The following is a 51,963-nucleotide window of genomic DNA, read 5'->3' as shown; positions in this document are numbered from 1 at the left end:
AACAGATGCAGATCTAAGGTGAAAATTTTCCCCACGCCGCTTAAACATTCAGCGGTTAATTAATAAGGCTTGTTTAAAATCACTCCCTAGAAACCTATTTATTAGGGAGCTTTATTAACCAATTGAGTTCTTTTGATCAAACTATACTAAATCAAACTATACTTACATTTTAAAATGCAAAAGCACTTTATTGAGTGATGTAACTCACGCATGGTCAAAATCTAATCACAAATGATAAAAATTTCGCTAGAGAGAGAGAGAGAGAGAGAGAGAGAGAGAGAGAGACAGAGAGAAAAATGACGTCACGCGCGCAAATACGGTGAAAAGACAAATTCATTCGGAAAATTTTAATTTTTTTAGATTTACTGTGTGAAATAATGTGAAACGAAAAAAGCGTCCTGAAAAACAATTTGTCAAATATTCATCGACTTAAAAAAATAGACCTATGGACAATTATCGGGTTGGGAAAACCATTTTGAAGATCCGATAAAAAATTTGAAAAACAGTAAACATTGAAGTAAAAGTGCCGCATGTAAAAAATCTACTAGCGAGAAAGCAAATTTTCGTTCATAAACCGTTTTCTCACTCTACTTTAAACTAAGGGAGAAAAAAATTTGCACCTCAAAAGTTCGCTTTTCTTCTCCACTTCCGGTTTAGGCACGACCAAAATCACTTCTCCAATTTAGCTTCACAAAAAATGAAAATGTGCGAAGAGATGCTAAAAAGGACAGCGCCCCAATAAAATTCAATTTTTATTGTGCAAACATAGCTGGAAGAACTCGGGAAACATCAACATCTAAGCGTCGGAACTTCACAAAAAAAAGTACTAGCAGCCGAAAGCAATACCTTTTGACTTGATATTGACACCAAAGACACAACGAGAGTGATGTGAGAATTTATATTATTGGAACAAAATAAAACCGATCACGACATAATAAAGTAACAATACAAAACACCGCACAGATTTAAAGCAAAGACATAATTTGACTCAAAAACTCAATAAAATCTTGATATCGCAAAATTTCATGTTATCAAAAAAATCATAAAATTATAAATGGCTAAAATAAGGAGGACGGTCAAATACTGAGACTCAAAAAATTGACAGGGTCGAAAATTGTCACGAAAGGAATCATACTAGTCTTAAATAACTAGAACTTCACGATAATATCTTCGAGCCAAAAGACACATTGTGAAATCATAAGGCAGATAATATTCTTAGGAACTTGACTGATATTTTCAAAAAAAAGATACCACAATTTAGGACTCCAGTAAAAATTTTTTTGATTAGCGGTCACAGCAACTAAGATTGGAATTAGATATAATTCTATTGTTCGAAAAATCTTAGACAGAATGAGTTGAAACCATCGCAACAATTAAAATAATCATGGAAAAAACCCAGGAAACAGAATAATACAAAGGCAAAAATTCCTTCAGTAATAAAACCGAGACCCCAAGGTTTTTCGCAGAAAATTGTAATCAGACAAAGATATACTGACTCATGGTAAAACACACAAAAAAAGAAAACTGCCTGATTTGAAATTTAAAAACAAAAATTAAAAAACACACTTTATCAAACTTAGCATTCCATGCTTGAGAAAAATCCATACCCTCATCCTCTACAGATGTAAGAACAGAACACAGCGTTCAATGATTTGAAACATGATTTGCCAACATGGGATTATCATATATACAAAACCAAGATACCTCAAGTTAGGAGGCATGCAATGCATGAGATATCTAAAGAAAGTTGCCATATGCACTTAACTCCTCGTAAATATTAAGTTTATATATGTCCTCTTAAAGACCCAAAATGAAGAAATCAAAGAAAAAGTAAAGAAACCAAAAACTAACAAAAAAAAACAGAAATATGTGCCCATTGACTCAACTCATTGATAGGCTCCCAAAAACACTATCAATTTCAAAGGGTTACATATTAAAGCAGCATTGAAAAAACTTATTTCCTCAAAACACCAAATTACGAACAAATAATGGGCCAATCGTACGGAAAAAAAACGGCTAAAACGGTTAGCTATATGCTCCACTGTCAAAACATTTAAAGTAAAAAAATTCAATCATTGAACGCAGCGCAAAGATCAAAAGAGGTCTCTCGCTCAGCAGAAATCTGTTCAACACGACAGCAATTCTGATGTTCACTTTTAGGTCAAAAAGCCGAATTAACAAAAACGCAGCGACTTCCTGTAAAAAAAACAAACAGCCGGAAGAATTGCGGAAAAGACTCGAAACATCAGACACATCACACACAACACCGTACCTGTAGCCAAAACAGCAACAACAACATCTAAAATCCAGCGAAAATTCTTGCTGTTGAATCTTGAAAAATCAAACTTTATTATCATTAGAAACATCTGGTTACGTCGAAAGTTTACGATGGACAAATACTGATAGCTTCAGAAAACTAACCGCGCTAAAACTTGCAAAGAATTAATTCATAGTGGTTTATACATTTAAAATTCCACAGTTAACTCGGTGACCCGCCGGACACAGTGGGAAAGCATCAGGCAGATATAATTGTAACAAAATTAGGGAACTATTCAAAAAAAACATAAAACTTAGGACTCAAGAAAACACTTTTTATTTGGTGTCGCACCAAAAGAAACATATACTTCAATCTAAGAGGCGTTAAAACCAACAAATCTAAATCAAACAATTCGAAAACTTAACTTATCAGGAATAAAAGAGAGGGTCATTCGCCTAAATGGAATATTATCTAAACTTTTTTAAGGTAATTCCTACAAAAAAGTCTCCGTGCTACATTAAATTAAATGAAACCAATTATAAACCAACAAACAAGATTGAAATATCTAAATAAACACTAAAAAACTGAATAATTTCTATAACCAAAAATCAGAGCCAAAAAACGTCTAAGGAGAATTATACACAATAGAATACAGATAATACGAGCATATCATAAAAGAAAAAAATCAGACCAATTCGTAGTTTTAGGAAGTGAAAAACATAGCTGGCAGATTGCCAGAAAATAGCCGCAGTAGCTTTATAGATCTACAGTCTCAAAAAGATAGACCAAAAAATAATTTTCCTTTTATTTGAAGCTGAAATGTTAGATTTTGATTGAGCATTTGTAGAACTTATTGATGCTTCAATTAACTGCTGTCAAATAACCTTCATTTAGAGTGACACATATTCAAGTGACCTTCTCTTTGAATTTATGTTAAGAAAATTCAATTTCAGAACAAGGAAGTCATTTTTGAAAGTGAGGTAAGTCGCGCATGACCAAACACATTCACGCAAAGGAACAAAAAACTCGCTCCACTAAGGGTGAAAAATCACCTCACACATGCAATTCGGTTGAAATTGCATGATCAAACGAACGAAAAGATTTGAGATGAAAGTGACATCATATGGTCGCAACAAAAATCATATGGTCGCAACAAAATAATATCGCTTTGAGGTTATTAGAAAAAGGAAACAAAAATACAGAAAATTTCACTATGTAGCCAACCTCCTTTCTATACAAACAAGTAAAAACAGTTCAAAGACTCGAAACACTAAAAAAAATGAAACAAAATTGTCCGCAAATTTTCGATTTTCAAAAAATTTTAACTGATTTCAAATACTAATGTCATACAAACAAAATTGGATTCGTATACGTACAATTTTAAAAAACAAAAATAACTCAGTTACAAAGAAGTGTCCAATGCATGAACTGTCAAAGAGACATTGTCATGTACCATAATTTTACAGAAAAAAGTTCACAGGTAAACATCCAAAAACAAAATTTAAATAATAAATTTAAATAATTTTTACGTGACCTTATCTCTTTGAATTAAAGTATCGAAAAATCGATTTGTGAGGAAGCCATTTTTGAAAGTGAGGTAAGTCACGTGTGACCACAATTTAATCACGCAAACGAACATGCAATTCGGTTGATTTATCTCCAGAACAAAAATTTGTTAATGAATCATAAAATTTTTCAACAACTGATTTTAACAAAACTCCTCTCTAAAAGAATAAATCTTAACCGCTACAGAACTACTCCATTCAACAAATTGACATAAGGCATTGGAAAAAGAGTTTAGAACGGCAATGAACAATATAATCAAGCATCTCTATAATGAAGCAATATTCTCAAATCTAAAAGAATATATAACTTTAAAACACAGTTAGCAGATTGCCAGAAAACAGCCGCAATAACTTTTTAGATCTGCCGTCTCTAAAAGATGGTAAAAGAAAGACCAAAAAAATAAAAACAAATTAAACGCTGAGATGTTATTTTGATTAAAAAATTGTATGCCTTATTGCTGCTTCTATTAGGTGCTCTCAAATAACCTTCAATTAGAATGAAACAGATTCAATTGACCTTATCTCTTTGAACTAAAGTTAATAAATGTCAATTTCACATTGAGGAAGTAATTTTTAAAAGTGAGGTAAGTCACGTGTGACAAAATATATTCACGCGACACAAAAACTGACTGCACCAAAAGTGAAAAATGACGTCACGCATGCAATTCAGTGGAAATTGCATGAACGAATAAACAAAAGGGAGATTTGAAGTGATAGTGACGTCGTATGGTAGTAACAAAAATCTTGACGACGAAAAAATGAAGAGAAAAAGCGTTAAAACTGAAACAAAAAAGAACTTCATGATTTTTAACATTTTAAAACAAAGAAAACAAACACATTTTCATAATTAGCATTCGACGCTTGAGAAAAATCCATAGCCTCCTCATCTAGAGATGTCAGAACAGAAAACAGCGTTTAATGATTTGAAACATGATTCGACAAAAATTGGATTATCATGTATACAAAACAAAGATACATCAAGTTAGGAGGCGTGCAATGCATGAGATGTCAAAAGAAAGTCGCAATATGCAATGAAGTCCTCGTAAATATTCAGTGTATATAGGTCCTCTTAAAGACCCAAAATTTAAAAAAAAAAACAAAAATGACTAAAAAAAACTGAGAAGTATATGCCAATTTGACTCTCAACGCATTGAAAGGCCCCCAAATCAATCTCAGATTGTTACATGTTAAAGCAGTAATGAAAACCTTTATTAACTCAAAAAAGCAAATTTTAAACAAGTAATGGGCCAAACGGACGAAAAAACGGCTAAAAACGGTTATCTATATGCTTGTCAAAAAAACATTTCGAAGTCAAACATTCATTCACTTAACGCAGCGCATGATCAAAAACGTCTCTCGTTTAGCAGAAATCTGTTCAACACGAGAGCTATTCTGACATTCACTTTTAGGTCAAAATGCCAAATGAACAAAACTACTTCCTCTAAAAAAACAAAGACAGCCTGAAAAATTCTGGAAAAACAATCTTCAATCAAAACATCTCCATTCAACAGAAAAAATTTACTGTTCAGTCTTGAAAATCCAAAATTTATTATTAGAAACATCCTGTGACGTCGAAATTTTACGACGGACCAATACTGATAGCATCAGAAAACTCATCGCGCTAAAAAATGTCAATAATTAATTGATAGTTGTCTTTACATTTAGAATTCCACAGTTAACTCTGTGACCAGAAGGACACATTGCAAGAGCATCAGGCAGATAAAGTTGTCAGAAAATTAAAGAATTGTTCAAAAAAGACATCTAAAACTTATGACTCAAGAAGACGCGATTTCTTGTCGAAGCAATTGGGACCAGAAAAAAAAACTTCTCTCTTAGAGGCGATATGATCAACAAAACTAAACAAACAATTGCACAATTAAACTTATCACGAACAATACAAAAGATCGTTCGCCCAAATGAAATATCTAAACTTTTTTTAGGGTAATTCAAGCAAAGTCTCCGTGGAACAATAAATTAAATGAAACCAACTGCAAACCAACAAACTAAAATGAAATATCTAAAAAAGCATTAACAAACTGAAAAACTTCAATAACTAACAAATCAAAGCCAAAAAACTCTACGTCTTAGGAGAATTCCAGAATCAAACATGCTAGAATACAGACTACGAGCACATCATAAAAAAATATGACTAATTCGTAGTTTTTGGAAGTAAAAAACATAGCTGATAGATTGCCCGAAAACAGCCGCAGTAGCTTTATAGATCTAGTCTCAGAAAGATAGTCAAAGAAACAGACAAAAAATCCCTTTAACTTAAAGCTGAGATAATAGGTTTTGATTAAGCATCTGACTAACTTATTGATGTTTCAAATGGCTGCTCTCGAATAACCTTCATTTAGAGTGACACACAAGTGACCTTATCTCTTTGAATAAAAGTAACGTTAAATGAATTTCAGAGTGAGAAAGTCAAATTTGAAAGTGAGGTAAGACGCGTGTGACAAAAAACTTACGCCAACGAAAATACAATTCGGTTAATTTAACTCCGGCGCAAAGTTTTGTTAACGAATTGTAAAATTTTTCAACCCCTGATTTCAACAAATTTCGTTTCTACAAGAATAGATAATTGCAGAACACAGTTGGCAGATCACCAGAAAAAAGCCGAAATAGCTTTATAGATCTGGAGTCTCAAAAAGATGGTAAAAGAAACAAACCAAACAAAAAAAATTAAATGCTGGGAACTAATTTTGATTAAGAATGTATACACCTTATAGCTGCTTCTATTAGGTGCTCTCAAATAACCTTAAATTAGAGTGACACAAATTCACTTGACCTTATCTCTTTGAATTTAAGTCAAGAAAAGTCAATTTCAGAGCGAGGAAGTCATTTTTGAAAGTGAGGTAAGTCGCGCATCACCAAACACATTAACGCAAAGAACAAAAAACTCGCTCCACTAAGAGTGAACAATCACCTCACACATGCAATTCGGTTGAAATTGCATGAACGAACGAACGAAAAGATTTGAGATGACAGTGACATCATATGGTCAAAACAAAAATTATGACAAAGAAATATTTAAAAACGTAGAAGTTGAATAATAGCCTCAGCTATCAGCTATCGCTTTGAGGTTATTAGAAAAAGGAAACAAAAATACAGAAAATTTCACTACTTAGCATTCATGGCTTTGAAAAATATGTAGCCAACCTCCTGTCTATACAAACAAGTAAAAACAGTTCAAAGATTCGAAACAAAGAATCTTTGATTCGATTAAAAAAAATGAAACAAAATTGTCCGCAAAAATTGTCCGCAAGAAGTTTCGATTTTCAAAAAAATTTTAACTGATTTCAAACACTAATGTCATACAAACAAAATTGGATTCGTATACGTACAAATATTAAAAACAAAAAGAACTCAGTTACAAAGAAGTGTCCAATGCATGAACTGTCAAAAAGACATTGTCAAGTACCATAATTTTACAGAAAAAAGTCCACAGGTAAACATCCAAAAATAAATTAATGAAACAAGCCAAAAAATTAAATGGAAAATTGAGAAGTGTGCCCCTATTGCACTTAACGCATTAGGCCTCCAAAAGCTTTGTGTTATCAATTGCAGCAGGTTACATATTAAAGCATATTAATAGGTTAACTCTTTCGATTTCCAGTCCATTGCAAGAGTCTTACTGTTGACTATACATAGCTTGGTGGCAAAAATTGAAATGAAACACGCCCTCTGAAAAGTAAAAAATGAGCGGTATAAACTACGTAAAACTTTCAACTAAGTCTTCACGAAAGCATTATGGGACCTCCACGTTAAACGGCTGAAACCCTGCACAACAGAAAGATTTCGCACAAACTCAATATTTCCACTCAGTTTAAAATGTGTAAGAAATTGACAAAAACAGAATAAAACTTCAATTATATTCACACTTTCATATCTGAACGGCTTAGTCGTACTACGATCTCTTAAAGATCGTCACGTTTCCTGAAAATGCAAAGGCGAAGACGACAATCCTCACCCGTTTGCCTGTTCTATTCCCGTTATAATTGAATTACTGCCTTGTTGGAGTAGAAGAACAAAGTCCATTGAAGAGTATTGAATTCTGGATATATTCGAAAACTTTTCAGTTGCACTTTATCCCACTCCTCATGAATAATATGAAACAGTTTCGTACTCTGTTATGCATTTCGTTTTCTCTTCTCTGTTTTTACGGAACTTCTCTTTGAAAGAGGTGTCGCTACCTGCAGTTGAAGATTATTGTTCCCACATTTCTTTAAATAGGAAAAACTACGAGTTGGTCCTATTTTTAGTTTGTTCATACTTTTTTGAGGGCATCTCAGACTAACTTATGCGTCATCATTTTCCAGCTCTTTCACCCTAGAATTTGACTACGAGGAAAAATTTCAAGAATTCTATTTTGAAAAAGTTAATGACACCAAAATTCCCCCTTCAGTCCCATTTTCGGCAAATTTCAAAACATTTTGGGACATTTTGCCTTTTTGACATTGGATCAACTTGAAGACATTTCTCCATAGGAATTTCATCAAAAGCTGCCTTTGGGACATCTAAAAAGATTTTATTTCAAAGTTTACTTTAAAAGAAGATCCACTTAGTCCACATTTTCGACACAAATTGAAACAATATGCCAGCCACCACCTTTTCTTGCTCACGCAATTTTTGCCGTTTTTGAGGTCATCCCGGGACAACTATCCGGCAGCATTTTATGGCACTCTAGCCCCAGAATTCAACAACAAAAACCTCCTGTTTGAAAAAAAGACGAGCTATAAATTTCTTCGCGCTTAACCTATAATTTGTGGTATTTTAGCCCAATTTCAATAATTTTGCGTCTTCTCGGTTTTCGTTATTTCTACCATAGTAGAATTATTACAAAAATGCGGGCCTTCTTGACAGTTTGGTGCGGATAAGCGAATGGGTTGAGAAAAAGGGAAATCCCCAGAAAAAAAGCACATCTAAGCTTAGTATTAAAAACTTTGCGCGAAAAAATTTCAGACATTTCCTAGTCCGTAGAAAAAAAAACTGTTCATTCGCCAACGAAGCTATTTTTTGTGTCTCATTGGATTCCTCTGAATCAAGCAAATAACTAAATCATAAAATTCTTGTAAAAAAATTAAATACACAAGATTTGTTGAAAATTTTGTTTCTACAACAAAACTTTTTGTTCAGCTCATCATTTCTCTTTAGTTTGTCGCTACAGAATAAGTTTCTTTGTGCTAACACCCCAAGAAAAAAATGCTGTTGAAAACCCACGCTTCCTTTCTACGTTTTTTCTTTTATCTCAAGAGACTGAAACATCCATTTGACTCACATTGAATCTCCATTTGAGAGCCAGTAATGTGACGTCAGATTTCAGAGAGAATCAGTTGTCAATGCTTTTCATTCAGATTTCGTCTGATATCATTTTAAAGCAAATCATTTTTTGCCATATTTTGCTGACTCCCTTAACCCTATATTTCATTATCTCAGTATCCTCTCATGACTGAGCTTTTTGAGACGTCGAATCAATTGGCAATAGTCTGACTGATTTTAAGGGTTATCTTTTCTCTCAGAATGAACTATTTTGAAGCTTTTAACAGAACTCTTATTGAGACGCGTTGTCAACAGATTCTCAAAAATTCACTAAAAATACAAACATTTTGACAAAGTAGACTTTCTTCATTCAATTGCTCGCTTTACAAAAAAAATTAAACGCATTATTTTATTCGGTAAGAATTTGTAATCGCAATTTTAGGAGTCATCTCCACTTCTGAGGATTCCTGCTTACATTTTTTTGTTATTTTGGTTCGCCAACCTTCTGTATTTGAAAAACTACAACTTTTATAACTATACTTTTTTCTAATAATGAGGCGGGCAGCGAAATTTAAAAAGCAAAAAAGTCAACGCCATCATTTTTAAACTGCAAAATACGCCCTATATTACAGGAATAAAAAGACATGGAATTTGCAATGCTCTTCCAAAAATTTCAAACAGGACTTCCTCGAATTCTTTTTGAACAAATCAGCCAGTTTTCTACATGGCAAAAACGGTTTTTTAAATGGCGCTTAAAAATAAAGTTCTGAGGTAGAAAAGCCTGTTTAATTTAGTTTTGAGATGTTGCCATCACTGAGTCCGTCTGGAGTTTTTATTACGTAATTTTAGATTTTTTAAATCTCGCAAATTTTTGTAGCGTTTTGAATTGGCTTGGCTCTATTTTGGAACAAATGTTATGGCTTGCTCTAGCCAGCAAAATACTTTAAAAAATCAATGTCTTGAATTTAAAAAAACTGCATTCAGAATTCAAGTGATTTGTTGAAAAATTCAAACTAATCAGTTATTGTATTTTGAATTTCTTTTGACCATTTAGTCGTCTTACTATAACCGCTGGCCACAACCGAATTAACATAGGTTAAAGACCCGTGAAAAATTATCAAATAGTATGAGCTGAATTCGAGAGAAAATTGCATTCAAACTGCAGCTGCCGCACTCAAATCCTGTACACTAGAGTTTTCGTATCGTATTTGTTGATTTCTTCAAAATTAACAAAACCATACACGTGAACGTTAGCTTTTACAATTATGGGTAATTCACGTTAAAATTTCACAGAATGCTTATTGCTTCTCAAAACCGTTGCAAACTATTTTCCACGCAAGACTTTGCTTTTTGGTTTTTCACACCAATCAGAACATAGAAAGTCAAGCGAAGCTAGATATAGTGACAAAAAAATCAATATTTTGACTTGATCTAGACCTTTATTCATTTGATGGCTTTTAGCACCATTTTAATTAGGTATGCACGGTCGACGTTCAATTTTGAGAATCTGTCAGCTCAACTTCTGCGTATTCGTCATTTTCCCGAAAAAAAATTTACCACATTTTCAAAAAAAAACAAAAGCGATCATTTTGAACGGCATAAAATTCTGAACTACATAAAATTTTACTGTTTTTCTGAGCTGGGTTAAAAAGACGATTTCTATTACACACACGATAAGATATGGAATGGGAAATTCTCTGCAAGCACTTGTAACATGAATTTCTTGAATACTTTAGAAATTATTCGTACAAATTTTCAATTCGCAACAACTCTTTGAAAAATAGAGCCTCTAGAAGATGAGACTTCCTCGGCAGAAAAACCAATTTCGATTTATTGCAAAATTTTGCTAGTTTTGGGATTCCTCAATTTTTTTCAGCAAGGTGTTATTCTAGGCAACAAAGTAAATTTAAATCGAACAGCTTGAACGTTATGAAAAACGCTGACTTTTAAAAAGGGCTTTTGACTAATCGACTTTAATCGGCTTTAGCGAATTGGAATTTTGGGGCAATCTGCTCGTCTTTCCTTAACTTTGGGCCAAAATGGCGGACTATGACACCTTAAAAACACTAATAACATTTTCAAATAGCATGTGTTGATTTGAAAACACGTATATAATCTAAATGCAGTTCAGAACGACTCAATGATTCACGGACAAACTTAAAATCCTGTATGCCCGTTTTTGGATCGTTTTTTGTCGGTTTCTTTATTCGTGACACAAAATCAAACAGAAAGATTTCGCATAAACTCAATATTTTCACTCAGTTTAAAATGTGTAAGAAATTAACAAAAACAGAATAAAACTTCAAATATATTCACACTTTCATATCTGAACGGCTTAGTCGTACTACGATCTCTTAAAGATCGTCACGTTTCTTTTGCAGGTCCTGAAAATGCAAAGGCGAAGACGATAAGCCTCACCCGTTTGCCTGTTCTATTCCCGTTATAATTGAATTACTGCCTTGTTGGAGTAGAAGAACAAAGTCCATTGAAGAGTATTGAATTCTGGATATATTCGAAAACTTTTCAGTTGCACTTTATCCCACTCCTCATGAATAATATGAAACAATTTCGTACTCTGTTATGCATTGCGTTTTCTCTTCTTTGTTTTTACGGAACTTCTCTTTGAAAGAGGTGTCGCTACCTGCAGTTGAAGATTATTGTTCCCACATTTCTTTAAATAGGAAAAACTACGAGTTGGTCCTATTTTTAGTTTGTTCATACTTTTTTGAGGGCATCTCAGACTAACTTATGCGTCATCATTTTCCAGCTCTTTCACCCTAGAATTTGACTACGAGGAAAAATTTCAAGAATTCTATTTTGAAAAAGTTAATGACACCAAAATTCCCCCTTCAGTCCCATTTTCGGCAAATTTCAAAACATTTTGGGACATTTTGCCTTTTTGACATTGGATCAACTTGAAGACATTTCTCCATAGGAATTTCATCAAAAGCTGCCTTTGGGACATCTAAAAAGATTTTATTTCAAAGTTTACTTTAAAGATCCACTTAGTCCACATTTTCGACACAAATTGAAACAATATGCCAGCCACCACCTTTTCTTGCTCACGCAATCTTTGCCGTTTTTGAGGGCATCCCGGGACAACTATCCGGCAGCATTTTATGGCACTCTAGCCCCAGAATTCAACAACAAAAACCTCCTGTTTGAAAAAAAGACGAGCTATAAATTTCTTCGCGCTTAACCTATAATTTGTGGTATTTTAGCCCAATTTCAATAATTTTGCGTCTTCTCGGTTTTCGTTATTTCTACCATAGTAGAATTATTACAAAAATGCGGGCCTTCTTGACAGTTTGGTGCGGATAAGCGAATGGGTTGAGAAAAAGGGAAATCCCCAGAAAAAAAGCAAATCTAAGCTTAGTATTAAAAACTTTGCGCGAAAAAATTCTGATTTCAGACATTTCCTAGTCCGTAGAAAAAAAACTGTTCATTCGCCAACGAAGCTATTTCTTGTGTCTCATTGGATTCCTCTGAATCAAGCAATTAACTAAATCATAAAATTCTTGTAAAAAAATTAAATACACAAGATTTGTTGAAAATTTTGTTTCTACAACAAAACCTTTTGTTCAGCTCATCATTTCTCTCTAGTTTGTCGCTACAGAATAAGTTTCTTTGTGCTAACACCCCAAGAAAAAAATGCTGTTGAAAAACCGCGCTTCCTTTCTACGTTTTTTCTTTTATCTCAAGAGACTGAAACATCCATTTGACTCACATTGAATCTCCATTTGAGAGTCAGTAATGTGACGTCAGATTTCAGAGAGAATCAGTTGTCAATGCTTTTCATTCAGATTTCGTCTGATATCAATTTAAAGCAAATAATTTTTTCCATCTTGTTGCTGACTCACTTAACCCTATATTTCATTATCTCAGTATCCTCTCATGACTGAGCTTTTTGAGACGTCGAATCAATTGGCAATAGTCTGACTGATTATAAGGGTTATCTTTTCTCTCAGAATGAACTATTTTGAAGCTTTTAACAGAACTCTTATTGAGACGCGTTGTCAACAGATTCTCAAAAATTCACTAAAAATACAAACATTTTGACGAAGTAGAGACTTTCTTCATTCAATTGCTCGCTTTGCAAAAAAAATTAAACGCATTATTTTATTCGGTAAGAATTTGTAATCGCAATTTTAGGAGTCACCTCCACTTCTGCGTATTCCTGCTTATAATTTTTCGTTATTTTGGTTCGCCAACCTTCTGTATTTGAAAAACTACAACTTTTATAACTATACTTTTTTCTAATAATGAGGCGGGCAGCGAAATTTAAAAAGCTAAAAAGTCAACGCCATCATTTTTAAACTGCAAAATACGCCCTATATTACAGGAATAAAAAGACATGGAATTTGCAATGCTCTGCCAAGAATTTCAAACAGGACTTCCTCGAATTCTTTTTGAACAAATCAGCCAGTTTTCTACATGGCAAAAACGGTTTTTTAAATGGCACTTAAAAATAAAGTTCTGAGGTAGAAAAGCCTGTTTAATTTAGTTTTGAGATGTTGCCATCACTGAGTCCGTCTGGAGTTTTTATTACGTAATTTTAGATTTTTTAAATCTCGCAAATTTTTGTAGCGTTTTGAATTGGCTTAGCTCTATTTTGGAACAACTGTTATGGCTTGCTCTAGCCAGCAAAATACTTTAAAAACTCAATGTCTTGAATTAAAAAAAACTGCATTCAGAATTCAAGTGATTTGTTGAAAAATTCAAACTAATCAGTTATTGTATTTTGAATTTCTTTTGACCATTTAGTCGTCTTACTATAACCGCTGGCCACAACCACAACCGAATTAACATAGGTTAAAGACCCGTGAAAAATTATCAAATAGTATGAGCTGAATTCGAGAGAAAATTGCATTCAAATTGCAGCTGCCGCACTCAAATCCTGTACACTAGAGTTTTCGTATCGTATTAGTTGATTTCTTCAAAATTAACAAAACCATACACGTGAACGTTAGCTTTGACGAATATGGGTAATTCACGTTAAAATTTCACAGAATGCTTATTGCTTCTCAAAACCGTCGCAAATTTTTTTCCACGCAAGAGTTCGCTTTTTGGTTTTTCACACCAATCAGAACATTAATATTGACAAAAAATCAATATTTTGACTTGATCTAGACCTTTATTCATTTGATGGCTTTTAGCACCATTTTAATTAGGTATGCACTGTCGACGTTCAATTTTGAGAATCTGTCAGCTCAACTTCTGCGTATTCGTTATTTTCCCGAAAAAATTTTGCAACATTTTCAAAAAAACAAAAGCGATCATTTTGAACGGCATTAAATTCTGAACTACATAAAATTTTACTGTTTTTCTGAGCTGGGTTAAAAAGACGATTTCTATTACACACACGATAAGATATGGAATGGGAAATTCTCTGCAAGCACTTGTAACATGACTTTCTTGAATACTTTAGAATTATTCGTACAAATTTTCAATTCGCAACAACTCTTTGAAAAATAGAAGCCTCTAGAAGTTGAGACTTCCTCGGCAGAAAAACCAATTTCGATTTATTGCAAAATTTTGCTAGTTTTGGGATTCCTCAATTTTTTCAGCAAGGTGTTATTCTAGGCAACAAAGTAATTTTAAATCGAACAGCTTGAACGTTATGAAAAACGCTGACTTTTAAAAAGGGCTTTTGACTAATCGACTTTAATCGGCTTTAGCGAATTGGAATTTTGGGGCAATCTGCTCGTCTTTCCTTAACTTTGGGCCAAAATGGCGGACTATGACACCTTAAAAACACTAATAACATTATCCAATAGCATGTGTTGATTTGAAAACACGTATATAATCTAAATGCAGTTCAGAACGACTCAATGATTCACGGACAAACTTAAAATCCTGTATGCCCGTTTTTGGATCGTGTTTTGTCGGTTTCTTTATTCGTGACACTAAATCAAACAGGCAAACGTTACAAGCTTTCGCAAAAAAATTGTATGTTATTGTTTCACAGAATAATTACTGCTCTCGAAAGACCGTCAAAAAGTTTTTTCCAAAGATATGTTTATTCTTTATTGGTTACTGATACTATTGAAAGCAGAGAAAACGTCAACAAATTTTAAATATAATGAAAAAAAATCATCTTGACAAAATCGAAAATTTATTCAATTGATGACTTCTAAAAAAAATGATTATTACAATTTTTATTCAGTAAGCATTTTTTGAATTACAATTCTAGTAATGAACTCAACTTCCGCCCGCGTTTTCCTGTTTATATTACGTATTTATGTTTGGTTAACTGGTATTCTGTAAAACTACAAAATTTTTAACAAGAATTTTGCAAAATTGAATTGGGTAGTGTAAATTAAAAAAAAGCGAGACTTGATTTTTCTAAAAAATTATGATAACCTGATAACGACAAAAATTTTATGAAACCAATGAAAAAGAATCACTCTAAAAAGCTTAAATTCTGAAGTCTTAAATATTTTGTGAGCACAAAAACAGGCCCTATATTACAGACATAATGTGGAAAAAATAATAGTGGCAAAAATGTCCAACAATTGCTACAAGTCATCCAATTTTCCACTTCACAAAAATGTTTCGGCTCTCCTAATATTTGGCAATGATTGTTGTCTCGCTTCGTCCAAAACTTGGAAACTATATGTCTTGAACCTTTAAAAATTGATACAAGACTTCAAATATTTAGTATAGCATAGCCGTAAAACAGCCGGAAAATAGCCGCCGTCGACGCACATCGGGATTAAAACAACCAAAGAAATTGACATTTTTACCTAATTTTCAAAATGTGTTCTAATGCGGTGTGCACTTTCAATTAAATTCTAAAACTATACTTAATTCAGCTTCTAAACTGAAAGCTATTAGGCTTAATACTTATGTCAGCTAGAAATCGCTCTAATATACTTTGATGACCTAAAGCACTATGACTCAATGACCGAGCTCTATCCGTGTATCACGTTTCTTTTGACTTTGCTCTTTCAACATTGACAGCATTCGATACATTCCGTAATTCAATGCACGACAGAAAATAAAAACCAATCGATTGAAATAGTGAAAGAGGTAAGGCACAAGCCAAAGGTGAAAATGATGACTTATGTAAAACTAAAAACGTGATCAAAAGGTAAGGTTGCAGGCAAGTCCTGAATGAGACCACATTCCAAAGAATGGAATTTACTTATGACCTGACAACTACCATTTCTACGTTAACGTCGAAATAAGACAATAAACAACGCCCATTACCCTATATACGTAAAATCGGACAAACAATCTAAAAACCGACTATTCCGTTTGTGTCACCCAGCTTAGTGGCGCATTTTATTTGCATCCCCCAGACGCACGTGCCAAATTTTTATACAATGATTTACTATGTAATGGCACGTGCTGTAACTGGGGTGCGCATAACGTACCGGGGGGTCACAAACGGAAAAGATTCCTAAAAACATTTGGAGATTTGTTTCCAAGATCTAGTGTTCCAAAATAACTAATAATTAATATTATCAAATTATGAATAAAAAATCTCTACTTGTCCAAAAATTCCAACCTGTAAAAATTAAAGACAAACAAAGCAAAAGGAGGCGAAAACAATAGGAATGACTATACTCAATTTGGCACAGACAAAACATTAAAAGTCAGAGCCTTTAAAGTACGAAAAAACCACTACATTCCAAAATCCTTAAACACAGCATACCAAAAAAGACTTTCAATTCAAAAAACCTTTTAGCAATTCCAATGGTAGGAAAAGCGACAATATAACTACGAAAGAAGGCAAAATTCAGAATTTCACCCGATTATCCCAAAAACAAACGGTACCTCAGTCAATGGAGATGTTAGCTAAAAGTTGGAGCTACAAAGTTTACCCAAAAAATACTACAATCAAAAGCCAAGGAAATTGTTCTTTTTGAGACGAAGCGATAAAACAAAAACATAAAAGACTCAACTTTGATTTTTTAAAGAAGTGTCTGGGCAAAGTTTTCAAGTCACAAAAAATCAAAAACTAAGTACTAAAAAACTATTTCAACTAAATTAACGTAATTAGCAATCATAAGACCTGCCATTATTGAGACTAACAGATACGTCAACAAAAGTCGCCAATAAAAACTTAGAAAACACAAAAATTTCTTGAAAAAATTAATGTCAGAAAGTAAAAGCTTTCTTCAGAAACAGTTGAACCGATTAAAATTATCCCAATTACCACCAATGATACCTGTCCCTGATAAGACTGATTGATGAGACAAATGAAAAAAAAAACAAAAATAGTAGCTAAACTCAAAATTTTACTGAAAATTTATGAAAAATCAGTGTTTAAATCTTAAAAACAGTAGCTGTTAGCTGAAACAATTAAATACGTTCATTTATGCCCTAATATCAATCGATGATCATACCTCTGACCTGCGATACTAAGTGATAACAAAAATTTAAAAACAAATCAAACACTCACAAATAATTTCTCACTACAAAGTGTTTCAAATTGACAACAATCATTAACTGCCCGTTGACGAGTTCAAGCAATTGCCAAAAGGCGCATTTAGAACACACATGTCTCATTTTAAAAGCACTCAAGGGAAAAAACACTGGAAACGGAAGTCAAATTGACGTACATGAAAAAAAAAGAATCTGTTCTGCTTTGCCTACCCCAGTTACAAATTATATGTTGTAATACAGAACGTTAATATCAAAAAAGGCACAGGCACCTAGGGGATAAAAAGCCACTAACCGCTGGGACCAAAACAGAACAGATCAAAAATTGCCTATCAAAAAAATTTCAAATACTAATGTCTCACTCCACTAAAGCTGGTTTTAAAAAAAATTACGCCTCTCACCTACTCAATTTTTCGTTCCCTTTACGACCTCAGTGTGACTAAAATTGCCACTCTAATTTGACTTCTCACTGACACAAAAACGAAATTATGGTAGACATATGTTAAAACAGCACACCATCACAGTCCAAATACTGGTTGAAAATTATAAGCTTTCTACAAAACTTTTATATAAACACTTAATATTAACATTTCATAGAATACTTGCTGATTGCGAAAACGGTCACAAGTAGATTTTGCCTAATATAACTCAAATCTTTTATTGATTCGAGCCTTCATATTTCAGTACAAAAGGAAATCCGTTGGGTTGAAGTGTTTGACTAACTCAGATTTGGTCTTAGTTTTAGTTCGATTCTTTTATTCCCGGTTACGTTTCTCATTTCCTCTCGGGAGTTTCAAAAAAGCCATCTTCAATTATTTGAACATCAATCGACTAATGTCGGAAGAATTGCTCTCGATCGACAAGCTGTTAGAAAAACAGTTGACAACGCCGGGATTCGAACCATGGACCTCCCGATCCCTCACCAGAAGCATTACCCACTCGGCTATCAGTCCCTGTTTGTAGCTATGCTGCAATCGTGTTTTAGCAACAAGCTTTGCTTAGGAGTGCGAGCAATAGAGATCATTCAAAATGAACGAAAGCGCGAAAAAGTTACTTGAGAAGTCAAAGAAAAGCGCAAAAACGGTCTAGCGAGATATTTGCACAAAAAACACCAACACGTTTACAATATTTGCTATGAACTTCCTTCAAGGGCCTTTAAAAATCCTTTAGGAAAAAAAGAACGTCACTCTCTAATTATTTCGAAAATGATTGATACTAAATTTCATGATGAAAACGAAAAACCAGATATACTTCTGCTTAAAAATTAAGGCATTCATCAATTCAGAATAAAACTTTGCCTCCGACGGAAAAGATGTTGTATAGCCGATTCTTTGAAAAACTTAGGAGCAAGAGGCATATCAATGCTAATTTGGAGACATAAAAATTTTGGACCGTTAAGATTTCTAAATAAGTTAACGGTCAAAAGAAATTTGTCTTCTGACTACACTTTTTACTTGAATTCAAAAATTTAAGTTTTTCGTTTTTCCTAGTACCGGTTAGCCGCAATCTTTTTTTCTGATCAAATTTGTCGAATCAGTTTCCATGAAAACTCTTATTAACGCGTTTGAAATACCTCAAAAGATGACAAAATGGGAGATTTCAGGCTGTTTATGATAATGACTAAGCAAAGTCAAGAAGTCCTGAAGTCCATTTCGTCGAAAAAAATCCTTAATGAAGCTATCCTTGCTGAACCAATCTCGGACGGATTTCATGAGAGCATTCTCATCAATAGTTTGTTAATATTGGAGAAAGACACGACATTGAAAAAATTGATAAAGGTCCAAATGGAGAGATTAAATCACGCGCACCAAAAATTTTTTAAACGACACGAAAATTTACTATTCCTCAAAGTTTCAGAATTGAAGTGGTCAACGTAGAACCAAAGTAGCAAATCTGGTCCCAACGAATCAAGCAGTGAACAATATACTAAAGATTTTCGGCGAAAAACTAAACATGATTAGAATGAAGCAATTAGACATGTTTTTTTTTAAAAAAACAAAACTGAGAACATTTCTGGTGATAGTGTCCCGTGAATGCGAATCAAAGAATATTTTTAGATAAAAGTGGAGAAAAATGGAAATCTCTAGAGCAAGACAAGCTGTTTGTACTGCGGGCACTAAAAAGATGCTGTCAACGAAATTATTGCTTTGACATAAGCAAGGGAACTCCTGGAGAACTTTAGATTCGAACTTTTAATCTCTATAATGTACTGATAATCTAAGTACCGATTCCTGTACCTGAAAAGCTTACAGCTTATGTTTAGACTATGAACTAGGCTGTCAACATGCAATGAATTCTATCAATACTTAGAACATCAAGTCCAGCGCTATGTTTCGCAACGAAAAAGCATAAAAAGCTTGCCACCTTTGATAACAAGCCACACCTCTAATTTAAGAAACAAAAACGATAAAAGAAAGACTTCGAGAAAAACAAACTTCAACATAAAACAGCTTGGTAAAAATTCAGTTCTTGGCAACAGAAACATCTGAAGAGGACCGCAGGTAAAAGAAAAAACTGCTTTAAACACGACATACTGCAAAAAATAAAGCACCGGGAGAAACTGAGTAAGTCCTAATATCTTCCCGGATAGTAAGTCGAAGTCTTCGAAGAACTAACATAAGAGAGCAATTGAACGTGCTCAATGAAGATTTTCAACAGTGATTTTTAAGATGAAATATCGAAACTTGATCTATTGTTTTAACGCTTTCTGAAAAATATCAAAAGAAGTCGAAAAAGACTGTTGCAACATTGCAGACTGTTGCAGATCGAATCGGTATCACCAATTTCAAAACAATACATAACAATTATATTATACTATAAATATTGATTTTCGCAGATGATTTTAAAATTTTGACAGTTCGGAGAAACTTCTGGAATATCCAACCCAATCTGCACAAAATTGAAAGCTGCGTTAAATCAAAAAAGATGGATCTAGCTATGGAGAATAGAAAATTTTTCGAGAGGCAAATTGGGATTTTGGAGAAACACTAAGCCAAAAAGCGTTGTGAATATAGATCTGTACCGCTTAAAATTGAAAGCTTCAAAGAGTGAAAAAAATAAATTTTCTATCTAGTCAGAAGAAGCATCTCAGTAAAACAGTTTATAAAAAGAAGAAGAAGATTTATTTATCCATCTCATACGTATTAACAATACACTAGCAAAATCAACAATATTTACAGATGGAAGGGACAAACAACGAGTCACTGTGAACTTCTTTTCAGTTTGCCCAGGCGATAGATCAAGAATTCAAGAAGTAAATTTTACACAGCGTATATAGTACAGACGGATAATTATTAATTAACAACAAATATTACTAAATTAGCAGCAACCTGGTATAATGCTAGAATCATTGAATCAAGCAGCAATTTTAACACCTTTACATTCTTAGTATCAAAATGGTAAGTAACGAAAGGATAAACTTAATGATTAGAGTAGATTGACTTCCTTAATCTTTTAAAACCATTTGAGTCATAAATTAAAATGCGCAACATGACCCCCAGCATAACGACATCGTCAGCATTCCTAAAACGCCTAGCAAATGCATCGTCAGCATTCTTAAAACCTTTACATGCTTAGTATCCAAAGGTTAAAAGAGGAAGGGATAAACCAAAAGATTGGTGTAATTTACCTTACTTAATCTATTATAAAAAAAATTGAATTAAAATTTAAAACGGGCAGCACAATATCCAGATAAAAGCTCTTGAAACCACGTCAAAGCAGGGGAACTAGTCTTTCGCGCCAATAAAAACAAAACATTTGGCGCTCTGGGTGAATTTGGGACCAGAAGTAAAAAACCACTGTGCCGGGAAGACATCTCTATGAGCTGCTTTGGGCCCCAGGCAGTGATCAACTACTTCGTGTCCCAAAAAAAAGCGATCAATACTTAAGTAATTAACTGGTCCGATGCCTGTTGATCTCCGAGAAGAGCTCCTGCTAAGTCACACTACAAACTAAATACGAATTTAGATAGTTCATTGTTACAGACGAGGTACGAATTTTTGAGGTGATGACAGAAGTCTGTTACTTTCTGGACAGAAATTAGATCAAGATCGGATGGAATTATGCCTATTGTTTTTAACTTATTGTACAATTTAGAGGCCCGTAATTTTATTGAGAAACGCTCAAGTTTGTTTCGACACTTTGGTTGAGCTATTAGATTTGATTTTGACAATCTCGTTGTGACTTTTGAATAGTTATAGGAAAACATGTCATTACAAAAAGATTCACTGTGGAGTCCATTCAAAGCTCTTAAAACAAATTTTAGTAACTCATAAAGGTGCAATTCGTAAACTGAAAGAATTGAGTGATTGACGAAAATATCTTCACAGTTTATGAATCTTGCCTTAAAAGTCTCTAATTTTACCATTTCCTATATTTCGTTGCTTTATACATTTTTTAGCGCATACTTCACTATAGTTGACCTTGACCGCATTACACAAAAAAAGTAGTCAAATCGATTACCGTCAACAAAATAACAAATTACTCGAGGCAACAGCTTCTTGTTAACATAACTTCATTACAAAAGTGTATCCAGCTAAACGACATCCTGTTTCTTATTAAACTGAAATCAGAAGATGAGAGTAAAATCAGCATCCCAGAAGACAGATTGAATAATAGGAGCTAAGAGATTTAAATTACCTAAATTAGAACTGAAAAAGCTCCTGGTGAAATCGTCTTGCTAAAACATGTATTTTGGAACATTAATTGGATTGAAGAATCGATTACTTCGAGTTATGTCCAAATTAGTCGGCGAACGGTTTGAAGACAGCGATATCTGTACGCGGATGTTGCAGAAAACAAGGGACGTTGATCTAAAACTGTCCCATTGATCTAAATCCCATCAGTTGATTAACGGCTAAATTCCCCACAACCATAGCAACAACAACATGCTGACAACTTAAACTGGTTTCAGTTCAGTTAAGCTGCCTAGTATTAAGAATCAGAGAGAACAGATTCAAGTGAACACGAGTCCATTTATATGCATTGGGTCTTTTCTTGTACCCCCCCCCCCTTATCAACTTAACATAGCCGGCAGATTGCCGGAATAGCTGCGAAAGAATAGACCTGCGTGCCATATAATAGAGATAGAAACGGATACAGATCTAAATTGAAAAAATCGACGCCGCTCAATAAACTAGGCTAAAAAACATTCAGCGATACATTAATAAAGCTTGATAAAATTCATTCCACAGAAGCCTCTTATTAGGGACCTTTACTGCACATATGAGTTCCTTTGACCTTAAACAAATTCAATTTAAACTTAAGTTTTAAAGTGCAAAAGTCATTTTATTGAGTGAGGTAAGTCACGTATGATCAAAATCTAATCAGGCAAATAACCTAAAACCTCTCGCTAAAGCGAGTGAGAAATGACGTCACGCGCGCAAATGCCGTTAGTGAGAGGAAGAAGTCATTCAGAAAATTTGACTTTTTCAGCTTTGTTGTGTGAACAAATGTAAAACGAAAAAAGAGCGTCAGACGACGAAACAAAAAACATAGCAGGACAAATCCTGACGTACAATTCAAAGAATTTTCATTGAATAAGCAGAAACTTGACCTAGAACGGACTATGAAAGGATTGGAAAAACCATTTAGAAAAAAATCCAATCCAAAAACCGAAAAAACAAAAAAAAATCAAAGTGAAATTGCCGCATGTGAATAAAAAAACCACTACCGAGAAAGCGAATTTTTCTTCAAACACCGTTTTCTCACTCTACTTTAAATTTAGAGCGAAAAAAAAATCACGCCGCAAAACCACCCGCTTTTTCGCTCCACTAACTGTTTCGGCGTGACCAAAATCACTACTCCAATTTGACTATAAAAATCATGAAAATGTGTGAACAGATCTTAGCCGGAAGAATTCCGGAAACGACTCGAAGTGGAAATCCATTTAACGCCATCCAACTACCCATCAAACAAAACGTGCCTTCACTAATTTATGATTATCTTGAAACAAAACCATGAAACAAAAAAGTAAAAACAATAAAATCAAATCTGTTGAAATATGATGAAAAATCTGATCAAATGGAGATCCCGAAAAAACTATCTCCTCCAAAATAACTTCATCAAAACAACTAGTACTTACAAAAACCACTTATGTGAATTTAGGCTAAATACTTTAGGCTAAATTATGAAAAAAGCTCTTAAAAACAACTTTCAATGAAAAACTGGAAAAAGTTACTAAATTTTTTAATATTTCAAAAGCATATAAATCCAAAGAAAATTCCCTTCAGTCAATAGGGTTTCCAGATGCTCGCAGAATAATAGTCATAATATGCTAAGCAACTTTGCTAAAAACAGAAAAAAGCGAAAAACTGCAAAAAATTAATGAAAATAGTTCCAATTTTCGCAATTTTTTTGTCATATTTCTCAACAAAAAAATGATTCTTACCCACAAAACTGTAACCAATGGTTATCATAAATTTGTTCAAGTAGAAGGGGTTTCTTCAATGCCCATTTGAGCCAGTAAAACAAAATAATCGTAAAAAAAAAACGCAAAACTAGCCCGAAAATCAGCAAAATACATTAAAAACCTCCGAATTATCATAAAATTCATATGAATTTCCAACAACCTTCAAACCACTAACGAAACCAGCCTTAAATAAAAACAAAATCATAACCAAACCTCTTGACCAAAATAAATGAAAAAAAACTGCTTCAAAATGCCGCACGTGAACAAAAAAATTTCGCTCGCTTGGAGAAAATTTTTTCACACATCAATTTCTCGCTCTCTCAAAAACAGCGGTATGAACAAAAAACACTCTTTTCGCTCCGCTATTCACTTTTGTTCAGCATAAAAATCAATCCAAATTTTTTCACGCGTTTCATTTCCCGCTTCAAAAATCACTCCAATAAAATTGATTAAAAAACATAGCCGGAAGAATTCCGGAAACGACTCGAAGGAGAAAATTGCCCATACTTTTGACTACACAACTAGAACAACTATTGTGAACCCTGAACTTCCACAGACGCCATAAAAAATTTAAGGAAGAATAGAAACCGCATTCAAAAACAAATTGAAAAATAGAAAAACTTAATGAGTATTTTTGAATAGTACAAGGAAACAAATCCGAGTAAAATTCTTTTCCAATTAGGGCAATGGAAACCTCGCAAAACAATGGGCAAGTTATAGTAGGCTAAGAAACATTTCTAAGACTAAGAAAAAAGAAAAACTGCAAAAAAATAAGAAAAATGGTTTAAAATTTCTCAATTTTTCTGTCAATTTTCCGAAGAAAAGAATGATTTACACCAAAGAAAAAATTTAGTCAATTGGTAGCTGAATATTCCTTAATTAACAAGCTTTTATTCAAATCCCACTTAAAACATTACTACAAAAAAAAACAGGCAAAAAATCATTAAATTTCGTCTAAAAATCAGCAAAACCCTCCAAATTAGCATTAAACTCAGAATTAAATACTTGATACCTTCAATTCCTATCAAAACAAGCCTAAAACTAATACAATTTCATAAATCTCATAACCATCAAAAGTTGCAAAAAAAACTGCTTGTAAAAGCCGCACTTGAACAAAAAAATTTCGCTCGCTAAGAGAAAATTTTTTCACACATCAATTTTCTCGCTCTCTCAAAAACAACGGTATGAACAAAAACCACTCTCTTTTCACTCCGCTCTTTACTTTTGTTCAGCCCCAAAATCACTCCAATTTTTTCACGCGTTTCATTTCCCGCTTCAGAAATCACTCCAATAAAATTGATTAAAAAAAAGACTTCTCCAATACTCCTCTTCGCGTCGTAAAAAAAGGACTTCTCCAACTCCTCTTCGAGTCGTAAAAATAAAAGACAACGCCCCAATACAATTCAAATTCTTTGAATTGTAAAAAACCAAGAGCACCGAAATATAGCTACGCTCAGCTTACAGCTATAATCAAATGAATGTTCCCGCCCGCTCTCAGCTCGAATTAATTGCCAGGCTGCATGAAATCAACACCAATAATCAAATGTACGTCAAATCTCAACCTAATGTGTTAAAAACGAATGAATGTAAAAATAATAAATTCATATGAAATGGAGGGATCCATAAATTCACTACTCATCTAAATTTAACAGAAAGCATTCACAAACACTGCCAGTTAACTGTTCTAGCCACCACTTAAAAATCCTTTTTTCATATATCTTTTGGAACTATAAAAGCCGTTTGTGAACGAACACAAAAACCTCAGCACCTCGTATTAAAAAATAATTGAATTTAAATTAAACAATTTGATATAAAGTGCGACTAAGTTACGGAATGAGAAACATCGAACTGTTGCCGCCAATAAACACTTAATTTGTCTTTTGCAACATTTAATCAGTCATCTTTCTTGGGTTGCCCAGGAGCATCATAGGACGGCGGAGGCGCACTTGGTTCTGTGTTATATGAATAACCGGGTCCATTAGGAATGACAGCAGCGTTTGGGTTGTCAGCACTGTAATAAGCGGGAGGTGGCGCACTAGCTCCAGCTCCGCCCATCTCTGACGTATAAGCTGGCGGTGCAGAACCCCCCACGGCCCCATTGTGATAAGCAGGAGGTGCTGAACTTGATGATTGTTCATAACCAGGTGCCGGGTAACCGGGTCCAGGATAACCCATTGCTCCAACGGGTCCAAAAATGTCAAAGTATGACGGAGGTCCGGTCGGGATCCATCTTGGTCTCGCTTGGCACTCCTTAGCGGTTCTGAACAACTGCTTGCCAAAGTCGATTGCCCCTCCGTCGTTAAAAGTAATGTCAAATTTGGCAGACCCCTCGAACCCGCCGTCAACTTCAGCCAAGACAACAGCAGTAATGTAATTTGCTCCAAACACAGGCTGCTTGATATCAAGATCTAAAACAAAACTGTCAACTTGGGAGATGTCACATATGGTAGACACAGGGCGCCGGATCTGTTTCTTTTGCCCTCAGTGATCACAATTTTGTCTTCCAGAAGCTTGTGTGAACAAATAGATGGATGTCTTACCACTTATATTAGTTTTTACAGCTTACTAACTTATGTTAGTAATTGCTCACAATAAATTCTGCACCATTATAAAGAGGGCAGAGTATCGACAATGAAACAAAACCTACCAGTGATGAAAAAGGATAGAATTCGGCAGCAATTAATCTTGAGAGAAAGCATCAGTCGATACCAATTAGCAACTTATGTACTTCAAAAATTCAAAACGTTTCTCAGTGCAATTAGAGTATGAAAGTGCATATACACCCCTTTTTCATATAACAAAACTTAATGGGCAAAATGTGACCTCTGTTATCTTTTAGTTGCAACTAACCTCTAATAGAGTGAAATGGAAAACTGAAGGATTTCAGAGGTCCTTTCGATTTCTCACTCAAAAAGATCATTCTGAACTGTGTCAAAAAGATAGAGCCTCCAGCTTCCTTCTTCATAGGAGCTGGTAAATTATCCGCTTTGAACTTGATATGAACTCCTGTTTTCCTCAACACTATCCTCTCGTCTGCGTATATTGATATTCCATCGTCTTTGTGTGCTGTGTTGATAGACATTGCAACCTGAAATTATTCCAAACAACGTCTCACAATATTTGACCACGACAGTAAAATAAAACTTTAAATATATAAAATTTAAACTATAAAATTACTAAATAACTTGAGCTCTGCTTGTGCTAGCTCGGTTCATGATGAATTCTTTGACTTAACCTAACGTAAAGCAGGAACTGCAGCATTTATTTATTATTAGAGTTATTACAAGTGTTTATTACCAGTTTATTATAAGGAACTGCATCATTTATTATTAGGGTTATTACCAGTGTTTATGACTCGTCGTCATCGTTTTACTTTCGATATCTCAAAAGATTTAAGAGCAGTTTCCGCTCAGCCTTTAGCTGGAGGCAGAATTTCAATTAATGAATAAAATTTTAGAAAAAAAATCTCAACATTTTGAAAAATGCTATGATTAGAAACTTGGAAACCTAATCTGTTAAATTGGAAACCTAATCTAAATCAACAATTCTTTTGCAAAAAAAAACAACCGTCTAAACGTCGGAAGAATTGCTCTCGAACGACCAGTGGGAGCTCTAATCAACTGCAGCCTGCTTCGGTCGGCGGGGGGGGGGGGGTAGGGGAGCTTAAATGGGAATAAGTTCAATAGTGGGCTTCATATAACCACATTAGAGGTTAACATATACCACTATTAAGATTTAAAGTGAAAAATGGCACCAGTTTCGGCGCAATTTTTATTTGACTATTAGTATTAAATTGCCGCCAATTGAATTAAGCTGCTTGAAATTGTGATAGAGAGGGAATTTTAGAACTTTTTTTTCAAGGCAAAAAGTCAAGGGCGTAAAAGTCACTTGAAAAGTCAAAACCGTCAAGCAAAAATTTGGCATAAAAAGACAAACACGTTTACCATAATTGCTATGAACTTCGTTCAAGAGCAATTAATAAAAACAACAAAAGAAACAACAAAACTCGATAGACTTCAACCAAATCTTAAACAACTCACAACGGCTATTCTGTACCCTTCTACAGTTAAAACAAAGAACGCGGAATTAGGTTTCTAATTAAACTAAAATAAAAAAGAATTGAGTGGAAAATATTATCGTTTATTGTTTTTGCGTTTGGGTCTAGCACCTCCACTTGGTTTAGAAGTCGATTCGGGAGACGCCAAATGTATAGAAGCTGCTGATATTTCATCCTTTTCATCAGCAGTTAGCTCTGACATTTTCTGCTGCGCTGCCAGCGTGAACATCAAATCCCTATTAGTTTCTTCAACTTCCAGTTTCTCCTTCTCCAAACGCGCAATCTGCTGCTTCAGCTCATTTTGGTTCGCAAGCAAGCATTTATTCATTTCGTCGACATCATCAAATTTTGCTTTCCTCACTTTCTCAGATATATCAAGTTTTGTTTTCAGATCAGACACCTTCTTTTCCAGAACATTTTTGCCTCGGTTAAGCTGCGTCATTTCCTTTTCCATCTCAACTTTCTCGTCCATGACTCCCTTGAGACGACCCTCTAACTGCAGCTCTTTTTCCTTGGCCTCTATTTCCATGTGCTTTAATTTCTCCTCATAGTAAAGCCTTTGTTTATCAAGCTCTGAGCTTATCAAATACGAGTACTCAATCTGAATTGAATCTAGCTTCTCGTCGGCAGTAACTGTGACAAAATTTTCGGCAGCTCCATTCCGCTCCGAGGGTTCAAACTCTTGTGACGCAGGTTCGATTTGGAAAGGTGCTTCTACTGTGTATTCGACTACTTTGCCGTCGCCTTTGTTTTGAATCAGCCGATGCACATATTGATCACGTGCATAATCCCATACCCTTTCACTGCCCAGCTGCTTCGCAAAGGTATGATTGGTCATTTCAAAGTGCTCCACCGCGTGTTTGTTAAGATATCGACCGCAGCCGATGAAGCCGCAAATCAAACACAGCCAGAGATCTTCACTAGCTCTACATTCAAGACATTCGGAAGAAGTTTCGGCGTCAGGCACTAAAGAAAAACGACAAACAGGACAGTCAGTGCTTCTATACTGCTTTAGACAATTCAAATGAAACTCGTGATTGCACGGTGCAGTTAGAAGCCCATCGACAGATTCGTCCATGCGCTCTAAACAAATAATGCATTGAGGTAACTCTTGGAGGTTGTCTAAATCATTTGGGTCTGAGGGACTGTTGTAGCATCTATCTCGATTACAATGAGTGGATATCTCCCGAACAAATGCGCACTGGCAGGTAACATCGGGCTCCAGAGATGAAAACGCGCGTCCATTAAGTTGACGATAGAACTGGCGACATTTCTCGGTGTTGAAGAACAAAACAAATGCCATATAGAATGGGCTTTCAGTTTGGAACAGAATTTGCAGCTTCTGAATGTCTTCTGAAAAACATTGGATAAATGCCAAAAGCTGGTCAATGCCAACCGTGGCTCGTATTGCAAGAATTACTAGCATATTAGTGTTTACTTCATCAATTGAGAACCGATCAAGCGTCCGGTAGAAATGGATATAACCACGCGTTTTTTCGATATCAGGATGGCCGGAGTAGAACATCGCTCTGTCTTCGCTTTCTGAGCTGCTGGTGTCCGCAACAAAGGCATCTCCGTTGTCATCTTCGAAAGTATTTGACATTGTTGATTTCACGTCCCAAATGTCTGACCAGCTAAATAATGTGAATTTATGTTCCTTTCTTTGATCACCTGCTTTCAGAATTTCCTGCTCGCTTGGCTCTACGTGACTGTCATAGTTGCTCATAAAGTGTATAGCGTTCCATGCTGATTCGGCTTTAGACTCTGGTGGGTAATGCAAATCAATCGAGTGCTTTGATACGTCTTCGACGAAGAAACGGAAAGCTACATAACAGTATTTAGCGTTCACTGTTGCATTCATATAAACCTTGAAAAAACGGAGCAACCGGTTAGAATCTGTGGTTTGAAACTTTGAAAGGGTGCCTGGAGCGAACATTGAGGGATCCAGTCTAATAGCAAGGGAGACATTTGAACTTCTCTACGATGTTTGTACTCTAGTGACATCCGACCTCGTATTGAAAGATCAACAAAAGTACCTCCTCAAACTAGGTGTCACTAATGTTCATTTAAAAAGAAATGATAACTTACTGTCAAAAATACGGATTGGTAACGGGGGCGTCCCTCGTAGTTATTTTCGCTAACATTCGGATGACATCACATCTGTGATTTAACTATCACACATGTTCCCCGGTTTGGTCCTCGGTATATAGAAAGACAAAAATTCTAGTGGGGAGGGCCTATATTGACTGGAATTACAATACCGAGCTTCCTACTTACAGTGGAGGAAAATTCTTTTCATGGGTCGAGCAATTTTTTTTGTCACGGTCAGATTGGTTCAAGCATGTTCTTATCATAAGCACATTGTGCCGAGGGAAAAAGCATTTTAATAGTCTGGCAAAGCAAAAACCATCGGTCGAGTATAGTCTCTTCATGGGTTGAGCAAGTCTTTTTCATCGGTGCTTTGATGTAAATTCGAAAAATTTTTGTTTTGCTTCCGTACGCACTGAAGCACCAATGGCGCAAGACTAAACAACATTCCGCCGAGCAGTTCAACTTAGGAGAAAGAAAAATAAAGCAGTTATGGATAAATTCTAAAACTTATGAATTTTTAACAAAGCTAAATGACTGCAAACTTTCATAAATTGTTAGATATTTTATACCGTAGTTGTGATGAAAAATAATTTTTATCCCTGGACTAGATTATGTTTAGATCGAATTTTGTATTAAATAGAAACTTAAAACATTAAGTTTCTATTTAATCCTCCCCAACCTTAAATCATCTTTCGATAGAGACCTGAAATCCCACGTGGTATATGAGATTAAATGTAATGGATGCGTATCCATCTATGTTGGGCAAACAAGCCGGAATGTTACCACAAGGATAACAAAACATCAAAAGAAGGATTCACAGGTGGGTCAACATCTGGTTGAATGTCGTGGCGCCACGAATGACATTGAATGGAAAATTCTGGACGCCTGTCGGACAGTAGAAAAACTAATGATTATCGCAGCTTATATATCAGCAAGCTGAAGCCGGCAATAAAAACACGCGATGAATATAGGGGGAGGGAACTCACGCTAAAATATTAGTTCAAATCATAATTTTGACTAGATGAGAATACATAGGGCAAAAAACATTTTGTGCATGACAAAACGAAATTTGCAAAACCTCCACAAGAGGAATATTTAATGTTAGGGCCAATTCGGAATAACCCTAAAAATACAAGAACATGGCCAAAATCGAAAAATCCGGAATAGGAATGTTTTTAAAAAAATTGATAACAGATATAAATATGAGTTGTAAATAGGCTAATTATTGTATATAGGGAAAAATTTTCGATTGATTTTGTAGAACAGTTCCTAGAATTGCTTTAATTGTCGTCTCAGTTAAATTTAAATACATATTCATTTTATCTTTTAACAATTTGTAAAACAGTTTTAACCTGACGATGAACATAAAATTCGAAAACGTTTGTTTCAAATATTCTAAGTAATTTTAATTTGACAAATTCGTTTCGTTTGCTTAAAACATTGTTCAGGTCATTGTAGATGCGGCAGTTCAAATAATTACACTTCTACAATGACCTGAACAATGTTTTTCAGGTTTCTATGTGGTACAAAACTACATGAAACGTAATCTATCCCAGGGATAAAAAAATATTTTTCATTACCAATACGGTATAAAATGTCTAACCATTAATTGGAACTTACATCAATGATGTATTCTTTTTAGCAATACATACCGAAACAACTCCAAAGAATATTAATGACACTCCCCCCACAATTTATAAGGCATCATAGGGCACAGGCATCATTATAAGGCATCATATAAGGCATCAAAGTATTAATAATAAATAAACTACTTTGAACTTGTTTATTGTGAATCTCTCCTTGCTCGCTGATCTTCTGTTTTTAGTTTTGGGCTCCCTTTTTTTAAATTGTGCTTAAAAATTGAGGACTAATTTGAACAAAAATAACAATACATAAAAATCAGAGATTCTTCAGCTTTCATGATAGCTACCAGCCTCCTGATCGCTGCATCCTGATCTTCGGAAATTTTTTCCACTTATAGTTCTGAGGTAAAAAAAATTCTATAACCAAAAAACTCTATTGTATGGAAACCAATCTGCTTTTTTAAAATTGTGCTTAAAAATTGAGGACTAATTAGAAAAATCAACAATACATAAGAATCAGAGAATAATCAGAGGCAACATCTCTAATGAATTTGTAAAGAAGTTGAACAAAATTCATCCTGTACAGACGATTTTCACCACTCGGAAACTTAAGAGCTGTTTACCTAGCCTCAAGTCTAGCTTTGATAAGGATCTCAAATCCCACGTGGTTTATGAACTCACTTGTAATGGATGCAAATCCATCTATGTAGGGCAGACATGCCGACATATTACCACAAGGGTTGCAGAGCATGTCAAGGCGGACTCACCGATGAGAGTACATGCAATCGAGTGCAACGGTGATAAAACAGCTTTCCAGTGGAAGATATTAGACCAATGCAGCAACCAATCTAAGTTAATGACACTAGAGGCGCTCTATATAAGAACAATGAAACCAGCCATCAATACGCGCGACGACTACCGAACACGAGAATTGACACAGACTCTGAGTAAATGTATTTTTTACTCAGATGTAAATGTTTTGTAGATACGATTATAGATATGTAAAAATTCGTTTTAAATTTCCTTGAATGATTGATTTTAGTGATTTGCAATTTATTTTCTGGCTTTTCATTTTAGCATTTTGTAATGTTTATAACCTGACGATGAACTCAGAGTTCAAAATCTTTCGTAAGAAATTTTTAAATTGACAATCCTTTTTTAAATCTAGAGAATTTTTGGCTTTCATGAGGGCTACCAGCCTCCTGATCGCTGTATCTTGATGTTCGGAAATTTTTCCCGCTTTTCGTTCTGCAATCAAAAAATTTCTTTAAGCGAAATTCTATATTGTCTATATTGTATGGAAACCATTCTGCTTTTTTGAAAAAAAATCAGGCTAGACTTACGTTCGGGCGTCAAACAGATCACATAAGGAAGATTGGACAATAGATTGACGAAATTGTAAATTTTTCAACCTCAATTTAACAAATTTTTTTTCACAAGAATGAATATCAACCACGACTTCATTCAACTATTCGACATAAGGTATTTGGGAAAAAGGGATTTTTTCCGTTTGTGCTTCCCAGCTTAGTGGGTGCATATTATTTGCAACCCCCGATGCACGTGCAAAATTTTTACATAATAATTTACTATGTAATGACACGTGCTCTGTAACTGGGGGGAGCATAACGTACTGGGGGGGGGGGGGGCACAAACGGAAAAGATCCGAAAAAATTTAGTACCGCAATGAATATAAGCAAGCTTCATTTCAATATTCTCAAATCTAATTGCAGAACACAGCTGGCAGATTGCCAGAAAATAGCTTCCTATATCTACAGTCTCAAAAAAGATGGTAGAAGAAACAGACCTAAAAAATTTTAAATTGCTGAGATTTTATATTTGGATTAGAAATCTGTTTACCTTATTGCTGCTTCTATTAGGTGCTCTTACATTACCTTCAATTAGAGTAACATACAATCACTTGGGCTTATCACATTGAATATAATTTAAAAGAAGTCAATTCAAGAGACAGGTCATTTTTGAGTAAGTCACGAGTGAACAAAAATTTAATCACCCGAATCAACAAAAAAACTCGCTCCAGTAAGAGTGAAAAATGATTTCACGCAGGCAATTCAGTTGAAATTGCATCAACAAATAAACCAAAAGCAGATTTGAAGGGGTTGTGAAGTCTTAAAAATCTTCTTGACGAAATGAAAAAAAAACAAGAGAAGACCAACAATAGCCCCAGCTATCGCTGTCCGGCTATATAAACGCGCCGTCATCGGTAGTTCTATTTGCGAAGGTTTACTCTTCCAAAAACTGAAGACATGGCTCTACTTCGACATCATCGCAGACCTCATTAAGCAGGTTGGCGAAAGAGTCACGGAAGTCATTGTCTTATGTGCGTATAGCCACCATTTGGACAATGATGAGCATGCGCTACATTAAAGTTTCTCCACATGAGGATCTTGATGGCAATTTTACGGGATCCCATTCATATCTAAGAACAATTTTATCTCTAAACTCTCCCTTGGTTAAATCAAAATGATATCTCTTCAATGGAAGTGAGTTTAGCCTGAATGATACTCCTTTTACCATAGCCAAATTTAGAGAATATGCCTCTTTATCATTGAAGAGATCTTTGATTGCCAACTTTTTTGCTCCAACTTATTCCTGTTTTCTTTTCTGATTTTTCGAAGGATTTTATTGTTGATGAAACATTGCATCTATTGCGTTATGATTCTGTAACGGCTCACAAATCCGAATAGATCTTTAATAATCGTCGTTTGCCCTGTCTTCAGGAAGAAGAATGCTTAGGCCACCCTCCTTAAGAGGGAGAGAGAAAATCTTCCGGTATCTGCTTTTTTTCGGCTTCCCTCAGCAGGTTGTTCGCGTTTTGAGTAGTACTAGCAATAAAAGTCAATTTATGTTGCAATTTGTACGTAAATTGTTTGTACACATTCCGAGGAGACTCTTTACTATGTTTGGCGAGCTTCTCAAGCATGTTAGAGTAGTTCACTGACTTTTTTTTTCAGAAAATCGTTACAACTTTCATCAGAATCAATAACTGAACCCAGAATTCGATGACCTTCGATAACATCAACATCTAATCCCGAAAAATCTTTGTTCGCCTTCAGAACAAAATCAGGTTTTGTAATGAGATGGCAAATGGTCACATTATAACCGAATGCACCGCCATGTTCATAGAGCTTATCTAGCACGCTTCGCTGTGATTCAGGGCTACCTTCCACATTACCGTCATCTGCGTACTATTTATGAGTCAAATTTCGATCTTCGAGCATGTCAATGAGAGGAAGTGTAGCAACTCCGTACATTGCCATGGCTATTGAACTTTCTTGAGACTTGTTTACTCATTTATCAATGAAATGGTCTGATGGGGTCTTATACGAGTTTCTGATTGCTGTATAAATTGAGGGACAAAATTTTCTGACACTTTTTGGAGCCAGATCTCTATTCAAGCTATTAAACGCGTTCGTAGCATCAATCAGTTGGATCTCTTCTAAACGATCTTCAAGGAAGCACCGACGGAGTGCATGGATAGCATGTTCGATGCCACTTTTTTGCCCAAGGCACATCTGTACGTTTCCCCAAGCAATCGGAGATCTCGTTTAGCGCGCTTCATTATACTCCTACCTATAATTCGTCTGAAGAACTCGCCAATGCCAAATGGTCAAACCCCAGGGCATTTATCAAGTGCAATCAGACGACAAGCGTTATAAGAATTCAAGAAACTGAATTCTTCGGTGGCAATTCTGATTGCAAGTTTGGACACTACAAAGTCGTCCTCGTTCGCCTGCATCAAGACCAAATGGGCCATGGCTGCCATTTGTTTTCATTGCGGCGCGTTTTATTTCAGAGCCATTAATTTTTTCAAAAATAGAAGGATGGAACGGCAAAATTTTCAGGTCGGTTACTACGCGTTTAAGATCAACTTTCTGACTACATGAATGCTTTCCTTGCAGAAGATCGAGTACGGTGCAGTTTTTTTCTTTGATAGACAGTTTATCAGATTTTCATAGCACTCCCCCCTTTGCATCTTCTGAAAGACATCGTAAAGCATTCGACATCTTACCAGACACCATTTGATTGTCCAAGGAATTAAATTCATAGACTTCTTGTTCTTTATTTAATTTCTTTAAGCACTCCTGAAGTGCCTTGGCCTCAACAAAAAGGCAGCTGAATTTGCACCTGATCCGCAGATCATGCCTTCTAGATAAAGTTTTTGTCACTGAAGCATCATTTTCACTTTTGGATCTATCGAAAAGTAAATGCGGCATTATCATTGTGCAAATCATAGCGCAATCAGTCTGAAGCCCATCTTCAAGCGTCCTGGTGAGAATGATGTTCATGACCTCTGCGATTTTGAAACCTACTTTATTTTTTCTAATGGTGAAGAAGATTGGTTTCCAGTGAACTATTTCATTGTAAATTTTCCGTAGTGTTTCTGTTTGTTCGTCTTGAAAATTTTTCCAACTGTCGAATGGTTCCGGGGGTGTCTCAATTGTTGGGCCATGTTTAGCTGTTTCTTGAGGGTCAATTTTTGCAGGTTCTCTGCAGTGTTTGCAATTGAAATTTGGATGGTGATCGTTTTTAGTTGACAGGCCGCTGCATTTGATATGCCTATATCTACCGCAACCGTAGCACCAGACTACCTCATCGGAGGTGAATAGAACACTTAGTGCAATGGGTTTGAGTATGTGACATTGTCAGAGGGGGATGATATGCAGCTCATTATAGAACGACAGCGAAAGGACTTTCAGTTTCAGCAGACTGTCTTTTGTAACTCAGTTTCTCCCCGCTCAAAATCCACCTAGCGTCTTTTCTTTGCATATCTAGAAGTGTGGTGAGATAACTTTAATGGGAACCAGAGAGAGCCACCGGTTTTGCTATTTATGTAATGTTCGATATTACAAGTTTTTGTAACTGCGGTTGCTAATTCAAAAAGAATATAACGTATATTTGATTTAAAAACGAGGAAAATGGTTCGAAACGTAAATTTTGTCCGTATGGTTGTTTTCAAATAAGAAATCGTCGGTTATGTTGAACATTGAAACATATAATCAGTTTGAAATAATTTTTCAGTTTGAAAACTGGAATTCCTAAGGAAGTCCTAAAATAGTGGGTTTTTTTATAATTTAGTCATAGGTTTTTGTAGCATTGATTCCCAGGATTTAAAAAGTACTAATCGAAGAGAATATTTTGTGAACGATTGTGCAAATTTATTGAAATTTTGTTCTATACTCATCTACAAAACGAATTCAATATGAATTTTGTTTGTTTTTAAAGGCCAGAGAAATGACGATGAATGATCAATTATTCATCAATAGATTCTCATGAAAATATTATGCTTCATCCAACGCATTACGGTAATCACGTCAACTAAGACTGTTAAACCCTCCCTACGAATTCACAATGTTCATCCTGGCTTATTTGCTAGCTGCTGCAGCTATTTACTGCAGCTTGGGCATGTAAATTGATTGGTAAAACTGCAACCTATAGCTTTCGAAAAAAGTGAGAACAGGCTGTATCCTATGTAAAACGTGTATGACTTTGTGCTGTTTCCATTACGAAAAAAAGATCAAAAAAAATTTGGGTGGTCTATACTAACAGTAAACTCGGCAAAACACTAGATATCTCAGGCACAGCTGTGATACGTTATTTCTAAGAACTAGACGCAAATGGCAGTGGAGAAAATAGTTCAAGTTGCATTGTAATAAAAAAAAGCTGTCCCTCCTTTTTTCGTTTTCTTCGCATTGTGTGTACGTGCATAATCAAATCATTGATGCTGATGCACGATTCATGGCAACTTGCCGAAGGTGTATCATTACATTCGATACATTGCAAAAGGTGGATCATCCAAGGATTTGGAAAATTTAATTGCAATTAATTGGCTGGACAAAAAGAGGAGCAACCAATTAATTTAATTGGCAAACATTAAAATCAATTATTGCAATAATTGCAATTATTGATCAATTAAATTTGATGTTCCATCAATTACTTTTTTCGTAGATTTAAAAATAATTTTGTTTTGATTTACCCAAAAATGTACTCAAATGGTTGTTATCAGAATTATTCAATTTCTAATCAACGATGAAAACTTTCAAACACCCAACTCTGTCAAATTTCATACGATCTGTGCCAGAAGTTTGTGATCTGGGAGCTTTTTCTCTAGTGGCGGGATTGAGACCTGGCAAAATGCTGCTTCAATTTTTGCCAATTATCGGGCAATTAATTGGGTCGTTCCAATCAATTATTGCAATTTAAATATAGTAACCAATCAATTATTGCAATCAATTAATTGCCAATTATTGCGATTACAATTAATTTTTCCAAATCCCTGGGACCCGGGCCGAGGTCTCACCCCTATTCCAACCCTAATTAGCGGGGATTAGGATGTAATCAGTTTTCCACTGTTATTTATCGGGGAAAAGAGTGTAAGAGCGTAATTTTAAAAATTACACTTTAATTACACTCTTTTGTCCGCTCTTTTTACACTCTTTGTAAAGAGTGTAATTAAGGGTGGAATTATAAAAGATTACACTCTTTTTTCCACCCTTATATTAAGTATCAATTTTTTTTACACACTTAAACCTTTATTTTTAAGACAGTGTAAATTAAGGTGGACCAATAAATAATTACACTCTTTTTTCCACCCTTATAATAAATATGATTTATTTTTACACTCTTACACCCTTATTTTTAAGAAACTGTAAATTAAGGTGGACGGATATAAGACCGAGCAAAACCGACCCCCGAACCCAGGTTTTTGAACTCTTGCTATAATTTACTTTCAATCTACACTTGCGTTTTATCAAGAAAATCAGTTTGGTGCAAGTCAAATTGGAAAGTGTTCAAAGTAGACAAAATTTGCAAAAATATCGAAAACATATTTTTCTATATGATGGAGGTAAAAATCAACCACACCAACCTACGTTGTTGAGCATTTGCTATTATCTACGTTCAAAGTATACTCGCGATTAGTCCAAAATAATCAATTCCTTGCAAGTGAAACTGGAAAATGTTCAAAAGAGACAAAATTAGTGCAAATTTTGAAAATTTTTAATTTTAAATCACTTTTTTCTACATGATTGGGCAAAAAATTGACCCCCCAATCTAAATTTTTGAACCCTTGCTATAATTTACTTTCAATCTACACTTGCAATTCATCAAAAAAAAATTAGCACTTGTCAATTTGGAAAGTGTTCAAAGTAGACAAAATTTGTAAAATATCGAAAAGTTTTATTTTTAAATCAGATTTTTCTATATGATCGAGGTAAAAATCAACCACACCACCTAAGTTGTTGAGCTTTTGCTATAATCTACTTTCAAAGTATACTTGCGATTTTTTCAAAATAATCAATTTCTTGCAAGTGAAACTGGAACATGTTCAAAGGAGACAAAATTCGTGCAAATTTCGAAAATTTTTAATTTTAAATCACTTTTTTCGATATGATTGAGCAAAAAATTGACGCACCCAACCTAGGTGTTTGAACTCTTGCTATAATTTACTTTCAATCTACACTTGCAACTTATCAAAAAAATTAGCATTTATAAGTTTAATTGGCAAACATTAAAATCAATTATTGCAATAATTGCAATTATTGATCAATTAAATTTGATGTTCCATCAATTACTTTTTTCGTAGATTTAAAAATAATTTTGTTTTGATTTACCCAAAAATGTACTTAAATGGTTGTTATCAGAACTATTCAATTTCTAATCAGCGATGAAAACTTTTAAACACCCAACTCTGTCAAATTTCATACGATCTGTGCCAGAAGTTTGTGATCTGGGAGCTTTTTCTGTAGTGGCGGGATTGAGACCTGGCAAAATGCTGCTTCAATTTTTGCCAATTATCGGCAATTAATTGGGTTGTTCCAATCAATTATTGCAATTTAAATATAGTAACCAATCAATTATTGCAATCAATTATTTGCCAATTATTGCGATTACAATTAATTTTTCCAAATCCCTGGGACCATCCAATCCAAAAAATTCCGGCTGCTTTCCAGGCCCACTCTGGTTTGTACATTTCTCGTCGCGAACTTCCAGAGCATCTCCAGATTGCGATTCATTGCGCCAATGTCCATCCGACATATTACGAACCCGTTGCAAGTGGCTGATTGGATATACATCGCTTTTTTCGAATTTCGTCGTTTGCCTTAATCAGAGTTCATTTTTGTTCCAATTGCGCCGACTCAAGTCTTTTCCAGGCTATCCAGAATTCTAACCCGCTGTCAGACAGCTTCTCCAAATCGCCCAGTTCAATAACAGGGCGCAATGTGTGTTTTAAAGAAATTCTTAGGTCATCCTCATTACTGTTTTATGGCTTCGATTTGAGCGCAGAAAAATTTGAGCTCATGTAAGTCTCATCGGATGTTATTTGAGGCACGCTCTGGCCAGAGCTAATATTGGTCTGGGACGGTTTCATTAAAAGTTGGGATCTACTGTTTGCCCCCCCCCCGCTCAGTGGGCTTATATCTTTTACGCCCCCGGTAGCGTGTGCTATTCTTTTGCATAGTAACGTGCTATAGAACAACATATAATTTGTAACTGGGGATGTAAAAAAAACAATTCATTCTGAGACGGTCTAATCAAATGGTTATTTTTGTCTGAGATGTCTGAGATGGCCTGAGCAGAGAAAAAAATAGGTAAATTAAGAAATGCCCCTCTCCAACACTGGGTGAATATTGGCTGGTCCGTGGCCCTCCTAGCACTGCGTTTTCATAAAGCATTTCGTATTGTTTAAATCAATCAATAAAGTGATAAAAAATAAAAACATCTAATGAGGAAGTAAAACAAAAGACATAGCATTAAAAACCAATTAAATAATGACGAAAGAAGATGAGTCAAACTAACAGCCTCCCTTCTTCATCCACAGCTCCCATCGAGGCATCTACAATTTTGCGCCGTCTAAGCGCCTTTGACCCACGAAAGCAGAAGCTAGAACTCCTCAGGAGATCAAAGCTGATTTTTGTCCTTAGATATTATATAATATCTGGATAGCTGTCCTCTTTTTGCGCAGAGAGCTTTGATGACAGTTGTTTCAGACCTTTTGAAGCCGATGGGCCAGCTCCACCAGTGCATGCAAAGACAAGTGGACAAAATCTTGCCTTCTCAACCTCACTTATACTTTGTTAATATTTGTTCTTTGTAATAGAGTCACGGTACTTGTAGGCTTCGCTACTGCCTTCAGGGCAACTTTTTGCCAAGCGTTGAAAATTTTCACATCAAAATAGGTTTTGTTGAACCTCGACTCCCAAAGTCCGTTTGCCTGGATATCTAATCTTACATCATCAACAGTTGTCGTTGATTTAAGAGTAACGGTTTCCCCTTGCAACGGCTGAAGATGAGGTTCGATCTCGACATCATGGCTGACATCACTTAATAAGTTCGCAAAGGAATCGCGGAGTTCAATATGTCTCATGTGCGTGTATCATCCTTTCGGAGAGTGGAGGGCACGTGGCACAGTGAAGTTTTCATTGCATGCGCATAGTGATTGCATCTTCACTGGGTCCGAGCCATAGCGAAGGGCAATGCCATCACGAAACTCGCTTTTGGTTAGGTCAAAGTGATATCGCTTCAATGGCATAGCGTTCAACCATCTTGATGCACCCTTTGCACTGGCTAAGTCAAATGAGCGAATCTCGTTCTTATTCAATTCGCTCTTGATTCTCGTTTTCTTTGATTTGATTGCAAGCTCTTTCTCTATTGTTATTTCATGTATGATTTGTAGTTGCTTTAGTTTGGCTATTTTATTTAATTAGGTTATTTTATTTGGGGGGAATTTATTTTATTTTAATTGGCTGGAAGCAACTTTGTGCTGAGAATTTAATCTAGGTACTACTAATCAGCTCCAATTATTCTTACAAATTTAGCTCTATTGACTCTTGTAAAAAGAACAAGAGCAAATAGGACTTCAGAATCTCAGGATATATTATTAAACCGTTTCACTCCCTTTTTTAGTCAAAAAAAGCGGTATGGTCCACCCAATGGACGGAATAGTGAGCCACTATTACGAAAAATCACAGCAGCGTATTTATATTTACCGCAAAAATATTGTATTTTAAACTTAGATCAATATGCTAACCTCTAAGAGCCGCGTCCGAAGGTTGAAATAATACCACAGTATTAGGCATATGGCCTTCCCTCTGGCACAACAACACTGAAGGGATTATCAACCTCAGTTAAAAGTTTAGTACCACGGCAGCCTCTTTGTTCCCTGGAATCTTCTGAGAATCACAAAAATCTTATGTTATCAAAAGGCTCTCAAAGCAAAGTCAGATGATGCCTTGAAGCAACTGAATACTTTTTGACAAAAAATTTTACTCAAACTTAAATAATTACCTTAGAAACTGAAGTTTTGACAAACGTTTGCAAAAAAATAAAGGAACTGGCTCATGTTTATAACTTAGTGAAAGATAAAACACAATAGCATTGCCTTGAATAGAACACAAAACCGGAGAAAAATTTTCCTTTTGTTTTTTTCCTTTTCTGAAAACTTTCTGTCCGTTTCCAAAAACTTTCTAAAGATCAAAAACTAATCTTTATAATAATTGTAGATATACTTTCAGTTTGGTTGAAAACACTCAGAGTAAAGTGGATAACCTGACGCTGCTAGCTGTAGCGAAAACGTTCGTTTTTAAATTTGTTCTCATTGGCGTTAAATTCAGTTTATTTTCTACTATGAACTGTACATATTTAGGTTCATACCAAGGCATAATATTGAAGAATCTTATCTCAATGCCTTCAGACTCCGTCAGTTCCACTACGAGTTGTTTTTGTTTTGGATCTGCCTTTCTCCAAGGTTTTGCTAATGTTCCTGTTGTCTTACTTGATAAAGGGCGTGGTTTTTGTGTTATGAAAGAGACATCAAACTCGGACAAACGAAATGAAATCTCTAGTTCCGGTCAGTTTGAGGCTCGTAATGGAGAAAGTGACGATCTAACCATAAAAACTGAGATACTGATAAGTAGCAGTCTGCTTCACCTAATGAAACAGGTAAAAATACGTAAAAAAAACTTAACAAAGGCTCAGGACTAGTTGATTGCAACCAAAAAGGCTATATGGACTCGCTAAAACACTAATTTCCGAAAATTTTGAATGCTTTAAACGTTGAATTTAATGTACTATGGATAGCAGGATTTAACACTGGAGCCTTTTCCAAATTGACCAAAAGAATGTAGAAATGTACTTGTCGGTTTGACGATGGCATCAAAGCGCCTAATCTGTTTTCTACTGTCTGTGTTGACAGTTTTTTTGAAGCAAAAAATCACAGTTAGTTGGGTTAACTGTTACCTAATGTGGTCTTGACTTAAAAGTATCTCCATATTATTTATTTTGCAAAATTTAAAGTTCATTAGCCGAACATTCTTCAGAGATAATTAATCATTTAAGAAATTGCACTAACCGCTCTTTTCAAGAATTAGTCGCAAAATATCTCAACACTGCTGATTTCGGAAAATGATGCGTTTTTTCTGTTCTTTTCTACAAGAAAAGTGCAAAATTATAGTCTTCAGGAATGCTTGTAGGACTCGTGCAAGCAGACATTGGAGACAAACAAAATTTGTTCACCTAAAAGCCTAAATTTAAGGTTTTTGTTTGAGCTCTCAAATCCAACAAGACTGTTTCACTTAATTTTGCTGAGAAACGTTTCATGAGGTTGATTTATTTTTAATTTTCTTCAGATAAACACTGACCAAATAAAAGTCAGTAAAATTAGGGAAAAGTTAGCAAAAAAATTTAAAAAATTATGTAGAGCTAAACTTTTGATGAATAGCAAGTTCACAATTACAGTTTTAGCTGTGAACACATCCTGAGCCGAAGATAATGTTAATATGAAACTCAACTAGCACATGTCCTTCTGGCAAGCTATCCCAGCAGTTTACAGTCTAAACACATTTTTGAAACGTTAGGATTCAGAACAAAAATCTGCAATAACTGACAACTGAAACAACAGGTGACTCTGAATAAACATACGAAAACAACTATATAGAGTAAAACCTCAGTTTTTTTGATAATTTAGGTAAGTTGTAAAGTGTTTGTTTCCATTAAGGTACACACTATGGAATTTTTGAAGCAAGCCTGTTTCTATGAAACCAATATCATAAATAGACATAGTGCAACGCCATTGTGAACCAGTCAATGTTTACGCTATACAATCCTTTATATTAGAAATTTTAAAAATTTTGCGTTTCATATCTATCAATTAATTGCAAATGGAATCAGACGTCATACATTGAATAAACAAAAAAACAGCATTTGAACAAAAAGACTTAAGTTTTTGACTGATCCCTCATAAGTGAAAAAAGTATACAAAATTTGCACTTCAAAAAAGAACATAGCAATAAAACTTATTTGAAGTTCTAAAAATTAGACTGGATCGCTAAAGAGTAAAACCCTACATTGATTTAATTAACTAAATATCAACCTGATATATCATACCAGGGATTTTTTTATTTGTTAATTAACATATTAACATTGAGTTGAAAATAACTAAGTTAATGTATACGACAGAGCTTCAGCGTTTTTTATATCTTTGAAAAAACTTCAAACACCTAATTATTTGTTGAAAATATTGGCAGGTAATTTTTATCGGTCTGTGTCAGTCAGGACACATTACCGTGAGATAGATAAAAGCTTCTGTTGTTCATACTCAACGAGTCTCTATAGATAAGAATTGTTTTCATTTTATAGAAAAACAGAAACACATTGTTGCAGATAGTTAGTAAACTATAGGTAATCTTTGAAGGTATTAAAAGGAAGTAGCGGTAGTAGGTAGCAATAGTGTTGTGTTAAATTCCAATTTGTTCGTCAGACTGCTTAGCCCAATTATATGTTATAAAGGCTCTGCTCCTTTTAATCTTAGATTCCTTTGGATTTATCTCTTTCCGATGCTCTATGAAATATCGTTACGGTAATCTCAATTTAAAACGTGGACAGAACAATAAGTAATCCAAAATATTAATACACGGTTAGTGAACGCAGTAAATTTGATCCAAGAAGACACAATTATTAACGTTTTTGATTTCTGGTTGCTTGAAGTGCTCTGGTACCTTACTTGCAGTGTTTAATAGTTCAATTTTTTGGAGTCAATTAACGAAGATGCATTTCGCTATTGTTTAATATTTCAGTGCCAGCACGCAATCTCCATTATTGCTATTACCAATACGCAAACAAGACCTATGTTTTTTCTGAAGCTGCTTCTAGCAACCCCCTACGGATCCATAGTTTGTGTTTGTTCTTGCTTAATTGATAAAGTGGCTAATTAACTTTAGCGAAAATTTTAGCGCTTTTTACAGTTCCGGTGCAAACTACTCTTCTTGTACATCATTACACTTTTTGTCTGATCCAAGCTCTTGATCAATTCCTATCATTCTACTTTATTTAAATAGTGTATCTGCAGAGTGTATCTAACAGAGTACCTGCATATCATAGTTTTCCCACCAAATTTTTCTGTTTTTTACAGAGTTTATTCTTTTTGGTTAGCTCAATTTATTGTTTATCTCTCAACAATTCATCGATCATTAATCATATATATTTTTTCTGTAAGTAATATTGCTCATTCTTAGAAGCGTAGCTGAATAAGTGTAGAGAAATCTGTTTTTAAAAAAGCATACTCAGAACATCAAAAATTTGTTTTTGTCTTCTGTTTTGCAACATTTTTTCATTTTCTTTCGGAGGATTAAAAGACAAAGAGCATGAATATAAATTTTTTTCTGAAAAAAATCTTGATAGTTTTTAATATTGTAGTTAAATAGGAGTAGAAAATTCAATTTTCAAAAAAGCATGCTCAGAACATCAAAAAACTGTTGTCGTCTTCGGTTGTGACATTTTGCTTGCCAATGTTTAAAGGACAGAGTTTATCAACGCTGAAGGTCAAAATCTGTTTGCAAGGTATAATATTTTAGGATTGGGGAGACATATAACAACATTCTTCTAGGCAATTAAATTGCGCTCCAGGGACTTATCTCCCACTCTCGCTCGTCTGACTTGCAAGCATAAAAATACACAAAATACATAAAAACATTCCACTGTATACATATAGAAAAACATACACACCTAAAACCAAGAACGTCTTGACATATACACACATTTACAATTTCTACACGCAAACATACATTTCAGCTTATACTCATGCAAACAAATTACTAAACTTAAGCACAGTTATATTTATTTTTAAACAAATATACACTTTCATAGATACTTTCATTATTATATACATGAATACGCATAATTTTATACATAAATTTTCATTCTTTCCTTTCTTTCAATTGTTCATTCATACATAAAAAGTACAATTTTGAATACATGCAAGCAAATATACGGATTTGTTTTGATAGAAACATACATAGCTACACATGTATATAAAAAAATAAAGACAAGCTTTCCACATCACACTGCACTTTTGCAAAAGTATTGTCAACAAAAACTGCTTCTGACTGCTCTTTGGCTTATTTCCGACTATTTCAGAAACTGGGTTATTTGATCCTACTTGGTTGAACAAAATGAAGTCCACAAAAATTAATTTTGAGTGCTCTTTCATTGGGCAAAATCCATTTCAGACCATTTTAGGACGAAAAATTTTGGATTTTTTTCTCAAAATTTTTGAAATTTTTGTGTTTCGACCCTTAAACTGCATAGGTGAAAAAAGTGAAGTCAACAAAAAATTTTTTTTGAGCGCTCTTTTATAGCACAAAATCCATTTCACACAAATTTAGGATTTTGAAAATTTTTGAAAATTTTTCGAAAGTTTTTTAAAATTCTTCTCCACTGGCGCGGCAAAAATAATTTCTAAAATTCCCCACACACCCAAATGTTACAATTTACATGAATCTGAAAACTCAGGAAAATGGTTAAAGTATAGTAATCTGCTCCGTGACTAACAAAAAATACAAAGATTTCACTTTTTCAAAGCAAAAACTTCTTGTAGGGGGGTCCGAACCCTCCCCCCCCCCCCCCCCCTACAGTCACTAAGCAAATTACTATACTACTGGCAATCATAAAATTGAGTGTGGTTGGGATTGATGGGTGATACTGAGGAGGTCAAAGGCAGTGTTATCGCAATGGTTGGTGGCTTGGGTGGTATAGGCAACTGTCTAATTCTTTCCCTGTTGTTTTACATGTTGGCTTCATTGTATTTGAGCTTTCACAAGCACTTGTTGCATAAAAATTAGTTTTAAAGATGCTTAAGGCATGCTTCTCAGTTGCCAGGACATTAAAATGTTGCTCAATAAAACGCATCAGTTTTGACGACTACACTTTTTGCATGCGGTTGTTCCCTGAAGCTATACACTTAGCAAACGGGTTATGATTTTTTCTTCAAATTAGTTCAAAATAATCCATGGCAGACGCTGTTGGTTTTCTTCATACCACCTTTGTGTAAAATTCCAAAGATGAACAGACAGAAAATGAAATTCCCTGGAGACAACTGAATTGGGCTTCTGGTTGCAGTACTGGGAGAATGCGATGCCCAAAATAACCAGAGCAACAATTTGCCAGAATTCAAAGAACAGGTAACAAATATTAAAAACTAATGAAGATTTTATCGAGGGACATATCGATCTTATTGAGGAGGGCATAAAGGAGGGCAGAGGAAATTGAATTTTTAGCCAATTTTTAAAAAAGGATTGAATAAAGATGGAATTGACAAATTGACTTAATTATTTCTAAGAAATACCGAGAGAACAATGCACAAATGAGCATTCGGAGGTTGAGGAGCGAGCATTTTTTAATTGATAATTGTGGTCATCACATCTCTGAGATTTTTTTTCTATGAGTTGTTTGTGGATTTACTCAACATATATCTTACAGGTATACTGAAACTATTTTATAGAGGTAACAAAAATTTGTCATCATGTCGATGTTTAAGGAAACCATTTATTTTTTTTTTCGTCTCAATTTTTTCATTGCCTCCTATTTCTTAGTTTATCTAAAGCTGTAAAGCACGGTTTCTCGGCTAAAGTAATAGAATTTGAAGGGCATAAGCAAACACGATATTGCTAATAACATCCTTTGAAAATTAAGAGTTTGATCAGGACATACAAACATCCCATTTGAAGCAATCATAAGTTTGAGTGTGGTTGGAATGGATGAGGGACAGGAAGGGGGCAGACGTTGCGTTGACATGTATAATGGTTAGACACGTGGGAGGTAAATTAACCTGTATGTGTTTCTTTCCCAGTCATTTTGATTACTACGCTTTTTGCATGTTCATGGTGTCTGAAACTTCACACTTAGCAAACGGGTTATACATATAATGTTTTTTTCAAAACAACTGCTAGTCGGCGCTGTTGGTTCTCTTCACGCCGATTTCAAGTACATTTTCGACGATGTACAGTATAAACTCAACAGTATAAACTTACAGTTAGGCGTACAGTTTAAACTCAACATTGGACTTGAACCGCGGTCTCACGAGTTCGATCAAGACATACAAACATCCCGTGTGAAGCAATCATAATTTGAGGGTGGTTACGATAGGTGCGGGACAGGAAGGAGGGCAGAGGGTTTGTTGGATGGTAGAATGGTTGGCACTTGTGAGGTATATGGAACTGTTTGTGTTTCTTTCCCTGTTCTTGTTCTTGTTTGTAGCATTCGTTTTGACTATTCAGAAATATTTTTTTGTGATAGTTATTAAAAAAGCTTTTGGCATGCATCTCTTTTATCTGCTTATTCACAAGTTGAGAGTTTTCATTGAAAGGCCCCAGTTTTGCTGTCCCCTCTTTTTCAATTCACTCGTCGTCTAGAACTTCACATTTAGCGACCGGGTTACACGTGTGAATTGTTCTTCAATTTAAATCGAGGCAATCCTCGCTGCTGGTGGTTTTCTTAAAACCAAGTTTACGCAAAATTTCAAAGATGAAGAGAAAAAACAGAAGTATTCCATAATACAACTCAACTGACTTGGGCATCGCGATGTAGCAACGGCTCAACTAAAAAATTTGATGCCCACCAAAACCTGAGCAATCCCCGGTCTGAAAGCAAAAAGTAGATGACAATTTTTAAATGTTAATGCAAATTTATTGAGTTGAGCAACCATTTATTTAATCGGCAATTACACAATCAATTGACAATTCCTTCTTCTCTGCAGCTAATAATAAAAATCGGTATGTGCTTTTATTCCTTTGTTCCTTTTCAAACTTTGAAAATCTCGGTTGATGGTCCTTCTTCCGTTTCTTGAGATAAATGATATTCTCGTTTGTCCGTGTGATTTACAACGTAGAATAGGTTTTTGAGTTAAAGGAAGATCGGTAGGGGCAGGATGTCTAGCAATTGGAGCTGACTGACATAGAAAATCGTTTTGTTATGAAGAACTATCGATCTAATGGGCCCCTTTTAGAAGCGCATCAGCAATTTCGTATCCATTATTGCGACTACTGCTCATCGGAAGCCGATTAGAAAAACAGGTAAAAATGAATGACTTATAGAGATCCAGTTCTGATAGGTTTCACCTGGCGTGGGGCATTCATTCTTAGCATGTTATCTGCTTTATTTTCCTTCCTCAAATCCTAACCTTTTTCATTCTGCTCCTGCATCGCTCCCATAGATGTCAGTGTGTGTTCTGTTCCTCTAATAAATAATTTTTACCAGTTTTTCTAAGATCATTTGGATTTCGCTGATACCAACAAAGCTTTTGAATTAGGAGAATATTTTCAGCTCGCGTTGAAGACTTTTTTGTTTTGAGAAGATTTTCAGCTCCCGTTGAAGGATTAAAGGTTCAGCAACAAAAATGTGTCAAATATATCCTTGATGAAACTGCAAAACAAGAAAGGTCAAGATAAAATGAGTCCTGTTGAACCTCCCTAGTTACACTCAAGCCTTTGGAAGTGACATAGTCATTTGTTACGTAATCAGAGTGAACTTTTTTTACGTAATCAATCATCTGCTGACATATTCTCAACTTTTTTGCAACTTTTAGTTTTGGGCAAGGACGTTTATCAGAAGTATTTGAGAGATCTGCAAAAAAATTTAAAGAGTGGGGATTTGCCAAGCATTTCATGTGCATTTCAGACAAAAAATAACATATTTGTTGGGACAGCTTTTTTTCGCAAAAGCATCTGAAGTTTTTGAATTGATGCGGAATATGTCAATGAATACACTTTTTTTGAAGAATTATTTGCCAAAATTCTTCATCCTTTAAAAGAGACCTCTATTTGCAGGTTGATGGAGTTTGGAACACATGTTCAAGTTAGATTGAGAAAGCTCTAAATTTGTTTCAGGCGGCGTTTCATATAAATTTATTGCATTTCGAGCCAAGTGTTGGCCTCAAACATTGTTTGTAACCCAAATGCTAAGCTGCCAAGGGTAAGATCCCAATCTTCACATATTTGAAGCCCCGCCTATAGTGCAGCATATCGTTAGGTGTACGGTAAAAACTCAACATTGGAGCTGAACCGCGGTCTCACGAGTTCGATCAGGACATACAAACACTCCGTTTGAAGCAATCATAGGATTGAGTGTGGTTACGATGGGTGCGGGACAGGAAGGAGGGCAGAGGGTTTGTTTGATGGTAGAATGGTTGGCACTTGTGAGGTATATGGAACTGTTTTTGTTTATTTCCCTGTTCTTGTTCTTGTTTGTATCATTCATTTTGACTATTCAGAAATATTTTTTGTTATAGGCAATAAAAAACGCTTTTGACATGCATCTCTTTTATCTGCTTATTCACTAGTTGAAAGTTTTCATTGAAAGGCCCCAGTTTTGCAGTCCCCTCTTTTTCTATTCACTTGTCTTCTGGAACTTCAAACTTAGCAAACGGGTTATACGTTTGAGTTTTCTTCAATTGAAATCAATGTAGTCCTTGGCCGACGCCGCTGGTTTTCTTCATACCACCTTCATGTATAATTCCAAAGATGAAAAGACAGAAAAAGAAATAGCCTTGAAGCAACTGATTTGGGCAGCAGTACTGGGATCAGAAAGCAGTACTGCGGCCAACGGAGAATGCAATGCCCAAAAGAACAAGAGCAACGATTTATCAGAAGTCGAAAAACAGTCAACGAAAATTAACAGTTAATTAAGACTTTATTGAGGGAGGCATCGATCCCATTGATCAAATATAGCTTAATCACCTGCTTGTATTTCACGACCAATTGTTTCCACATCAAACAATTGGTAAAAAAAACTAACCACAAGGAAGGGTCAGAGTGAACAAGAAAGGGGGAAGCGGGAAATATTTCCAGTTAAATAAAAGAGAAAACTCACAGGTTTGTTACAGATGTTCAAACAAAGCAGAAAATTTGTGGATTAGCTCATGGCGAGTAGCTCATATGTTTCGCGTGAAATGCCATGCTGAGAAGAAAGGTTCGAAAACCCATGGAGGAAGCAAATTAAAAAAACGAGAAGTTTGACCATGTTTAGAAATATTCCGTGGATAAAGTGAGGCTTTTTTGCCTTTTTTTTGAAAAAAAAAGTTTGGATTGAGCTGAAGTTTATAAGTTTTCTAAGCGATACCGAGAGAACAATGGACAAATGAGCATTCTGAGGTTGAGGAAGGAGCTGTTTTAATTAATAATTGTGATCATCGTCACATCTCTGAGATTTTTCTATGAGTGATTTGTGGATTTACTTTATATATATATATATATATATATATATATATATATATATACATATATATATATATATATATATATATATATATATATATATCATGCAGATATACTGACACCATATTATAAAGGTAACCTTTTCGTCTCAACAATTTTAATGATTTTCACTTCCATTGATATCAAAGTTATTGCGTTTGCATTTTGAAAAAAAAACTGTTAGCAATAACGACAATGACAGTTAGCGTTTATCAGATTTTCTTTATTCAGAATAAGAGGCATATCCGTTGGAGCTCGTTTTTGATAACTAGAAATATGACTTCCATAAAAGCAAGAAAATTGAGAGGTCTTTAAAATTTTCGAACTCTCTGAAAAGTGCTTTCTTTCTTTCTTATTTTTTACCAATGCACATTTCGCTTTTCAACAGTTTCATTGTTGTGAGAGAGTATGTAATTTCACTATCGCTATGGAGTTTCACTATGTGATAGTTTTTGCGTCCTTGTTCACTAAGCAAAATAAATTGGATTATGATTTCCTGCACAACTATTATACTGGAAATTACTATTCATATTTTCTGAAAAATACTTACATCATTTTGTAGTTTCGCACCTATAAAAAGCTCCTTTTAGAAGCTCCTTTTAGAAACGCCATTGATGTGAAAGAATATGCAATTTCAAAATTGCGAATGAACTGAGAAAAATATAATTTTGACGGTATTTCATTCTGACCTCTTCACTATGCATAATAAATTTGATTGTGTTTTTCTGTAGACTAATCGCTTATGCTTAATCATGCACTTTCCAAACGAAAAAAAACTATTAATAAGAATATTGAACAAAACTATTTGAT

General features: G+C 34.9%; 2 protein-coding genes across 2 annotated transcripts; both read right to left on the bottom strand.

The window, feature by feature from the left end:
* Window positions 1-25,462: 25,462 nt before the first annotated feature.
* On the bottom strand, window positions 25,463-26,989 carry LOC142344840 (WW domain-binding protein 2-like). The gene is made up of 2 exons (XM_075396844.1): window positions 26,732-26,989; window positions 25,463-26,289 (listed from the first exon to the last, which is right to left on the bottom strand). Exons 1-2 carry the CDS (start codon window positions 26,961-26,963, stop codon window positions 25,775-25,777), a joined length of 747 nt encoding a protein of 248 aa, XP_075252959.1. The 5' UTR covers window positions 26,964-26,989; the 3' UTR covers window positions 25,463-25,774.
* Window positions 26,990-27,957: 968 nt separating this feature from the next.
* LOC142358685 (BRCA1-associated protein-like) lies at window positions 27,958-29,995 on the bottom strand. Its single transcript, XM_075410199.1, has one exon. The coding sequence runs from the start codon at window positions 29,872-29,874 to the stop codon at window positions 28,015-28,017; it is 1,860 nt and encodes a 619-aa protein (XP_075266314.1). The 5' UTR covers window positions 29,875-29,995; the 3' UTR covers window positions 27,958-28,014.
* Between the last annotated feature and the right edge of the window lie 21,968 nt (window positions 29,996-51,963).

This window comes from Convolutriloba macropyga, chromosome 1, assembly GCF_964194025.1.
Source record: "Convolutriloba macropyga chromosome 1, txConMacr16.3, whole genome shotgun sequence".
Classification (NCBI taxonomy): Eukaryota; Metazoa; Xenacoelomorpha; order Acoela; family Convolutidae; genus Convolutriloba; species Convolutriloba macropyga.
This window is presented reverse-complemented; position numbering and strand designations above follow the sequence as displayed.

Bases quoted from the DNA above. Each gene is read 5' to 3' on its own strand.
- LOC142344840 (XM_075396844.1), bottom strand. From the start codon at position 26,963: ATGTCTATCAACACAGCACACAAAGACGATGGAATATCAATATACGCA. The intron at 26,290-26,731 runs GTTAGTTGCAAC...GTTTTGTTTTAG, and splicing joins TCCATTTCACTCTATTAGAG to ATCTTGATATCAAGCAGCCT.
- LOC142358685 (XM_075410199.1), bottom strand. From the start codon at position 29,874: ATGTTCGCTCCAGGCACCCTTTCAAAGTTTCAAACCACAGATTCTAAC.